The sequence below is a fragment of the Nymphaea colorata genome, chromosome 10 (genome assembly GCF_008831285.2).
Source record: "Nymphaea colorata isolate Beijing-Zhang1983 chromosome 10, ASM883128v2, whole genome shotgun sequence".
NCBI lineage: Eukaryota > Viridiplantae > Streptophyta > Magnoliopsida > Nymphaeales > Nymphaeaceae > Nymphaea > Nymphaea colorata.
This window is the reverse complement of record NC_045147.1, coordinates 18,052,271-18,119,716: the sequence shown is the minus strand read 5'-3', so window position 1 is coordinate 18,119,716 and position 67,446 is coordinate 18,052,271. Positions and strand designations below refer to the sequence as shown.

Below are 67,446 nucleotides of genomic sequence, written 5' to 3'. Positions count from 1 at the left end.
ACCCGCGTACTTGGTACCATCATATGCAATCACCAGACGCCATTTCCATTGAGGCAGAGGAGGGGAGTCCGCAGGACAAGTTCTATCCTCCCCTAGCTCAGAACTATCCCCAAGATGGCTGGTACAGCACCAAAATTTTCTTTGTGAAGGAGCACGACATAGAGAAACCCCGAAGTGATGAGCGAGTGGGACGCGCAGAGTTCTTGAAGGAAAGAAGAAAGTGGCCGGGAAGACGTTGGCGGGATGAAGCGGAGGCAGCCTACTGCATGTTACACCTGCAACGCCATGACCCATCTAAGTCCTTTTGGTTTGGCTCCTGCTGCGAGGGGAGCCCGGATATGAACCAGGAGAGAGGGAAAAATTTTCTTCAAGCCGACAGACGCTTTCCCCTGATTTCAGAAATGAGGTTCAGATGTCCGAATTTCTTATATGTCCCCGCCGGTTTCCAGAAGAAGTCAAGAACTGCAGGAAACCAGAAACGCGAGCAATAGTAGACTCGCTTGCTGGAGGAGCTTTGACGGTGACTAACTGTTATCTACAAATCCATGTTTTTGAATTATACGGGACTTTTTCTTTTTCACTTAAATCAGTATGGTGCACAGTTAGTTATAATTGGTCGACCTAAAGTGGATGATGCGTCTTCGGTTTGATTGAATTATGCGTGGCTTGAGTTGAAAAATATACAGTAAAACTGTCCCAAAAACGGTTCTCAACCCTAAGAACAGTAGGAATGAAGTGGCTTTGCCTACTGAAAACCACCAGGATGCACAGTTGTAACGGGTTTATCTAGGAAGACCCAATTCAACAGGTTTGTGCCCGTAGTAAGAAAACCTCTATTACATTATACCAAAAATCAGCTCAGATGCCCAACAATCTTAACCCTAAATAAGCGCGGGGAGCTCCGGTGTGAGTGTCAAAACAGGAGAAAGAATTTGTGGTTTGTGAAATATCTTGACAAGTCGTTTTCCGGAAATCCCTTGATAAATCAACCTGCTTTTGTGTTTCCCAATTCCAAGCATACCCAAGAACACTATGGACCGGATCCGGGTGGGAGTTCTCGCGAATGGGTGGAACAAAATCTTCAAGATGGAGGGGTATCACCATGTTCGTGTGGACGATGGACGGCTCTTGGCACCCGTGCAAGTACAGGCCGCGACGGCGCCATAAACCGGAAGCCGTCCAAGCTTTGTAACTGGGGAGGCGTTTCCCTCCCTCCTTGTGTATCTGAGGAAGAGGTTCTGCTTCTCCTCTGGTGTCATTAGTCTGAAGCAACAGTGGGAGAGGAGAGAGAGCCTTCAAGCTACGGCCTTCTGGGATTTTGGGGTGGGGGACCTTCGATGAAGGTGAGGCTACTGCCTTTGATCCCCAAAAAATCATTCTTTCCGGCGTTGAATCTGAATTCGTCTCTATCTTCAGTTTCTCGAGGCGCCCATTTCGATTTTAGTCCCCGGGAAGCTCCTAAAGAACCAAACTCATTGGAATTTGATTCCGTCGTTCGCTCTTTGGAGGGTAAGATTGTACCCACAAAGATTATTGGGGTTCTGAACTCGGTCAGTGACCCAATTTTAGCTCTGAGTGTGTTCAGATGGGCTTCTTCGCAGAGGAATTACCGACACTCGACGGATACCTATTTCAGTATGATAATGAAGTTGGGAGTCAATGGGAAGATTGGAGATATGGAGGTTCTTCTGAAGCACATGGTAAAGGAAGCATGCCCTTCATCTGAGGATGGCTTTGTATCTCTCATCCATGGTTTTTGCATAAACCGTAGACTTAAAGAAGCGTTGGTCGTGCTAGAATGGATGCATTCGAGTAACTGCAAGCCTTCTGTTCTGCCCCATAACATTCTATTGAGTGCATTTGTTGACGAAGGAGATTTTAGGTCTGTTTTGTTCGTTTACAAGGAAATGGTGAAAGCAGGAATCGCGCCGACCGTTGATACATTGAATTTGATTATCGATATCTTATGCAGAACCGATAGGATCGAGTCCGCACTGAACCAGTTTAGGCGGATGAAAAGAAAAGGTTGTAATCCTAATTGTAGGAGCGTTGAGATTATTGTACGTGCATTATGTGAGAAAGGCAGAATCTATGAAGGTATGACGATTCTAGATGATATGATTGCAACTGGTCACAGGCCGGATTTCATTTTCTTTGAAAATATAATACCATTGACCTGTAGAGTTAACAGGGTGGATGAGGGACTTGTGCTACTGAACATGATGATAGGTAACGGCTTTTCTCCTAATGCATCCATTTACAGTGTTCTGATTAGCTGCTTGTGTGAGAATGGCCGGATTCGTGATGCAATTAAACTTTTTGAGGATATAATGGCGTTGGGTATAAAGCCGGATGTCACGATATATGTCAGTTTAGTTACTGGGTATTGTAGGTTACCTAATTTTTCTGATGCATTACGGCTTTTGAGCGAGAACGAAGTTTCTGATACTGATCCATATAATGTATTACTAGAAGGTTTCTGCAGAGCAAGTAGATTCCATGAAGCATGCTGTTTACTTGATAAGATGGTGAAAAGTGGTTTGAGTGACAAATTTTCTTGGAACATTTTTTTAAGAGCGCTCTGTGCAAAGGGAAGAATTAGACATGCTTTGGAAGTTCTTGATAGGATGATCATCTTTTCTTATGAACCCGATGGCATGACATTTTCATCTCTGGTCAATGGCTACTGTACAGTGGGGAGGTACTGGGACGCTTTCCGTTTCTTTCGGCAGTCATCCGGTAGAAATTGTAGCTTGGATTCCACTTCTTCTACAAGACTCGTAGATGGTCTACGTGAGATGGATTGTATAAAAGAGGCCGTTGAAGTCTTTTGGTGTATGCTTGAAAATGAATGCCCTCTTAATATCTCGTCTTTTAATTTACTAATTGATGCAGTGTGTTCGATGGGAGATGTACATGTAGCTGTGAAGCTTTGGTCATTTGCATCTTGTAGAGGCACAGTGTCTGATGCCGACACATTTGCAGCTATTTTGCTTGCGTTATGCAAGTTAAGCAAACGGAGAGAAACTCTGACACTCGTATCACAAATGATAGAAGCAGGTCTGTTCTTTGAGCAAAAGATATGTAATGTTCTTCTACGGTGCTTTTGTGAGATGGATATGGGCTTGAATGCTGTTATCGTGTTCAATCAAATGGTGAGCCATGGTTCCCCCCCTGCCATTGGAACATTAAATATGCTACTATCCTGCCTTATAAGTCATTGCCTGCTTCATATGATAAGCGACAGCCTTGTCAAATTTATTTCAGAAGGTGGGTTGCCAAATTCCAAATTGTATAATATGGTTATCGCTGGTCTTTGCAAGGAAGGACATAAAGAGAAAGCTTTCAAAATATTGGATAAAATGTTAGAACGGGGATGGGTGCCCGATGCTACTGCACATGCTTACATGGTCGGGAATGCATCCACAATTGAAACTGGGGTCATTAGAGGCTTAATTGATGATTCGTGTATATATGATGAAGTGAGCAATATACTTGTGGAGGGATTAGAATAGCCTTAAATTTTGATCATTTTCCTATGTTATTGGAGTACTATGTTGCTTCACTATGAACTTCGGTTGATGCATTGGTTTGAACTGAGAGCCATCAATCAATACACAGTGGTGGTCCTGGGGAAAAGGTTCTGTTGCTATCTTAAATTTGTAAGATTCTGATTTCTTTGTACACATCATTCTTTGGCATTGAGTTCTCAATCAAGATTTTGGGCTTTCCAAATTCAAGCACTTTGGTCTTCAGGAATTTAATGGAACCAACTGCTGGAAGATGGAAAGAGATAGAAAAAGAATCATGGTGTCCCACCTAGGAGAGTATCTTCTCTCCAACTGACATACTTGGAGGGATCTTTACCTTATAGAAAAACGAATTGTGGTGTCCCACCTAGGAGAGTATCCTTTCTCCTACTGATATGCTTGGAGTGGTCTTTACCTTTCTCTGGAAGTATCAGTGCCGAATTGCTTCACTTTTATTGAGGCAACTCCAAGTGAACAGGTTGTGGTCTGGCCGATCCTTAATGCCCCTACTTTTACTCAAAAAGAAGTCTCACTCCGGCATCAAGTAACAAGTATGTTCCATCGATGTGGAAGATTGTGGATAGGCAATCAGACGTGATCAACTGCGAGCTAATGGTGTGCACAGAGCTCTTCTTCTCTAGTTGTCTTTTTCCTATGTATGCTCATTGTTCACTCTTTCTCCTGGTGTGTAAAGCAACCAGGGTGGCCTCTATTCAGGCCGATATGACAGGTCAGCTTCCTATTTTCCTGATCGTAATCAAGTTCTCATGTTGTCCTTTCTATAAAACACAGGGGCTTTGGGTCTTACATGCTGGATGCACATCGCTTGACCGGTGAGTTGCAACCCACATGCTTGCTTCTCTGGCATTACATGGAAGTCCCTTGATTTGAGAGGTAGCGAACTCGTTTGTATCTTAGAAGCACCAGACTTATTTGTTACTTGAAAGAAAAGTTCATGTAGATATAGATATCCTGCCCCTACAAACAACAAGCCACTTCATCTTAAAGACTTAAACACTCCTTTTATGATAAACTTTTTAATGCATATTCCAGAATTTTACTTGTTTGGGTCTATTTCTTCCTCTTTTCCCCCTATTATTTCAGATTATGGACTTTCCTTCTTTGCTTCGTCATTTTTACATGAACCTGGCAAGATGTCCCTAGTGTTCTTTATCAAATTTTTACCTTGGTTTAAATTCCATGTTTTTGCTGTTGATTCACAGCTTTAGACCTTCTTTCATGTGAACTAAAACTAAAATTTGGCATCTTCAGTTATCCTTGTGGCATCACAGTAGGAACTTGAAAGATGCCATTTTTTCAGTAGAGAGCAATATTATGAGTTACATAGTATACATTCAAAAGTGGCGTTAAAATTATATGGAAGTACATTTTGACAAATGGCATTTGATGGATGTCCTATTTGGGGCATCTCTGTTTAGATTAAAAAAGCATGAGGACACTGTTCGATGATCTAAGCTTGGTAACAATGTTTTGACTTTTTTTTTTACTCCCGCTGTGCACATTTACACACGATAGTTAATTGTAAATTTTTTTATATTCTTTTGAGCTTTTGCAGAGAACAGGGCTTTCCAGTTTCTAACTTGGCACAGGAAGCTCCAAGGCCGCTATATTTTGCTTTATATGGTTGAATCTGTGTATGCATTTGAAGTACCACATGAAAGTTCTTGCTGTGGCTAAGCTGTTTTACAGTATCTAAGACAGGGAGGCAATGTGGTGTGTTTTAAGGTTCTTTGGCATCAGACAGATCTTCTTGGAACTTTTGTTGCTGGTTTGCATTTGACTACCCTCATTTTCTTTTCAAAGGGAGGAACAAAAAAATGGTTTCATATGACCAGATCATTGTTTTTATTCCACACACTGTGCTTCAGATCGTTTGTGCTTGGGTTGAGGGCATGGCAGAAAGGAAATGGGATAGAAGTAAATTTACATCTCGGATGGTTTGGGACTTTGAAAGCTGCATACGTTTGTCCCTTATGACGGAGGCGCTTGAAGACAATCCAGTTTCTCTTTATTGTTTTGATGCCCCAGAATGGGCTCGTACTGTGCCATACCAAAGAATCGGACGTAGCTTTCTCCGAGCCAGTGCCTCTGATTTTGTGAGAATGAAGGGAAGTGGGATGTCTGTTTTCTTCTTTGGTCTGTGGTAAATTCCAACTCTCCTTGAGCCTGTGCCAGATCTATGATACAATTTAGCAGACGACGACTCAAGACAATCAATTATTCTCCTGAGGGCCACCTTTGAAGTTGGTTGGACAACGAAGCAGAAGCTGTCAAGCTATGCAGCTTGTCACGCTGTTTCCGCTTTTCAACTATGAATGAGAGGCGTAGTTCAATCTCTAAAGCTGGTAGCTAATACTGATTTTCTGGTTGACGAGTATACTCACCCAATGTCAATGTCATGCGAGAGATTTTGATGTCTCTAGCCTTTTGGTCGTCTTTATAATACTTTGTCTATGTTACTCTCTGCCAAAGGGAAGGCACTGATGAAGGAGCGTACTTGAATTTTAATGATATTTTTAAGACTGCAGTCGCAATTAGGATTCTGAAGTGTGGGAATGATGTCGTTAAAATTAAAGAAAAATAATTTGTCAAGAGGGAGACTATACAAAAGCCTCTAGTTTTAACGGGCCTCCTCCATGAGTGGAAAATCCTAGGAAGGTTTTGATCAACCTGCCTTACACAGATCATCATATGGATACCTTGGGAGCATAAATCTGTCTTAAAATTGAGGCTGGTTTGTGAAACATCGTGTTAATGGTTATGAATTTGTCCCAAACTTGCCTCAATTTCTAGGACAGATTCATATAACATTGTATTAGTGTTTCTCACCTCTTCAATGTAAAATAACAGGTTCTAGTTTGATCCAAATTCCACTTTATAGTTTCCCTTTGACCACTTATCAACATGCCAAATGGTGATTCAATAGGTTTAATCGATAAATGATTTGGTTATCCTCACTTTTCTCTAAAACTTGTTGGTTGTAAAAGCAACATTTAATGGTTGTACAATCATATAAGTGTTATTACACCACAATGAAAAAAAAAAAAGACATTGGCGTGTAATATATATATACAGATAAAGAGAGAGAGAAAGAGGGAGGGAGGGGGAAGGGACGGGGACATTAATTGGCAGGCCTTATACCACTAGGTGATGGATAAAAATCAAACTGCTTAAATGCAATGGTTAATGATTATGGTTTTTTCTTGCAATCTATCCTTAGATATGATTTCAAGAATCAGTTGATGGGAAATATATATTAAGTTTATCATTTTTTAATTTCATCACATTTTATAATAAGTAAAACTGAACTATTCATATAACATCAAAATTTTGATGGTGGAGAAATCAGCGGTTTTCATATAAACAACTTAAACTAAAGCATGCATTGTATCAAATTCTGCCACAGCCCTTCAAGCAATTCCAACCATGTGTTCTGTAGTATTATAGTATTATAAGGCTTGTTGATCTCACGATATAAAAGCCAAATTTGCTTGGATGAGACATATAATCTTGAAACAATGATGACCAAGGAGCAAATTTAATCAGAACCCATCAGGATACAAATTTCCTAGCATCAAGTTCTGTCTTTTGTGCTTCAATATAAAGCATGTTCGTGCCAGACGGCTTTGGTTAGGCCACTCATCTCTTCTGAAATTCAAGTTACTGTGAGTTCAAATCTCCAAACAAAACGATAAAAGGTAACAAGTCGCACTCTGCGGCCCAAGTACACACAGCGTTTGCTACAATACAATGGGAAACAGTGAGAACTCCGTCTTGGTGGGATTATTATCAGAAATGAGACATAACAAACCTTAACTCGCAAAACTAAATACCTTTATCTCATAGGTTCCCACAATGACACATTAGAAAGGAAAGAGACCTCAAACCCGTTGTTCTCATCTCTAGCTGTAAATATGCAAAATTGGAGACCCAAAAATCTATTCCTGTGGAATAATATCTTGATGCTTTCTCTGAACTCGAGGCGATTTGGTATAGAAAGGGGTCTTTCAGTATCTGAATCATGCACACCAGCAAGACTATTCAGCCATAAATGGGTCAACATCACCAAGATCAGCTACCATGGGTTCAAGCATTGATGGATCCTCATCAGGAGGGGTGAAAAACGTCGGGAATGGAAGAATAGAGTGATCAGGTTTATTGTAAACAGCATCCTTTATGAAAACAAAGTTGCCTTCTGCACCAGGAACCTGAGGATGATACAAAATAAAACGTATGACAGAACTACTTAGCACCATAAGTTACTTCAAAATTCACATGGAGGAAAACGTACCTGGCCTCTCACCCACATCAAGTTTCTCGCGGGGTCAATTTTGTAAATCCATACGTTCTTCACAGTCCGCTGCTTCCCACCCATACGCCCTGGCATTTTCTTCCCTTTGAAAACCTGGTTTCGTATCACATTCCATGACACAAGTATGAGTGTGGAAACTAGCTAAATTGAACAGCCACCTTTGGCATGCACTCATGTCAACCATCAACTCAAGCTCTAAAAGGACAATACTCTTTAGTTCCTGAAAAATCTGATATCGATATGTGTATGCAAAGAGTATCTGAAGCAGTAAGAATTCCAAACAGTGAAGAAACAGCATAAAGAAATACCGTGGCCACTGGCCACCAAGTCCATCTAATCGTAACTGTAAGCAACGTGCATGCAGCAACCTAAATATCCACCCTACACAATTCCAGTTTATCGAACCAAATACCCACAAAATCCAGGAAAGGAGGATTTCAAGCCCTAAAATACAATGTTTGACCACATGGTGAAATAATTTATAGGTAATTCTATGTTGAATCCATCATTTACATGATCAAACAAGCAGATAGTAGATAAGAAACCCCCCCCCCCCCCCCCCAAAAAAAAAAAAAAAAATCAGCAGTAGTGAATTGAATAATGATTAGGAGGAGAGGACACATGAAGTATCTGGTACCATGGTTAGCAGCAAAGAAGATATTGATGCAAGCCTGGTTCATAAGAGAATCGTGAAATGAAACCCAGCTTAGAGGATCAACATAGGAAACATGTCAGAATACTGTTAAAAGCACGGTAATGCCAGAAGGTAACAAAGCATGCCAAAAAGATGATTCAAAACAGAATCCAGAGAAGGAAAGCCTGCAGGAAGGGGGCAGCACAAGAAGTGCAATGTATAGAACCAATATACAAGAATTAGGAGGTTTTGATGAATCCTAAGTCAACTTAAGATATTGCTGTTAACAAGTACTTGCATCGCAGAATCTACCACCTGTAAGATAAAGTAACAAATAGAAGGCCATTTTTTACTGTATAAAATGAGGCAAGTAAATCAATCAAGAAAAAAAAAAAACAGAGTACTATTTAACCCCTGGCACGCCTGATTTTAAAAGAAAGTAGTATAAACTTCTGACCAATGCAATTAACGGTGACGACAGCTGAATGATATTGTGAACCGACTATCAACTTCCACAAACATGACTGGAGAATGAGACACTGAGAATATAAACACTTTCACATTCACTGGAAACACAGGTGCCTGTTTTGTACAAAGTAGCAAGATTTGAAGCCCAATAAGGCATCAATTCAGCCTTTGACTTCAAAGCAACTTAAGAGTTAAGACATCCTTTACGTTGTCCTACATGGTCTATAAGCGAAGAACAGCCATTTCCTAGAGGCAGTGGACTCCAAATAGCTGTCCTGTAACCCACTATATATTTAGCATCTCAATTCCTCAACCAAGGCCTGAAGATTGGATCTTTGTACACATAAAATTTACTTTCTCAAAGGTAATATCAGAGCATCTATCCAGCAAAAGCTGTAAGGAAGGCATTCAAGGCATACCCTAAGGATCTTGGACAGTGGTTGCCTGTTGGTGAAGGCGGAACCAATGTGCATGGAAACTTTACCATAAACAATTGTTTCACCAAAGATTAGTGAAGATTGATGGGGGAATTTAAGGAATTTTCATTCACTACACATTTTGGCACATTTTTGTCTTAGAGCAAAAAGGCACATAAAAACTAAAAAGATGTCTGGGAATCATAAAAAATGAGTACTCAATTATTACAATTACTACAGTTGCAGAGAGATAATTTAGTCTTTCAAACATGTTACATACCTTGCCAGGAGCATCTCTTTGACCAGTAGAACCGATACTTCTATGTGACAATGATGCACCATGAGATGCAGGCATCCCAGAAAAGCCCCATCTCTTCATCCCACCCTATTGAAAAAAGACAATGCTTAGTGAAAGAATTCCTCAGTATATCATCAAAGGCAGTAACAGAAGGGGAATCAAACACGCAGTCACATGGAGAGGTGGAAAAGAAGGGAAGTGCAGTTAACCACAGAAATGAAAAGGATTCATTTCACCAGAAAATAATGTTGTCACCATCAGTTTCATGGCTGTGTCATTTTTCTAAATTATAGGACATCAGCTGGTACAAGTCGATGCATTTTTGGCCTGTGTTGGTGACTTCAAATAATTTTTTAACATTATAAATCAAAATTAATCCATTTGTATATTAGCATAAGGAGGCCCTATATCGACTGATATTTAGAAGGAATCATTTCGGACCCCTTTTATTTCATTTTCCCACCGAAACAATGTGTATAAGGCAGGTGCACACAATGATGTTTATAACCTTGACCAAGTTATAGATAAAAAGCTGCTTCAGGACATTCAAAAAGTAGAACACAAACTACTCTGGAACTTTAAACATTTTGGCCATTAACAAGCAGTTCGTAAAACCACATCAATGGAAATGATTCAAAAGACACGGCAAATAGTAGAAAAATCTCCACCACAAAAAGGCAGTGAGCTTCAGTATAGTCACATAATAGGAGCATATTGTCCAGAGATAACGAGAAACACTTACAGACCCATTGACAACAAATTGTTAGACTGAGCATTCTCACATCTGCATTTTATGCTACTGATTTTCATCCTACTTATTTTTAAAAAGTTAACACTATATCATTCAGAAAACCTAAATAAGAATTTTTTGCATCTATAGTTATTGCCTTTATCTAACAAACTACTGCCTCATATCAGATTCCACTGAATGTTGCACTTTAGTTTGGGAACATGGATATGTCTCTATAGAGGGCTCTGATATTGTTTTCTACCTGGTAGACATAAGATTGTATTCTCCATAATTGGCAAGACAGATTGACATACAGAGATAATGACCTGCCTTTGGCTAAAAATTGAAAATCAAGTTCTCATTGGGAATTTTTCTCTTGCCACAAGTTTAACTGTTACCTGTGCGGTAGGCATTCTTAATTGTACTTTTGTAGTATGTAAGGCGTAACACTTGCCAAACACTAACAACTGATCAAAAGAAAATCTTACTAACAAGCTTTACCAGCAGGATAATTAGTTTGATCGAGTATTTTTATCGACATATAAATTTACAAAGGTACCAGCATGCCAGTCCAACTTGCTTGCCATCATATTTTTCTTCTTTATCCATAGTCATAAATATCCCTGTTCTTGTCAAACCATCCCAAAATTTTTGCCATTTGAATCCATAGGACAGATTTGGCAAACCGTTGATATTTTTAAAATATCACCGAAAACAACTACGCATCAATATATAGAAATATTATCCCGAGAGATTCCAGAATAGTTTTTTCAATTATTTCACAAAATTCTTTTCATATGTTTAAGGATGTGAATTTTCATTTTATTTTCGTTGATGTTTTGAGAAAGCTCCTCCACTTGCCATTCGGATTTTAAATTCAGAATTTTTATTGGGATTCAACCACAGTTATGGCGCTTTAATACAGCAATATATATATATATATATATATATATATATATATATATATATATATATAAAATACATGTATGTATAATTTTTTGCCTCTTACCAGTTTTTGCACCATAAGAACGAACGCGCAGCACTTCCAAATTGCATACGAACTTTCCCTCCAATGCATATTAAACTTCCCACTACTTTGCAATTTATCACTCGTGTAATGGTCATAACAGCTTCTACATGCAATTATTCCACATTCTCAAGTGTCATTGGCATTAAAAAAAATGGACACGACATTGGTCCAACTACGACGGACTAGAGGGGAACACAATTCCATAGATTCGAGGAGCAGATCATTTTGACCTCACATACACATGGTTTACCCTATAACTGGATGATCTTTCAGCAACATTATCACATGCTCAAAACCTCATTATCAAGCATGTTTTAATCCACACAACAAAGGAAGAAAGAGATGAAGAATATGAATAACCATGTTTCCTGCGATATCCAGCAAAAGGATCTAAGACCAAGACAATGATAAACAAACCAATTCTTGTTAGTACCTGAAAACCTTTCCCTCTCGTGATCCCTGTTACATCGACATACTGTCCGGCAACGAAATGCCGGACAGAAATTGGAGTACCAACGGGCAGAAGAGCGTCCTCGGTCACGGGAAATTCCCTCAGCTTCCGCTTCAATGGCACGCCCTGAGCTCTAAAATGACCAATTTCTGGCTTAGTCAAATGCTTCTCCTTCTTCTGCCCCGCTCCAATCTAACTAACGTCATGACAGTAGCACCACAATGAGTTCCACCCATCCATCGAAACCACAAAAGATATGAAGAAACCAAAGTTCAAACCCACAAAACCACTGCACAAATTTCAAGCAAAATCTACCCAAAAGATCTGAAAAGGGCTCATCAATACTTTAACTATTATTCATCCCACCTGTAAGGAGGTAATCCCTTCCTTCTCCATCGTCTTAACCTGGGAGACAATGTTATCATCCAACCACAATAACGAAATGGGCACCCTCTTACCCCACTTGTCCCAAAGCGCCGTCATCCCACACTTGATGCCGATGGCTCCCGTCCTTCTCGAGCTTGGTGTCATTATCTTGGGCTTGGCTTCGATGATCCAACCACCACCATGGTCGTGATCCTCCTCTGAGAGAGCCGCTTCTGTGCTACTAGAGAAACCGGCTCTCGAAAAAGATTGGAAGGCCCGAGTGGAATCCAGAGAAAGGAACCTGAAGCGGGAAATGAGGCCTCTAGAAGCGGCCGACATGGTGATGATGGTGGCGGCGGCGATGAGTAATTGGGGAGGGAGTTAAGGGGAGGATGCCGACCAAAAGCGGGCATTACCGCGAGATGATAAAAGAATGGCGGTGCTTGACATAGCAGAAATGGCTGGGTTTAGCAGAAGGAGGGAGAGGGAGAATGCGAGAGAGGATGTCCGGTTACTGGGGCGGGTTTTTTGTAGGGTTTATCTGCCGGAACACTTCTGAATATGCCATTCTTAGCCATCAACATCTCTAGATTTCCGCTTTACTTCAAAACCTTGCTGAAAAGATGCGTTCTTCTTAGTTTTTTTTTTTTTTTTTTATGAAAAATAAGTTACTTTGTGGTTGCGCAACTACATCATATCTACATTTGTTTATCATCCTAATGAGTTTAGATAGAACTTGAATCAAAGTTTTCTCGAGAACAGCCAAATTTTCTTGAGAGCAGTCCATGAACCAATGAACCATAGCATTTGCTTGAAGAACAAACGGCCGACTTACCATATACCAATCCTTTGGATGAACAGTAACTTTTTATTGCACTAAACGAAACGCAGGATTGTGGCTGGGTTTTACATTATTAAGCAAAACATGGAGTGCTTTAATCTGCATCTCATTCACACACGAAACACAATGTGAAAAACGTCTCGTTACTTGGTCTCAAATCTAGGTGAAAATACCTCTGTCTCGAACACATCATCTGATTCGTTTTGATGCATACCATTTTTCTGTATCTTAAAATTTTGTTATCTATAAATGTAGAGTAGTAAACCAAAAGTAAATGAACAAGCTAGAAGCCTAAATTAGGGTCATCTCCAAGTCCGGCCTTTATAAAGTGGTTCAAATCCATGTTCCATTTCATAGTATTGTTATGTCATATTTGGACATGACATGCCTTTTGCGAAAAATATCATATTTGAGTTTAATTGGAAGAAAACTTAGCTTGTACTCACGAAACTTGTGATATAGACAATCACATATTTACATTGAAAAAAAAAAAATCAATTCTTGGGATACTCCTTGAATCAAATCATACTTGGTCAAATTTTGATACTTGGTCAAATTCAATGAATTTAATCAATTTTTGAGTTAGATGCATGGGGTAATAATATAATGTTACTATTCTCAAACGGCCATAATATATGAGATTTTACCATAATGATCAATTTACTTGTTTTGTTTTCTATAGGAATTTTTCCTCTTCACACCAATTTTCAGGCCACAACATCTGTGTAAATGTAATGTTTTTCAGACATTATTGTCTCCGCAGATTCAACCAACTGTTTGAATTTGGACCTACGAATCAGGATTCGATCTGAACAACTTAAAATTGGGTATTAGAATGTCCTTTTACATAGTATTTGAACATGCTTTCACTCAATCTCCATGTAATCGGCAAAGCTTGTTTGCTTTCTTCTAAATTTCTTTTTATGCTTCACGCGGTCTACAAGGGGGTCTAAAACTATTGGATTCACACCAGATTATACTACATACCAACCAAAATCTGAAAGACTATTATCAAAGCTTTCAGATCCCAACTAAAAAAAAAAAAATCAAATTACTATAACATCAGATCGATAAAAAAATTTCAGTCACATATTGCATTCAATCAAAAGTGGCAAGTAACGTGCACCTTGTATGTAGAAACTTACATTTAGATTAGACTTCAATCCAGATTCAAAATCAATCCGGCTTTAAAAAGTGATGACTTGTTGAATTTAAATCTAATTTGAAGCATGGTAGGCCTTAAATCCATTTACACCCGAATGGACCCGAAACTCTCCAACGAAAGGGGATCGTTGGCCTTTCATCGTTCTGATGAGCAGCCGAGAATCTCCGACGAGAAAAAGAGAACCAACAAGGTTTGTCCAAGTGGCAGCTCGAACACCACAATGGCAAAAGGCCACATATAAGCCAACGAGTGGTTGGTTGAGTGATTCTTATTCCACTCACTCTCTTTCTCTCAACTCCCAGTGGGTTCATGGAGTCGTCTCCCTCGCCCTTTCTCTCAACTCCCAGTGAGTTCATTTCATGGCGGAAAGTGCGGCATCCATTGCCCCATTTATGCCCACCAATGCTCTACTGCCGCAGCCGATATGGGCGGAAGCTTCCGACTGCCTGTTGTACTAATCTCGGGCCGGTTGCTGCCGGCAAAACATCAATAGTGGAGCAACCTGGAGGCAGGATGGTGGTCGAGCTGGTGGGTGCATTCAATGACTTGACGGAGAAATTCCCGGTCCTGTCAACGAGCTCCTCTCGCCTTCTCTTCAAGACCCTCAAGCGCTCCATCCCCCTGCTCCTGGAGTTGCCAGTGGCGGCGGACGGACGGCCTCCGCTCTCAAGAGCTCTTTCTGTTGCTTGCATCCTCGCTGATCTTCAGGTTATAAAAGCCTTTATTGTTTACATATATTTGTCGATTCTATTTATTATCACTGTATTTCTTTTCTAATATCTCTTCCTTCTTAGGTTCTGCATTTCACCATTTTTGTGGTTTTCCGAATCATTCCCACTCCAGTTATAGTATTTTGGTTGGAAGAATTTGCAGTTATCATTAAGGCTATTTCTTGAACAATCGTCTTACGAAGTTCTTCCCAAAAGAAAAGTTAAGCATCTTCTTTACCAAAAAAATGCGCGCGCACCACCCCCAACACACACACACACACAGGTGTACCGTACAAACAAAGATAAAATGGTGGTCTCCGGTAAAGGAACATTTCGTCAGTCAAACTCTTAAGCATTGAATTTTTGTTACTCATTAAGAAATGTTTTTCTAGATCATGAATTTTTGTGCCTGGTGCCTAACATATTTTCCCCAATATTGAAAATCAATGGTCCATAATGCTTTTTTTCGTACCATCTTTTTAGTTGCACACGGAGCCGTTGGTATTCATGTTTGATGAACCTACACAAATAACATGATCCAAGGTATAAATATAACTGAGTGAACTTTGAAGCATCAAATCCGCAAGATCTGGTTATTGAAAAACAAGATATTAAGGAGTGTACCTGTTCAATTGCCCTTACCTTTTGTTCCTTAGAGATCCTAAGTCTCTACTTCAATGTTCCTGCAGATGGATGCCGAAGTAATTTCAGCTAGCACACTGCGGGAGCTTGTAGAAGCAGGTGTAATAACCCTGGAAAGTGTGAAAAACCAAATTGGGACCGGTATTGCTCATCTGCTGCATGAATGCCTCAGAGTAAGAGATACTCCATCCAGGATAGATAACATTGATGATGATAATGGCACTATGTTAATGAAATATTGCTTGACCTACTATGATATCAGAGCAATCATCTTGGAACTTGCTTTTAGGCTTGACAAGATGAGGCACTTGGATTGCCTCCCAAGACATCAGCAGCAGATACAATCTCTTCAGATTATAACGATATATGCTCCCATGGCTCATGCTGTAGGCATTAATGCATTGTCTCTGGAACTAGAGGACCTTTCTTTCCGTTACTTATTTCCTCGTTCCTATACTTACCTTGACAGATGGTTGAGAAGCCATGAAACAGGAGGCAGACCACTAATTGATGTGTATAAGGAACAGCTGCTTCAGGCCTTGCAAGATGATCATGTGCTAAAGTGCTTGGTGGAGGATATATCAGTCCATGGTCGATTTAAGAGTCGTTTTAGCACAATGAAAAAGCTTTTGAAGGATGGCCGTCAGCGAGAGGAAGTGAATGATCTCTTAGGACTGCGAGTTATTTTAAAGCCCAAGTCTGATGGAGATGCACTCGAGAGAGGTAAAGTTGCCTGCTATAGGGCACGTGAGGTGATCCAGGCTTTATGGAGAGAAATTCCTCATAGAATGAAAGATTACATTGCAAAGCCAAAGGCAAATGGGTATCAAAGTTTACATATGGCAGTTGATGTTAGTGATGCTGGTCAGCATAAACCTTTGGTAGAAATACAGATCCGAACCACCGAAATGGATGCGCAGGCTGTTGATGGATCTGCCTCACATTCTTTATACAAAGGTGGTCTAACAAATCCAGAGGAGGTAATTTTCTCTTTGAGATGAACTAGCGATTACGTTGTTCTTTCTTGGTTTCATAGTTGTCCTGATGAAGAAGCTGCAGATTTGAACTTGTTATTTATTTCATAATCTTAATCTGGTTTAGTTAGCAGAGATTGGCTTTTGATGCGTAGTTCGTGTCAGGTGCTACTTTCTTCTCCACTTCAGTCAGCCTGTGTGACTTGTTCCTAAATAACAAAAATGATGCACTTAGATTACTACATGTATCCCTCTGTGTTGCATCATCTATGTTCATTAGTTGCAAAGGTGCTTAATTTAACTGCAAAGTATATTGCTCATAGGTCATCTGGAAAAAAATTTGAGCATGTGGGAATTTACCGATTTGTGAGGGAGAAAAACATGTGACTTTTTATTTTCATAATCATGATGTCATATTCATGTCAGCATTGTGACAATGTGTAATATGTTTCTGATGATTGATTCGTTCTTTTGCTTTTTTCTTAATTAAGAACCTATAGGCCATGCCGTTTATCTTTTCCAATATCAAGCATTGTAATCCCGTATTTCCTAAAAAAAATGTGGCCTTCCTTCTTTGGGCAATAATCTAAGAAGCGAGACTCGTAGTTTTAAGATTGGACGAACAGTTAGTTTTCTTTCTTAACATTGAAATGCTATCAGTTGTGTCATGATTTGTAGCATAGCTTCTTGCATAAGAAATTTTAAATTCTTGCCAAATCCTTTACATTTTTTATGATGTTTTGCATATCTTGATCTTTCAGAAGAATAGATGTGATGATGAATTCTCTGTTGATCTGCAGGCCAAGCGGCTCAAGGCGATTATGATGGCTGCTGCAGAACTTGCAGCTTTACGTCTTGATGATCATCCTCCAGGTCAAATGTCAGGCATCAGTGGTGATCAGAAGAACCATGTCTTCCATCTTCTTGATAAGAATGAGGACGGCAGGATCAGTAGTGAGGAGCTCAAAGAAGTGATGGAGGAGCTTGGAGCTGATAGGGAAGACGCTATGGAATTAATGCAGCTTATTGATGCAAACAATGATGGATCTTTGAGCTCTGACGAATTCGAGTTATTTCAGAGACAGGTAGATATTAACATTTTCTGACATTTCATCAGCTTCAGGCACAAAAAGTGTAAGCAGAGTGCACACACATGGACATATATCCCTTAAAGCTTATTTTATGAAATATCTCATGTTAATGTAAAACCCTTTTCCTGGGGTTTTACCCAAGATTAACCTTTAATCTGTCATTCTCGTGTAATACCAAGTCTTACACATCAAAGTCAAAATAACGTTGCCAAGATGCTTTCTGAAATCTGAATATTCATCATCATTATATTCTGTTCCAAAAGAAAATTTGTGGAATTTGCCTTGGTATATCCTTGTTCCAGAGCAGTAGAGGGAGGGGAGGGAAGCAGGATCCTTCTTCTAGGATTCTGGGACTGGGGACAAGACTTTGATAGTTCTTCAAAAACTTGGATACTGTTCCTTTTACATTCTCCAATTTACAATGTGGCCTGAGTCCATGATTAGTGGGTGAAAACAATCTGTGGTCGGTAACATGTAACCTGAGAGCTAGTTGCTCAAGATGAAAAGTTCTGGAGTTATAATTTATAAATAGGTTATATAGGGTTCAGCTTCTCATGCATCTTCATTTATCTTGAGCAGTTCATCAATCATCAATATGACAAATGAAGCTTACAGTTAATAAATGTTAGTGAATTTTTTTTTTTTTTGTGTGCTTTTTAAATGAATATTCTCTTCCTCTGGGACCACATCGCGTGGACTGTTAAACAAGCTTACACCTTCAAGGTTAGTGTCATTATATTAACGTATTAGCGTGAGCAGTTAAACACGACCCACATTGTAGATACTCATCCAAAGGCTGTGAGTACTTTTAGATAGTACATTTAGAAGTTTTCTCATTCTGGGTACGCTATACAATGGAAGTTTCAGTTTCTGCTATATGCTCAATTTAATCAGGAATTAGTTGCAACATGGATTTCTTAGTTATTTTGTACGATGTAAATTCTTTTTCCACATTTTCTTCCCATTGAATGATGCTTTTAATTTCAAGAGAGAGACAAGGTGGGGCAGTGAAATAATTGATTGTGTTGCCATATCTATCCTTATTGAGATGAACGATAGTACAACAAAATTGATCCAGTTATGCATATTTCCGTGCACACATGCACACACAAATTCTTTGTAAAATTCAGCAGCCACTAATTTATTAGTAAATTGGGCAGGTCCGGAGCATGCGTCGGTTGGAGGCTAATGGTGATCCATCTAGGAGCCTGCTTGGTGAGAAACTTCACACTGCAGAAGTCAATGGCTAGGCATGGCACGGAAATGTTGCCAGAATTTTCTGATCGCTCTCAAGCAAAGTCATATCACCTTCCCTGATCCAGTTGCATCGTGGAGTTTGGTACCACAAAGAATACTACAACTGTAACATATATGTAAATCAAAACGAGTTTTATATGATTATGTGTACATGATCCTCTCGCCTTTTCTTTAACTGTTCTTGCGCGGTTCTACCTTGATAATGTTCCACGAATGGTTGAAAAATCTCAAGTTGTACAACCGTGTGCATATGAATAACCATAAAATATTTTCAACTTTTCTAGGTTTCTTCCTTGTCCAACGCTAAATTACAGGTAATTGGCAAATTATCTCTGTCCCAACCGTGACTAACAAATCCATCCCTAACTTTTGAAGCTTTAAAATAAATCCTTTTAACCATGGTTAGCAGCATAATTTAATTGTGTTATCTGTAGCAAAGGACATCCCAAGGTTTTTCAAGGCAGTGGCACCCATAATCGCAGATCAACACTCTTCAATACCATTAGGATTACATCCCTCAGGCTCAAACTGAGGACGTGGTTAATAAGCGCCACCCAGCCTGACCGGTTATACTATTTTGGAAGAGAGAGAAGAAGAGAGAGAGAGAGAGAGAGAGAAGACAAAATGGTGAATACATGTATCACCAAGATGAACACCATTGGCCTTTGGAGAAAATCTTTTCCCACCTTATATGCTGTCTTCTTTCCGAAAGGAAAGGATAGCACTCCATCTTATCACATGTCCTTGCAACGTATTAAAGGAAATTCATTTTGGATTTTTTTTTCTTTGGATACTGATCAACAATAGTGCTTGCAGGTCAAGTACAACTGTGCTTCTGTTGTGAACTGTCATGAGAGTTCGCCTTTGTGATCATTTTTAAGCAAACCATGCAACAATTTGTCCTGGAAAGAGCGTGATTTGGTATTCTTCGATGGACAGAAGAAAAGTTACTCTCCATAAGATTTTTCTCCCTCGGAGTTTCTCTACTTTGTCTCAGTCAAATATTGGCGAAATTTTCATCGGCAAAACATGTCTGTTATTTTTGTCCTTGATGAGAACAGTCCGTTGATGAACGAAGTACTAAATACAGAGACAAGTTCTTCAAGTGACACGAGTCTCAGGTTGAATGTTCCGACGAATTCTTTGTTTTAAATATGGTTACTACTGAATGAGAAGGTCTAAAATTAATGGGACAAGTGAAACTAAAGCAAGGAAATGCTTTGTAGATCATAAATTGACTAGGAAGCCGGGTGAAAAGAGAATGCAATGAAATCAGTCTTTTATACCTTGAAGAGGCCAAAGCCCTTCCCCCTATCCCTTAAAGGTATAGGACTGCTTCAAAATCTGCATAAACTTACGGTAACTTTCTTCAATTCAAAGTAACACCTGACAATATTTGTAGTTTAAAAGAACAATGCTGGCGAGAATCAAACTGACGATCAAGCTTTCACTACCCTATGAGAACCAAGCTTTCACTACCCCATGAGTCATACGGAAAGTCCTTGGGGGCTCGGGTCCCAATGTTGTTAAAATCAGACTGAATAAATTAATTCAAATCTAAGTTGAGTGTTTTTTTTTCCTCTTCCTTTTCAATGGGGACTCGACTCTCTAGGCATAGTTTTGTTGTTGTATTAACTTTTTATGTTTCCATTTTTTCTTCTCTTTTTGTTATTTGAAAGTTTTGCTCAAGAAACCTACATTTTAAATTTTGTGGGATTTTTCAGCAAAATCCCTATATCTTTCGGTTGGCTGAGAATAGATCGCTAAAGTGAAGTATCACATCAATTGGAAAAACAAATGGGTCCCTGCATTTTCCATCTGTAACAAGGAAACTCCCATCTAATTGTAACAAGCCCCAAACGATGATTCATGAAGGCTATTGAATAAAAGATGAGGGAATCCCACTGGTGGCAGAAGCTATAATTTTTTTGTTAGGGGGGCAGAATGTTCTAAGTATCGATGTGATGTCAAGATTTTTGAATTCTTTCTACTAGGGATATACAACGAGCGAGTCCAGCTTGAGTTTAGCCAGCTCGAACTTGGCTTGACTCACATATACCTTGGCTCGAGCTCGACTCGCTTAACCAAGGCTCTAGAGCCTGAGCTCAACTCTTTTAAGCTCGTGTCCTTTAATATACATTTTATTGCTTTAAAATTTCACATTTTTATTTTAACCAATTTAAGTTTTTGAAATTACAAAAACAAGTACTAATGTTAAACAAGTCTAATTGAGCTTAACCGAATCGAGTTCATCCAACTCAAACTTGACGTTTACAAACTGGAGTTATCAGTTAAGTTCGAACTCGACTCGTTTGACTTACGAGTGAAGCTTAACCAAGCGAGTTTGTGTCAAGCCTGAGTTGGCTCCACTCGTTGAACATTCCTAATTTTTATAGAAACTTATTACATTTTTCAAAATTTTTAAAGGGACCACACTAAAATAAAAAACTTTCGCGGACGAAACGACTGTAACTCTTGCCAGAGCTGTTGCTGCTACTGATCTTTTATACCGCGAAATTTGGACTCGCAATTGAATGCATCGGCCCACTGGGGCTATGACTGCTCCAATTCTTCACCTTCATATACGTTGAGGATATCTTACATTATATGCATGAACAAAAACTAGAGAAGAAAAAACAACCAAATATCAAATCAAATGGCCCTACATCTATTCCTTGCTGGAGTTGTTTTCCATGCGTATATCTGTTATACAACGACTTTAGATTATTTTGTACAACTGCCAATCTTTGAAGATGACTTCGTTAGTCCGGACATTGGAGCAGGTATTGTTCTGCCGAAATAATATGGCAATTTGGTATGATATACTATTGTTTAAAAGTTAGAACAATTCAGACTTCATGAGAAGTCTTAATTGTAAGACCAATCTCACTTTGAAACAAAATACGCTACAATTTTGGATATAATAAAGGCTTTTTCTCTGTGTTAATGACTTTGTAGGAAAAATTAAAGGCATAATATTATTCAGGAAGATGGGTGAGTTTCAAGTTGGAACATTGAGGCAACGAATTCTTGCATTAATTGAACGTACAAACCTTGGAAAAGGAACATAATTTTATCATCATCCTCCGAGAAAATTTGTCTCGCTACCAGAAATTTCGAGGCGTCAAATCGCCAGTCAAGCCAAAGAGACCAAGTTGTCATGTGGAAAATCTTTCTATCCGACAAATCAACGAAAGTTTAGAATAAGAAACTAAAGAGCAAAAAGCAAAAGGAGGGCAGCCATGGAAGAGCTAGCCTAGACCTTGCAGCTGGCTCTGAGTTTTCAGCAGAGAAAATCAATCAGAATTCAGACCTAATCTTGTACGGGATGCAATCTTGTCGGCAATGCCGAATCTACCCCTATACGTCCACACCTAATTGGTAAATGATGATGATGACGATTGTACTAAGAGTCTTTAGATATTGCTTTCAGCCTTTTCACCTTAGGAGTGGAGAATATATGGCTAACGAGCAGTCATTTTCTGTCTTGGTTTTCAACTCGAAAAGGAAACAGGGCATTTCATTATTTTAACAATGACCATGAAAGAAGATTGATGGGGAAGAAAGGAGATTGATGGAGAAGGAGAAGAAAGAAACAAACACAACCACTCCCCATATAAGTCTTCCTGTTGGAAGCAGATCTGGAGTTCAATACCTGGTAGTGGGTGTTCCCTTCTACCATGCAAAAGTAAATTAAAATGTGTGCCAGACGAGTTCTTGTGAGGTTTCAGATTCAGATTGTTAAAGGCAGACATTAAGGGGTTGTGACACTCCTATGAATCTGCCCCAAATACCCTAAATCAAACTATGGTGGCACTTGTCTACTCATTAGATACTTCCAATTCATAATAGTTGGGTTGTCCCTGCCATTTCCCACTATGAATGAAACTTACATTCTGCAAACGACAACAACAAAAAAAAAAACTCAGCAAAATAGCTTTTTGGTCCAATGATATAGGAAGTTTGACTTACAATATTTTAGGTTGGAGGTGGGTAAGAATCCAATACTTGATGCGCGTTCCTTTGACATAATTCTGTAACGTTTCTGCCTACCTCCAGCTTACATATAAGAAGAAACAGAAAGGCACTTTGGACCTTCATCTTATAGAAATCTCTTTTACTTTTCGAGTAAACGAGAATGCTATATTGGTGTCGAACCACTAAACTCTTTTCGAGAATAACGTTATCATTTAATTAGAGCTAGAAAGGGTGTTGTTGAACCTTTCTTTGCTGCAGAATAACGATTTCTTTTATAGAGCATGGTACTGGGAAGGGTGGAGAACCTTTCTTCAATGCAATGTCTTCAGCAATCCCCATATGGTTGTTCTGGGATTCAGGTTGTCTTCCACTATGGCACTGGACGTCCATGTCAGACATGAAAGCCATATTGCAGATCTTAATAGAAAACTTGCGGAGGACAAAGAGGAAACAGGGAAAAAGGGACTAAGATATATTTTCCGTGGAAAAGATCTCTGCTGCAACACCTTTCTTCAGTAAGACGCAATCACGAGGTAAAAGCCACCAAGCATCAAAAGGCCATTTCACAAGTAGAGCGATCGAAGGTGCTCCCGAATTATTACACTCTGCCGCAGCTGCTGTAGCCAGAAGCTGATAAGTTTTATTCGTTCACATGTGAGATTGGTCGATCTTCGTGACCATTGGTTGGTTGTGGATCACCAACAGTTCCTTTTTCATGTAGGGACAGACAACTCTGTTAATTAAACGTGCAAAATGTAACTGCTACGCTGTTGAAGGCTTGTGGAATTTCAGCCAAGAAAATTTTTCTTGATCACAAAAGAGGCTGGAAGGGATGAGTTCTTCCAGCACCTGAAAATGTGCACACTGCAGACAAATATATTGATGCATATCCTGTTTCTGGTCTTCTTTCCTGCCTGACATTCCCAATTCCTTCCTGCTACTTCCCTTTTTTCATACGTGCCATTTCTGTTATTTTTCCTTTGTAAAACTGACAGAATCAAGACATTATAGATGTGGCTTTTCAATTGCCACCTATTGTTCTTGTACAATACAGTACGAGCTTCGTAAGATGGTTGTTTTTTCTTCTTGTTGGGGCTGACGCAGGATCAAGCAAATAGGAGGCCTTCTATTTTGAAAAAGCATCAAGTGGACTGTATAAACTAGCGCGTTACCGCTACAAGGATATGTGATGAGGATAAGACGGGTTGAAGATTAGATAGACCTCTTCTCCTGGTATGAATGCAGATTGCTGATGCTTTATTTTTCCTGCAATAGACTGTGGCTTCACATATTCAAACTTTTGGGAACTATCTAATCATTCCCTTCGTTGAAGCTTGAAATTTTGAAGATATAACATCTTCTGACATGCTAGAAAATTTTGGTACTTACTCATCGACTATCGTTTTTTCAGTATACCACGAGAGTTGATCTGGATCAGATCGGACGTGGCCTGACTTTTTCTTCATCTGGATTGGAATCCATGATGCAACTAATTCCATGGAAGGGATTTGATAGAGGAAATAAACAGATTTATATTACTAAGAGTAGGGCATAGTTTGCTGGCCTAGGAAGAAAAGTATTTTATCCTATTGTCCAGCCCAAGCTTCCACCCATTCTCTCATCCCCCAAAAATTTTTTCCTCCTCTTTATGTTTCAACTTACATATCAATGTTCTTGCTTTTACAACATAAAAAGTTGACACCCTTAAAATTAAAAAGGTATCAATGTTCTTGCTTTTACAACATAAAAAGTTGACACCCTTAAAATTAAAAAGGAGTAACAACCCCTCAGAGATATATGACAATTTATCTTCTAAATTTTAAGTAACAATAATAATATTTCCTTTATACGATAACAAGTTGAGGCTAGACCAAATATTACCTACTTATTAAGAACCCTAGGAGAAAACTATGTGAAACTATTTGCTCAATGGGATTGCTCTGCGCTAAGGGAGGTAATTTAACCAGGGATCTGAATGGTTCTAAAATGGGTTTAGTGTCTTGGTATTTTTTGTATTGCCAAATTCCATTCGTCTTTGTATTATTCAAGCATCTGGTTGATCCAAATTCAAGACAAGCCACTAGGGCACAATATTATTACATCCACTGGGGCAGAAAAACAAGGTCTACAAAAAATTCAGTGTGGCAAAGGGCAACTGCAATTCCTACAGAGGTGCCAATAGATTCCTACAATTCATTAGAAGAAAAGAGGTTGGAGAGGTACATTGCAATGGGAGAGCCAGGAAATTTTGGCTATAATATTTAAATTTTAAACTTTAAAGGGCACGAACATATAAATAAAGAGATACTAATATATAAATAAAGCAGTTCGTGTGGCCTGGTGTTGGAAATTCAGGAAATAGAAAAATGCAGATCCCATGCGTCTAGGAAAACATATAAAAATTAAACTTCGCAGATTACTTCTGCGCTGCTCCCATGTCCAGGACTCCAGATAATGCGAAACGATAAAAGAACTTCCTCCGAATTAGAAAGGAAGGAAAGCAAGCACGCGAGGCATCTCCTACGTAGGCCAGGAGGATACACTGCTAAACACTTACTATTTCATCTAGGTAATCCAAAATACAGAAAAAGAGAAATACTGAATTTCAGAAGATACCCTCATCATGAAAGATGAAAAAGGATGCCACGGATGAAGCCCATACTCAATCCCCATGAATGGTATAGCGTACCCATTTCTTCGTCGGATCATATATCTGGGAAGTGCACAGCATCGAACACAGATACAGTTGGAATCATGAGATGCACTTTTTCTTACAAATTCCAAACAGAGACAAGAAACGACATTTCCACTTTTTTTGGCCTTCTAGCTTTCAAAATTCAATGAAATATAAATCGAAAAATGCAAATTCCAAGTTCATGAGCATACCTCCCATCTTGAAGCAGGAAAAATATGTTTGTTCTTCTCATACCAGTGCCGTTCGACCACTTTTCCTGCATGAGACTGGAGAAAACGCTTTAAGAATGAAGCCGAGAGCAATAAAAAAATTCAGCATGATAGGATGGATTGTGCACCTCATCCTTCTCTATGGTTGCATCCGCAATTGTTCTAACGTCTTCATGAACATCAAAATGAAACAGCTGCAAAAGATGATAACTATTAAATCTTTCAAGGACCAATACTGGCAATACTCTTGGTGCATTAGGGGTGGGGGAAGAGAGAGAGAGGGAAAAGTGCATGTAACGTATTGGACAAGTATTTCAGAAACTGGGAATGTCTAATGAACGAAATCAATGCATTTCAACTTTACAGGCCAAGTACGGGTATGATAAATCATGGATAATTCAACTGAAGGCATGTTTTCAAGGACCAATACTGGCAATACTCTTGGTGCATTAGGGGTGGGGGAAGAGAGAGAGAGAGAGAGAGAGAGAGAGAGAGAGAGCAATGCATGTAACGTATTGGACAACAGGACAAGTATTTCAGAAATTGGGAATGTGTAATGAACGAAATCAATGCATTTCAACTTTACAGGCCAAGCACGGGCATGATAAATCATGGATCATTCAACTGAAGGCATGTTTTCAAAAATTGTGTGTGTAAAATCCCCCACCCATAATCGATTCCTTCCTCTTTCTATTCCTGCTTAAAGATAACCCTCCAATAGGTTCTCATTAGTTGATTGTTTTTTTAATGCTTTCGGGATTTTTGTTGACAAAACAATACAATCATACAGTACATGCACCACAGAAACCAATCAGAGAAGCAAGTCTAAGATCATAATCAAGTTTGAAGGATATTCAATGCACATTCATGAAGGCAATAGCAACAGTAGTAAAAACATCTAAGGAGACGTTTTGGCAACAGGAACACTAACATAATGTTTGGATGAATCTGTCCCAAAGATTGGGGCAGATTCATGAAACACAAAAAACAAGGTTACATGAATCTGCCTAAATTTTTGCGATAAATTTCATGGAACAATGGAACACTGTGTTAGTGTTCCTATTGCCAAATGCCTCCTAAAGAAATAACAAAGGATCACTTATTCTTCACATAAATTGTATCCACTAAATGGAACATTTCATGAGACAAAAAACAGAAGTCCATGATTTCCTTAAAAGATATTCCAGAATCATTGTACTTCAGCTGAAAAACTACACTAGGCATCCAAAGAAAAGATTAGGCATACATACTGGTCCACTCTTGCCTCTTGCCTTGTTGATGATTAGCTCATAGAAACTATGTTGCTGATGCCAAATACACAAGAAAGCAACATTAAGTCTTGCCACCAAATGTAAGGATGACACTGATAGATTCATGGTATCAAGGACTCACATGGGGGATAATTAGATCCTCTTTTACGTACAGGAGATTCTCAACGGATGTTGTTCTAATCTCCCTGAATTCAGGTGCAAGTTGTTGCTGAACGGCCCGTAGAAATTCTCCAATGGAGTCACCCTTCCGAACCTGAAAACCACAACTTTTAGTACCATTAGCCATATGCTAAAAATATTTCTTTGTCATGCTGCTGGACAATGAAGAGCAAGGAATTCACTAGCCTGTATAACTCTCCTATGACCAGCTCCATCCCAATAGCTGTATGTGATTTCAAGTGGTTCATCTAAAAATCCACCAAAGCATGAATAAGGACAAGCATCCATAAAACTCGTTTAGGAATCAAAGCAACAACTTTGGATTAAGCTATACTTCGGATCTGCTCCTGTTCACGAAGCCACTGCTTACGCAATCTTTCACGTTCAGCTTGTTCCTCAGCTTCCCTCTCACTGAAGTATCATCCTCGGCACTCCTAAGCCAATAGATTAAATCCCAAAAGAGGGGAATTGGAGGCAAGAGAGAATTTCCTTCCCTCCACATCTTCAACAAAAACAACAGAAGAAAATATAAACACAATACCTGTCAGGCAAAAAGCTAGTCTCGACTGTAGGATCCTTGCCAAGTTTTCCATGTCTTTTATATTCTTTACCTTCTGTTTTAGCAGTAAATAGTGTAAGCCAAGACAGGAGCAAAAAATTACGCCAAGCCAATGATCTTAACACATGGCAAAGGTCTCACAACAGATAAAGAGGCCTATTGGTTAATAACTCACCGCTATTTTCAGTCATTGAAAAACGCCATTAAAACATAACTCATTCATGTGACTTATAGGAAACAATTTTATACCATTACAATGCATACTCGCATACAAAGACATGCGCATGTGCATTGCTTCAAGCAATCATGAAAGTGCAAATAAAGTTAGCAGCTCCACAGCTCTAATCATTGACAAGCTACCACTGAGGCTCCGCCATTTATCTGAAAAGATGTTCCCATGCTCTAAACATTATTTGACATGAGCCTCCACTACCCATATATATTACAAGCTAAGATTTTCAAGGCGGCAGGATATATTAGACGGCTAGACCATGCACTATTGTGGGGGAATAACCAATAGACGTTCTAAGTCATTCTGTTGCCCAGCACCATTATACATACTATCTTATGGTGTAGCTCTATACATGCCCAAGTTTTGATGCTTCGCATATTGGCCTCATGAATGCAGCTTGAAGACAGCTGCACACTGCAGCCTAAGCTAAGGCTAGTATCTCAATGGAAATTACACCCAAAGTCCAAATTCCAACTGCCAAAACATAAGGACATGACTTGCTCAGATTCAGCTACGGCACAGGATATACAAAATCTGATTAATCAGACCTTTCACTAATGAGATTATGGTAGTCAGATTGAAATAATTACAAAAAGGATCCAAATCTGACTGATTGTATGGCACAGGCTTCCAATTCGAATCTGACAGAACATTAAAATTTTATTTCTCAAAGTCTGGTATTTGTTTCGCACTTGAGCTTATAGCTAGACTTCAACTTTGAATTTTGAAAGTGGTACATACAAAAAAGCGAACCAACCAGTTTGCCAAAACCTGATATTGCATTTAATCCACTTCCACTTTTTCTTCTGGAAAAAATTGAAATTCTGTACTGCTCAGACACATATTTTGCACTACAAAGGCATCAACATGTCATAAAGATCGGAATCAACTGAATTGGAATTTGGAACCTATGTGACATGGGTACGCCATTTTTGCCCATGTACCCATGTCGGTACGTGGCTACAGTGACATGGGTACGGGGAACAGCTGGGATGGCTGCATTTTAAAACATTTAAAATTATATTTTCAAACATAACTTTTTCTTTAATTTTTTATTTTTCCCTTCCTTTATATTTCCCTTCCACTAAGATTCTATATTTCCCACACATTTTTCTTTAATTTTGAGTTTTTTTGTAGATTATAAGACTATTAATGTTTTTTTTCATTTTATCATTTTTAATAATATAAAATTTGCCGTACCCAAGCACACACAATTTTCAAAAGTGCTGTGTCCGAACCCGTTACGTACCCACACCCATGTGATATTGATTGGAACAAGAAATCTGTCCTAATTCCATCTGGATCCTCAAAAACAATATGAAAAAAAAGGCTGGTGCAAAATCTAACAAAACATGACATATATTATATCCCTAATAGAACAGGCCCATTTCTTTCATGCATAAATTTCAGAAATATACATTTTCAGAAACATCGTTATGTGCCTTATATAAGGAATCACAAAAAAAAAAAAAAAAATGCTACGAAAAAGGACTGAAACAAGAAGCCAATATCCTGATGTCCAGATAAGGAAGGATTCAGCACACTAACTACTAAGAAAAAAAATTGAATGGAGTGAACTATATTTTGACATGGCTCAACAATTATAAAAAGCTACAGAATGATGCTCTTAAGGATGCCACTAACAACCCAAGAAAATGCCACTAGTCCACCTGTGCAATGTCGCGAAAACATTCAGCTTGCATAATGTTTTTTTACATGTGTAATAAGTAGCATCTACATAATCAACCTGAAAATAAAATGGTTGAGTTTCAGCTGATGGAAACATACCAGCTTCTTCTTCGTCTTCACTTCCATTGTCAATGTCATCAGTAAATGAAAGACGTGGATTCCCTTTTACCCTCCTCTTCTTCCTCTTTTGCATTTGAAGCTCTTCTTCTCTGTGTGAATATCTTAAGAATTAAGTAGATTTTGAAAGCACTGAAAGTTTGAAACCATAATCAGGATAGTTATTCTGGAAAAACTATAACCAAATGTTTCCTTAATTTGCGTAAGAAATTGCCTTCTTGGTGCTCTAAGGTAAAAGGCAATTGTACTCAGATCTTGCCCATCGTTGCTTAAGGAAAAGACAACACCTAGACATCCCAAATGTTATGGATTATGATTATAAGACATACAGAAACAAATAAAATTGCTCTTACTCTTGCTGCAGCTTCTGAAGTTTTTCTTTCTCTTCTTCCTCAATTTTATTTCGAATGTTAACCCTCTGAAAAAACGTACATAATCATCAAAGATGCATAAAACTGAAATCAACACAAATTAAAGATAATATATTCTTTTTTAAAAAAAAATCACCTACCTTCTCAACATACTGCTCCCTGGTAACGAGTCCAACAGTTTCCTTTTTGAAGGCAGTCTCAAGTATCTGCCAACCAAAACAAGTTAGCAAAGCCAAAGTATCAACCAACCGCAATTAATCAAGTTAGCAAAGCCCCAGGTGTCTGCCAACCACAATCAGTCTAGCTAGTAAAACCCCAGATATCTGCCAACCACAACTCAAACAAGTTAATAAAAAACCCAAGTATCTGCGTTGGCAAACCATTTTAAACGTAACAAGGGCTATTGGAAAGGTTGTTTGCAGTTTGGGTGACAAATTTTCGTTGCTTATCAATACGGTGATGAAGTGGGCAAGGGTTATAACCCACCAGCAACCGCATTCAAGAGAATATAAGGGAAAAAAAATTAATAGGTTACCACATCCGAAAGTGACATGAAAGCTCCATCTCAGATTCACACTGTTGACAAGCGCTGTGTCGAAACACGAGCGAGCAAACCCTCATCTAAGTCCGGATGAAATAGGGGAAGCTTTTTCTTGAATAAAAGTGACAGACATGAACCTGTAGTTCGTTCACCAACTACAACACGCAAAAAAGGACCGAACTTCCTTCAAGCGAAAAAGAGAGAAAAAAAAAAACTTCAGAAACCCTAATCGCAAAGACAAACTCGGCGGCGATAAGAAGAGGATCCCAAAAAAGGGGACAGAACGTGAAATTTGAGCCTGCTGAACGCCAAAACTATATATCTGAAACCTCTGATTCTCCAGAAATAAGGTGAAATGATCAAACAAAAAAGCGACACCTCCATCGATTCTAGATATCATCAAAATCGACAAAATTTCGTTGATCAATACGTCCAGCAAACATTATAATTTCAAAAGCAGACACAAGACCTAATCTCAACACCTAATTAACATCCTAGTCCAAATAGATAGAGACGAAGAGGAGGAGGGTCGGGACTACGCTCACCTCCGAGGTTCCGGAGCCAAACTGGAGAAGGCCGGTCTGGCCGCCGGAGGAGGCAGACTTGTTCTTGAGCTCCTGTATCTTCCTCCTCTCGGCCTCCCTCTGCTTCTCCAACCTCCGTATCCTCACCGCGTCCTGCGCCGTGCCCACGTACCCATCGCCCATTCCCGCCATCTCTCCCCCTTCGTTCTCTTTTCTCGCTCTCCCCTCTTCCCTCCAAACCAGCAAGCTTTTCCAAGTTCACTGTCTTATACGAGTTTGTTGGTTGTCTTCTATGCCACCTGGTTATTTGGCCAACGGCTTATTTTTGTGATGATACCCAAGTCATCATACTTATGGGAGCTTAAATAAAAAGTACTTCAATCTTACTGCCCATTACTAATCCTCAGTCAGGAAGCACAACAGAATACATATCCACTTCAACAGCAGATCAACTTGACCATATTCTCCAAATTCATCGAAAAGAATCACAATAGGAAGACAAAAGCAAACGAACACCCAACTCAGGAAAAATCGAATCCACTTCAACAGCAGATCAACTTGACCATATTCTCCAAATTCATCGCAAAGAATCATAATAGGAAGACAAAAGCAAACGAGCACCCAACTCAGGAAAAATCGAAACAACAGGCATGCTTAATACATTCACAAAAAGGAAAAAATGTTTTAAACACTAATCCGAACCATGGAAAGGACGAAGCCAAATTTCCTATTGTAAAACAAGTAATCCAACTGTTACCAGTGAATGAGAAATCGCCATATACCTGAGTAAAGGAGCAGCCAAGAGGGAAGAAGAGAAATTTCCTGTTGAAGATGGTGCCTGAAGTCCTGCGTGTGAAGAAAGAGAGAGCGAGAGAGGAGAGGAACGACAGAGCGAGAGAGCAAGAGAGGAGAGGAACGAAAGACCGAGAGAGGAGAGGGGAAGAGGCGACGGAGGGGAAAGAGGAGAGAAAACGAGAGAGGAGAGGGGAAGAGGCGACGGAGGGGAAAGAGGAGAGAAAACGAGAGAGGAGAGGGGAGAGCGAGAGAGGAGAGGCTCTGACAGAGGAGAGGAACGAGAGAGGAGGAGAGGGGAAGAGGCGACGGAAGGGACTGTTCAAGCACCCGACTTAATGATCAAATTCGAAAGGGGTAGAAAACTTGGTTTTGGCTGAAAATTTGAGCGTATACGTATGACAGTTTTTTTCCTCTGTTTTCTACAATTTGTATCTGTTGTTGATATACAATCAGAATCATATTGATGATGTCTGCATGAAAGAATGAGTTGTTGATTCCGCTTGCATTACATGTATAGGATGGACGTCATATTTGAAATTGTTTCTTTTAGGTCTTTGCTCCTGAAGTGGGTAATTTTGTATTTCACAATGAAAAGCTGAATCGTTTCTTGTCTTCTGTTTCAGAATAATGAACAGTTTGATAAGATAATGTGTGAATTACAATTAGTTGTCTTGGGCAAAGGGTAGAATTTCATTGTTTGTATATTGCATGCTAAAGATAGAACTGTTTAAGAATTCTTGGTTGCAATAGCCCTCAGCTTGTGTTATGCAATTGCGGAAATGGTTGTCCAAGGAAGGATTGAGATAATCCAGCTTACTTTAAATTTATTTTCCTGAGAGCTATTTGAAATCGATGATGTGATCTTGTTGTGCCTTGCAGGTGTGTGATATGCCGTTTAGATTATGAACCAGGTGATCGGCTCATTATTCTTTCGTGCAAGCATACATATCATTCATTCGAAATGTATAAATAATTGGCTTCAAATAAACAAGATATGCATTACACCTTTGGGGAGGATGGTTTTTAAGTCTGGGCACTGGGTCGGACTGCCAGCGAGTACCAGTATCCTGCTGACTCGGGCCCGGAAAAAAGGACACCCGGCCCCGGTGGACCCGATAAGCCCGGATGGCCCCGGGTGGATCCGATAAGCCATTCTGTTGCCCGGCACCATCATATATAGTTATATACTATCTTATGGTGTAGCTCTATCTATACTTGCCCAAGTTTTGATGCTTCGCATATTGGCCTGATGAATACAGCTTGAAGACAGCTGCACACTGCAGCCTAAGCTGAGGCTAGTATCTCAAAGGCAATTACACCCAAAGTCCAAATTCCGACTGCCAAAACATAAGGACATGACTTGCTCAGATTCAGCTACGGCACAGGATATACAAAATCTGATTAATCAGACCTTTCACTAATGAGATATAGATTTGGTAGAAATACAGATTCGAACCACCGAAATGGATGCGCAGGCTGTAGATGGATCTGCGTCACGTTCTTTATACAAAGGTGGTCCTATTTGAGATGAACAAGCGATTATTTTGTTCTTTCTTGGTTTCAGAGTTGCTGTCCTGATGAAGAAGCTACGAAATTTGAACTTGTTATTTATTTCATAATCCTAATCTGGTTTAGTTAGCAGAGGTTGGCTTTTGATCCGTGGTTCATGTCAGGTGCTACTTGCTTCTCCACTTCAGTCAGCCTGTGTGACTTATTCCTAAATAACAAAATGATGCACATAATAACTACACGTATCCATCGATGTTGCATCGTGTATGTTCATTAGTTGCAGAGTTGCTTAGTTTTTAACTGGAAAGTATATTACTCATAGGCCATCTGTAAAAAAATTTGAGCATGTGGGAATTTACTGATTTGAGAAGGAGAAAAACATGACTTCTTTTCATAATCGTGATGTCATATTCATGTCAACATTGTGACAATGTGCAATATATTTCTGATGATTGATTAGTTCTTTTGCTTTCTGCTTAATCAAGAACCTATAAGCCATACCGTTTACCTTTTCTAATATCAAGCACTGTAATCCCGTATTTCCTACAAAAAATGTGGCCTTCCTTCTTTGGGCAATAATCTAAGAAGCAAAACTCGTATTTTTAAGATGGGACGAACAGTTAGTTTTCTTTCTTAACATTGAAATGCTATCAGTTGTGTCATGATTTGTAGCGTAGCATCTTGCATAAGAAATTTTAAAGTCTTGCCAAATCCTTTACATTTTTTATGATGTTTTGCATATCTTGACCTTTCGGAAGAATACGTGTGATGATGAATTCTCTGTTGCAGGCAAAGCGGCTCAAGGCGATTATGATGGCTGCTGCAGAACTTGCAGCTTTACGTATTAATGATTATCCTCCAGGTCAAATGTCAGGCATCGGCGGCGATCAGAAGAACCATGTCTTCCATCTTCTTGATAAGAATGAGGACGGCAGGATCAGCAGTGAGGAGCTCAAAGAAATGATGGAGGAGCTTGGAGCTGACAGGAAGACGCTATGGAATTAATGCAGCGTATTGATGCAAACAATGATGGATCTTTGAGCTCTGACGAATTCGAGTTATTTCAGAGACAGGTAGATATTAACATTTTTTGACATTTGATCAGCTTCAGGCACAAAAGGTGTAAGCGAGTGCACACACATGGACATGTATCCCTTGAAGCTTATTTTATCTCATGTTTATGTAAAACCCTTTTCCTGGGGTTTTAGATTAACCTTTAATCTATCATTCTCCTGTAATACCAAGTCTTACACATCAAAGTCAAAATAACGTTACCCAGATGCTTTCTGAAATCTGAATATTCATCATCATTATGTTCTGTTCCAACAGAAAATTTGTTGAATATGCCTTGGTATATCCTGGTTCCAGAGCAGTAGATGGAGGGGAGGGAAGCAAGATCCTCCTTCTAGGATTCTGGGACTGGGGACAAGACTTTGATAGTTCTTCCAAAACTTGGATACTGTTCCTTTTACATTCTCCATTTACAATGTGGGCCTGAGTCCATGATTAGTGGGTGAAAAAAATCTAACATGTAACCTTGAGAGCTAGTTGCTCAAGGCGAAAAGTTCTGGAGTTATGAATATGTTATATAGGGTTCAGCTTCTCATGCATCTTCATTTATCTTGAGCAGTTCATCAATCATCAATATGACAAATGAAATCTTATGATAAATGCTAGTAAAGTTCCTTTTTTTTTGGTGTTTTTTAAATGAATATTCTCTTCCTCTGGGACCACATCGCGTGGACTGTTAAAGAAGCTTACATCTACAAGGTTAGTGTCATTATATTAACGTATTAGCGTGAGCAGTTAAACACGACCCACATTGCAGATACTCATGCAACATTGATCAAAGGCTGTGAGTACTTTTAGATAGAATATTTAGAAATTTTCTCATTCTGGGTACGCTATACGATGGAAGTTTCAGTTTCTGCTATATATATGCTCAATTTAATCAGAACTTAGTGGCAACATGGATTTCTTAGTTATTTTGTACGATGTAAATTCTTTTCCACATTTTCTTCCCGTTGAATGACAATATGCCATAAAATGCTCTTAATTTCAAGAGAGAGACAAAGGTGGTGCAGTGAAATAATTGATTGTGTTGCCATGCATATCATTATTCAGATGAACGATACTACAACAAAATTGGTTCAGTTATGCATACTTCTGCGCACACAGGCACACACACATGCACACACACACAAATTCTTTGTAAAATTCAACAGCCACTAATTTATTAGTCAATTGAGCAGGTCCGGAGCATGCGCCGGTTGGAGGGTAATGGTGATCCATCTAGGAGCCTGCTTGGTGAGAAACTTCACAATGCAGAAGGCAATGCGTAGGCTTGGCAAGAAAATGTTGCGAGAATTTTCTGATCACTCTCAAGCAAAGTCGTATCACCTTCCCTGATCCAGTTGCGTCGTGGAGTTTGGTACCAGGAAGAAGACTACAATTGTAACATATATGTAAATTAAAACCATTTTTATATGATTATGTGTACATGATCTTCTCGCCTTTTCTTTAACTGTTCTTGCGCGTTTCTACCTTGATAATGTTCCTCAAATGGTAGAAAAATCACAAGTTGTACAGCCGTGTGCATATGAATAACCATAAAATATTTTCAACTTTTCTAGGTTTCTTTCTTGTCCAACTCTAACTTACAGGTAATTGGCAAATTATCTCTGCCCAAACCGTGACTAACAAATGCATCCCTAACTTTTGAAGCTTTAAAATAAATCCTTTTAACCATGGTTAGCAGCATAATTTAATTGTGTTTCTCAAGGTTTTTCAAGGCAGTGGCACCCATAATCCCAGATCAACACTCTTCAATACCATTAGGATCATATTCCTAACTGAGGATGTGGTTAATAAGCACCACCCAGCCTGACTGGTTATACTATTTTGGAAGAGAGAGAGAGAGAGAGAGAGAGAGAAGACAAAATTGGAAATACATGTAGATAACGAATCACCAAGATGAACAACATTGGCCTTTGGAGAAAATCTTTTCCCACCTTATCCTGTCTTCTTTCCAAAAGGAAAGGATAGCACTCCATCTTATCACATGTCCTTGCAACGTATTAAAGAAAATTCATTTTGGATTTTTTTTTTCTTTGGATACTGATCAACAATAGTGCTTGCAGGTCAAGGACAACTGTGCTTCTGTTGTGAACTGTCATGAGAGTTCGCCTTTGTGATCATATTTAAGCAAACCATGCAACAATTTGTCCCGGAAAGAGCGTGATTTGGTATTCTTCGATGGAGAGGAGAAAATTTACTCTCCATAAGGTTTTTGTCCCTTGGAGTTTCTTTACTCGTCTCAGTCAAGTATTGGCGAAATTTTCATCTGCATAACATGTCTGTTATTTTTGTCCTTGATGAGGACAGTCCGTTGATGAACAAAGAAGTAACCATTTTTACTCTAAAAACAGAGACAAGTTCTTCAAGTGACACGAGTCTCAGGTTGAAAGTTCCGACGAATTCTTTGTTTTAAATATGGTTACTACTAAATGAGAAGGTCTAAAATTAATGCCATAAGTGAAACTAAAGCAAGGAAATGCTTTGTAGATCATAAATTGATCAGGAAGCCGGGTGAAGGGAGAATGAAAATTTAGAAAGTGAAATCAGGACTTTTAGTGGAGATACATTGAAGAGGTCAAAGCCCTTCCCCATAAGGTCCATAGCTGCTTCAAAATCTGATTGAACTTAACTCTCTTCAACTCAAAATAACACCTGCCAACGTTTGTACTCACTAGAATCGAACTGATGAGCAAGCTTTTACTAGCCCATGAGTTCTACGCAAAGTCCTTTGGGCTCGGGTCCTGACGTTGTTAAAATCTGACTGAATTAGTTAATTCAAATCAAGTTGCATGTTTTTTTTCCTCTTCTTTTTCAAGGGGGACTCGAGGCAAAGTTTTGTTTTTGTATTATTTTTTTATGTTTCCATTTTTCCTTCTCTTTTTGTTATTTGAATGTTTTGCTCAAGGAACCTACATTTTAAATTTTCTGGGATTTTTCAGCCGAATCCCTATATCTTTCGGTTGGTTGAGAATAGATAGCTAAAATGAAGTATCACATGAACTGGAAAAACAAATGGGTCCCTGCATTTTCTGTCTGTAACAAGGAATAATGATTCATGAAGGATAGGGAATAAAAGTGGAGGGAATCCCAGCGGTGGCAAAAGCCAGATTTTTTTTTGTTAGAGGGGCCGAATGTTCTAAGGATCGATGTGACGTTAAGATTTTTGAATTCTTTCTACTAGGGATGTAGAATGAGCGATTCCGGTTCAAGTTCGGCCAGTTCTAACTCAACTCAACTTAGACTCACATATAGCTCGGTTCGAGCTCGACTTGAGTTTTATGATGTGAGATCAACTCATTTAAGCTCCTGCCCTTTAATATATATATTCTATTGCTTTAAATTTTTATTTTAACCATTTTAAGTTTTTGAAATTACAAAAACAAGTATTAGTGTTAAACGAGTCTAATTGAGCTTAATCGAGTCTAGTTCATCCAACTTGAACTCGATTCGTTTACAAACTCGAGTTATTAGTTAAGTTCGAACTTGACTCATTTAACTTATGAGTGGAGCTTAACTCAGTGAGTTCAAGTCGAGTCGAGTTGGCTCTACTAGTTGAACATTCCAACTTTTTTATAGAAACTTATTATACTTTTCAAAATTGTTAAAGGGGCCACACTAATGTTTAAAAACTTTCAGGGAGGAAAGGACCATAACTCTCGCTAGAGCTGACTGATCTTTTATACCGTGAAATTTGGACTGGCAATTGAATGCGTCGCCCCACCGGGACTATGACTGCATCAATTCTTCACCTTCATATACGTTGAGGATTTCTTACATTTACGCATAAACAAAAACTAGAGACGAAAAAACAGCCAAATATCAAATCAAATGGCCCCATAATTCAGCAGTTTCACCAAGATTATGTCCTATTAGTTGGCGGCTAGTTACAAGAAATCAATACGCACCAATATTCAAATATAAGGTTTAGATAATCCCAGTGATCTTCAAATAAAAAATCTTATCTACAATGCAATTGGTTGAAATAATTTGTACGAAGGCAATTATAGATGTCGAATCGCTAGTATATATCATATGTATATATTTGAGATTAGGTTATCGTCTAACAACTTACACCCTACATGTAGTCCTGCTAGAGATGTTTTCCGTGCGTATATTTGTTATACAACGAACTTTAGATTATTTTGTACAACTAGCAATCTTTGAAGACGACTTACTAAGTCCGGACATTGGAGCAGGTATTGTTTTGCTGAAATAATATGGCAAATTGGGTTGATATACTACTGTTTAAAACAATTCAGACTTCATGAGAAATCTTAATTGTATGACCAATCTCACTTTGGAACAAAGAACGCTACAATTTTGGAGATAATAAAGACTTTTTCTCTGTGTTAATGACTTTGTTGGGAAAATTAAAGGCATAATATTATTCAGGAAGATGGGTGAGTTTCAAGTTGGAACATTGAGGCAACGAATTCTTGCATTAATTGAACGTACAAACCTTGGAAAAGGAACATAATTTTATCATCATCCTCCGAGAAAATTTGTCTCGCTATCAGAAATTTTAAGGCGTCAAATCGCCAGTCAAGCCAAGAAGAACAAGTTGTCATGTGGAAAATCTTTCTATCCGACAAATCAACGAAAGTTTAGAATAAGAAACTAAAGAACAAAAAGAAAAAGGAGGGCAGCCATGGAAGAGATAGCCTAGACCTTGCAGCTGGCTCTGAGTTTTCAGCAGAGAAAATCAATCAGAATTCAGACCTAATCTTGTACGGGATGCAATCTTGTCGGCAATGCCGAATCTACCCCTATACGTCAACACCTAATTGGTAAATGATGATGATGACGATTGTACTGAGAGTCTTTAGATATTGCTTTCAGCCTTTTCACCTTAGGAGTGGAGAATATATGGCTAACGAGCAGTCATTTTCTGTCTTGGTTTTCAACTCGAAAAGGAAACAGGGCATTTCATTATTTTAACAATGACCATGACAGAACATTGATGGGGAAGAAAGGAGATTGATGGAGAAGGAGAAGAAAGAAACAAACACAACCACTCCAATAAAAGTCTTCCTGTTGGAAGCAGCTGGAGTTCAATACCTGGTAGTGGGTGTTCCCTTCTACCATGCAAAAGTAAATTAAAATGTGTGCCAGACGAGTTCTTGTGAGGTTTCAGATTCAGATTGTTAAAGGCAGACATTAAGGGGTTGTGACGCTCCTATGAATCTGCCCCAAATACCCTAAATCAAACTATGGTGGCACTTGTCTACTCATTAGATACTTCCAATTCATAATAGTTGGGCTGTCCCGGCCATTTCCCACCATGAATGAAACTTACATTCTGCAAACAACAACAAAAAAAAAACTCAGCAAAATAGCTTTTTGGTCCAATGATATAGGAAGTTTGACTTACAATATTTTAAGTTGGAGGTGGGTAAGAATCCAATACTTGATGCGCCTTCCTTTGACATAATTCTCTAACGTTTCTGCCTACCTCCAGCTTACATATAAGAAGAAAACAAAAGGCACTTTGGACCTTCATCTTATAGAAATCTCTTTTACTTCTCGAGTAAACGAGAATGCTATATTGGTGTCGAAGCACTAAACTCTTTTCGAGAATAACGTTATCATTTAGAGCTAGAAAGGGTGTTGTTGAACCTTTCTTTGCTGCAGAATAACGATATCTTTTATAGAACATGGTGCTGGGAAGGGTGGAGAACCTTTCTTCAATGCAATGTCTTCAGCAATCCCCATATGGTTGTTCTGGGATTCAGGTTGTCTTCCACTATGGCACTGGACGTCCATGTCAGACATGAAAGCCATATTGCAGATTTAATAGAAAACTTGCGGAGGACAAAGAGGAAACAGGGAAAAAGGGACTAAGATATATTTTCCGTGGAAAAGATCTCTGCTGCAACACCTTTCTTCAGTAAGACGCAATCACGAGGTAAAAGCCACCAAGCATCCACAGAATGAAGTAAAAGGCCATTTCACAAGTAGAGCGATCGAAGATGCTCCCGAATTCGTACACTCTGCTGCAGCCACTGTTGCCAGAAGCTGATAATTTTTATTCGTTCACATGTGAGATTGGTCGATCTTCGTGACCATTGGATGGTTGTGGATCACCAACAGTTCGTTTTTCATGTAGGGACAGACAACTCTGTTAATTAAACGTGCAAAATGTGCAACTGCAATGCTGTTGAAGGCTTGTAGAATTTCAGCCAAGAAAATTTTCCTTGATCGCAAAAGAGGCTGCGAAGGGATGAGGAAAGCCAAAGATTGGTCGGTTTTTCAGAGTCGGAAGAGAGAGAGAGAGAGAGAGAGAGAGAGGTCAGTTCTGTAATATCCAGGAGGTCAAAGTCCTCTCGGCGACTGCTTTTTAGGGGTATGTAGCTTGAGGCTCAGCCTGTTGCAGCGAATCTAACAGACCCCAGAATCTGTGGACGATTTTCTGGGACCATACTGTCCAGTCTGAAGCAGACCACTGAACATCCGACGGAAGAGATAAAGGGTAACAATCTTCTTTCCTTTTCCTTTTTCATGGTTACGTTAGGCAACACTGTATGATAAGTTCTTCCAGCACCTGAAAATGTGCACAATGCAGACAAATATATTGATGCATATCCTGTTTCTGGTCATTCTTTCCTGCCTGACATTCCCAATTCCCTCCTGCTACTTCCCTTTTTTCATTCGTGCCATTCTGTTATTTTTCCCTTGTAAAACTGACGGAATAATTACATTATACATGTGGCTTTTCAATTGCCACCTATTGTTCTTGTACAGTACAGTACGAGCTTGGTAAGATGGTTGTTTTTCCATCTTGTTGGGGTGAATTTGGTCAGAGACGCAGGATCAAGCAAGTAGGAGGCCTTCTATTTTGAAAAAGCATCAAGTGGACTGTATAAACTAGCGCGTTACTGCTACAAGGATATGTGATGAGGATAAGACGGGTTGAAGATTAGATAGGCCTCTTCTCCTGGTATGAATGCAGATTGCTGATGCTTTATTTTTCTTCTGTTTCTTCTGCATGAGTTTTTCCTTCTATTTGTTTACTTGCTGCCGCCCTGACCTCTTCATATGACTGGCAGATGTGTATATGAAGGTTGGGGCAAGGGGACTGTGGAAAAAAATGTGAAGAAGAAGATTCCCCAGCTGATGTTTAAGCGTAGACATGTGATCCTGTTGCGTATTCTCCTATTCAGTAAGTAACATTGAGAGATCGATGTGCGGGGATATGGATTTAGTAAGTAGCATTGAGAAATCGATCTGCGGGGAGATGGATGAGTTGCAACATACATGCCCATCCTGGACTTGGGAAGAGAATAAGCTGTTTGAGTTGGCCTTGGCTGTTACCGATGAAGAGAGTCCAGACAGGTGGGAGAACGTTGCTGCCATGGTAGGAGGGAAAAGCGCAGAGGAAGTAGAGAAACACTACGGAGTTCTTGTGGAAGACATCGAGTTTATCGAGTCTGATAAGGTCCCTCTTCCCAACTATGCCTCTTCGATTGGTCCGGAGCACAGCTATGGAGTGGCAGAATCTGATGATCCTGTTGAGAGTAGTCCTTGTTTACCATGGACTGATGAAGAACAGGAGTATGTTTCTCTGTCTCTCTCTTTTAATAACTAAAAAAAATTGGAAATGCTTTCTGATTGCCGACTTTGTGTGTTTTTCCTTCTTTTGCCTTTGTTTCTCTGTGTTCTGATGGAGTTAATTATTCAGTATGATTCTTGTTGTGGTGACTAGTTGACATTCTAGTTGCTCTTTTTTCTTTTTATGTCTATAATTCTTTGACATTCAGTGTTGTATTGTCGATGCTATGATTGTTCTGATTCCGACCTCACGATCTTATTATCTCCGTAAGCCTATCAGATTGTATCTAAAAGTGTGATGCTAATTGTGCTAGTTCATTCCAGAAGGATATGCATGCATTTGCTTTTCCTCAACAGCCAGTCGATGATTTCTTGAGCCCAATATCATCTGTTTCGTTCTTCTTTTTCTTGGTACAGTTGATTTGGCTTGCTTATTTAAAATCTCATGTTCAACAACTCCTGAAATGATCCACTTTGTGTAGTTTGCCTTATGTTTTAGCACCACAGTATATGGACCACATCGTGGTTACTGCGTTTTTATTTCATTTCTAATTTCTTGCGCGACATACCAACTGTCCACGGACAACTTGATCTACATTTTCCTTTGTGACAAAGGATCCTTGTGTAGAACTACATCTATGTCTCTCATATGCTTTCATCGTCTTATGTCTTCACAAAATTAGACTGCATCATATGCTAGCTTTCCATGAACAGCTTGTCTACTTTCTTTCCTTTTAGCATGTCCATGGGGCAACTGACTATTATTTGCGGCTGCAACCATGTCTCTGGTATAATGTCACCATCTTGTATCTACTCACTGGAGCAGCCACTGTGAACATTCATTAAGTAGCATATAGAGGGTTCTCCAACTCACCTTTTCCCTTTTAACGTATGGGACATGTTATGGGCAAAACTATTAAAGACATAAACTGTCTCCATGTATCATGAAAATCCTTCTCCACATTTATCAAGTGATTTCTCTAATTTTGTTTCGTTCTATTTAAGATTGGCCAATGATGTTATTTTTTCAACAATGATCTCTATTATGAATTATGTCTTTATATGATCTGAGGGTAAGAACCACAGCATATCATTGTCAGTTGCTAGATTAACATTTCCCTTCCCTGGATGGAATTGCCAACCAGATTGCTTGCTTCTTCACAGTCAGAAATATATTGGCTGGTTTTAAAATGGGTGGGTGGAATCATTTGCCTAAAATTCAGAATTTTTTTTCCTGAAGATCATTTGCTGAATAGGATTAAACTGCCTATGAAAAGGAAACCACCAATTATTTGTCTGTTTAATTATCTTGACATGCTGATTTATGACATGCACAAATCGTGTCTCTCAGTTTCTGGAGTTCTTTCTTTCCTGCTGAGAGAGGGCAACAAGAAGTCTTTCTTTCGCAGATTACTTTCTAAGCTATTTGTGGCTAGCAGTAGTTATATTAACCTGACCAGGCATTTAGCCTTCAGGCTTTCGTGTTGATGGAGCTTTAAAGTTCTCTGTGGATATGTTTGCGTCATCCTTGCACATCGTCATGTTAATCTTCTCCATATTGTTCTATCAAATGTCTCCCAAGGGACAGGTTTATAGCAGAGTGTGCTTCCTGAAATAAACTGGTACAAATATGCCTAATCCTGTCATTTGTGTCTGTGTATCTAGCAAGGTAATACTCCCTAGGAGCGAGAGATCTTTCAATATTTTTGCGGTAGTTGGTTGTACGCGTACTCAATACAACCAAGTGGAAGGGATACCTACTACCCCTACCAGTTTGGAAGTGGAAAAGATACCCATTCACCGACTAAATCTTGCTCATTTGTTTTGTTTTCTCAGGCTAGATTTGCACATTCATGAAAATTTCCAGGCTTATTGAAAGATATTGTTGTTTTCTAATCCATTTTAAGAACATAATTCCACAATAACATACGTTGATCACCAGCTCTTGGATACATAGGCAATATTTGGCCGTGATTCTTCAATGGCGAGGGAATCCACTGAGGAGGTATAGTTCTGATTCTCCTTCGACAATGGAACCCCCCAAGTACCCTTCTCTTGTCTACCTGAAGTCATCCATCCTCAGTTTTATAGTCTAGTCTGGACTTGTTTCTAGTCTTAAAGAGTTAGAATCAAAACTGCTAAGGGGCAAGTTGGGATCCAGCAAACTGGGTCATGAAGGCTGAGTCTTAGCAAAGAGTCGAGTGCACCTAGACCTCAGTCAATTAACGCCAATTGAAAATTTTATTTCAGGAACCCGTCTCCAGCCCTGCATTCTAAAAGCTGGCAAAATTTCAAGGATACTTTCGAAGTCCTCGTTTCTCGTGGACCAGTTTTAGAACCTAGGAATGTACTCTTTAGAGTTGGGCATTTTCTCTCAAATTGAAGATTAATTAGCAGAATGGACCAAACGAGACTTTTGCAGTGGCAATTGTTCATCCTCTTTGTGCGTCTGTTCGCACCAGTTCATGTGTTTGCCTTATAAGCAGGTGTCTCTCTCTCGGAAAGTTATTGAGGTTCTTCCGAGGGCCACTTCTGAAGATTTCCAATTTGATGGGAAGAAGTTTGAACGAGAGAGAGCATGTGAATGTGGTCGTTCTTGAAAAGTTGTTATTCCAACAGGGCCCCTTGGGAACATTGCCCATTTCATTGGATGAGAGTTCCTTTTGCAGCAAGATCAAAATTAGGTACATAGCCGATGGCAGTTCGACCACTCAGGCTGCCAGGAGTCAAGTTTTTCCCTTGGACCATTGGAAAAAGTATTCCATGGTTTTTAATAGGTGAACCAAATTCGCCATCCTGGCTTGACTGGGAATTGCATTTCATCCTTTTTCGTGGGAATTCCATGAGTGGAGAGAGCCATTTGGTATGCTTCTCTTTTCCCCAGTTCTTGTTGCTTGTCATGTAAATCACAGATTAAACAATTTCCATGAAAGCCCCCCTTCAATGTCTAGGAGTGTGTTGGGATGGGATGCTTTTGTTGTTTCTTTAGCGCAAGTGTTTGATAATATGCTGTGGAGATGCCATCCTGGGCATTGCATTTTGCTCTCAGCAAGCTGAACAGTGAGCCATAACAATTTGCACATGGCCGAGCTTCAAGCAAGAAGCTAATCGATTGGCCCCTCAAATATAAAAGCTCAGAAAAGGATGGAACAGAAACCTCATAATTTTATCAATAAAAAATGCAGGTTAAACGTCTATGCAGCCTTTCATGAAAGAACCAGAAAATTAATGGACAATGTCATCTGAATTCTGCAAGATTTATCACCCACCATTGGGTTGTTCAGCTGCAAGTATCTGATCCTGTTTGAATTCTTGCTCCAGGCTTCTTGAGCGTCTGCAAATCAATTAAGGCAAGTGAAGGAGGACTTCCCAACTAACGTCTTCAACTGATTTCGAAATTTAACCTGCTTTAGATCCAAAGGTATAAAGATCAAGGAAGGTGATGACTTATTGATGAGAGAAAACCAATGTGCTAGCTTTCTTGTCATTTACTTTCATCAGATTAATGGAAAAGTCTGGTTTTCTTGCCATTTACCTCCACGATAGTCCCATATGCAGTGGATATAACTATATGAGTATGGGGTGTCTTCTGGGGACTACATTCTGTATTGCTGTGCATCAGTAAGAGCCTTCATAATCTTAATTGTGTTATTTTTTCGTTTCATTCAAAAGAATGTAACCTGTGGTTCTTAAAATGTTTACACCTGCAGTCATCGGACCTCTCAAAAGGTCCTCCGAAAAGTTCTTCTCGAATGAGATTCTATTACCATTATTCACATGCGACTGAATACAGAACAAGAATAATACTCCACAGATCAACAGACTCAGCACAAGAGCAGGTGCTCTTGATAACTTCTGAAACAATGCGACAACGCAGTCATGATACTTCAAAAGCAAGCAACACTCCTGCCATATTATTGAAAATCTTCTACCATGGGTATTACAAGAGTTTCTTGTTTTCCACCTAATAAGAATCATTTTTAAGCTGTCAAGGTCCCGGGGTCCTTTCGAATCATACACCCTTTCCTCCAAGCACATGGAAGCCCAGCCACAGAGTCAGTATCAAGGAACATTATTTCCTTGAACTAATAAACTGCATTTTCTGGATCTTCCAAAAAACTCGTGTTTCTGTGGGTGAATGGTGATCCGGAAAAAGCGTCGACGCATATCACAAATTCCCTGCCAAGAAGCAAGCAAAACTAAAAGATTTTTCCGATAGACGAAGAAGGGAAGCGGTTGGGGGCCACAAATATACAATTAATATACAGTACAGTAAGGCATTCGCCACTGGGGCCAGCAAGCTCTGACAAGCTAAAAAAAATTTGGTGATTTCTTTCGGTCAGGGGAATGCGAAAACTCGAAACGTGGAATGGTTATGAAGAGGAACCCACAACGACCAGCAACACTGCGAAATTATCAAGGTGGTCACGTTCAAAGTCCATAGAGACCGTTCTCTGTGGCCAGGCCCAAGTAGTTTCTGATACGCAAATAAAATCCAACCAAAAGTTCAGAACATCTTTTATTTCTCTTTCCCAGTAAACCAACAATGCCGGGGTATAAGAAGATTGAAAAAATGGATCCAGAAAAATTGGATGTTAGATTTAAGAGCCAATCAGAAAAAAAAAAAAAAAAAGACAGAGAGAAAGGAGAGCCAGGGAAGAGGCAGTGCATGAAAAGGGCCACAGCAGAGCCCTTTCTGTTGTAGACCTTCCCATGCTCTGCCTTGTCCCCGCCTGCCCTCCCATTTTACCTTTTCCGGCGTACCCACCTTTCGATCCCCAAAAAAGCCTGATCCTTTCTCTTCATTGGTTCATGACCACCATGAAAGGATTGCCCCAATGGATAGGAAGCCTCAAAAAATGCACAAAAAGAACTAAATGGACACAAAAGAGAAGAGGAAGAAGGAAGAAAGAAGTGCTTACTTGGTTGAGAAGAGATAGAGCAAGAAGGTTGGTATATATCGGCATCCTAAAGCCACGAATTTTGGAGTACAGCTGCAGTACGCACTTCAGCATTTAAAAGTACAAGGACGTCTTGATTGGCAATACACCAGACTCCGGTGTCATGTGTACTGCCATTACTGCCTTGAGAAAAAAATTAAAAGAAAAAAGGACTGTATTGCCTGTGAACTCCTCGGAATCTGTCAACCCATCGCCCCGATTGAATATAACCATAAAAGAAGGGCAGATTCTCTGGGAGAGAAAGAATGGAAATTGCAGTACAAGAAGAGGAGGGCAAGGATGAGCCTGCGCAAGATCTTTTCGTCGGAATTTTTTTATCCAAGGGCTCGTTTTCCTTGATAATTTTAAGGACGGCCTGGCATTTTCTAGTTTCCCTGAAACAGGCCTTATTATTGTTGACAACTTACCAAACTTTAGTTGCTTGCTAAATTGAAACAATGATACAATAATATAAAGCCACTACTTGTCAACCCGTATGATAAATTTCAAAAGAATTCGACTCATTTTGAAGTTTACAACAAAAAAAGTGACCCTCGAAATGGAAATGTTGTTTTTTCACGGTTTGGAGAGTTTGTACTTGGTACTTGTTGGAAAGGTTAATGCTATTTTATACTTTGTTTGAAGGAAAAAGTCTGACGAACGGTCCCACACATGCTTATTTTTTAGGTTGCTTAAATTTAAGATGACAAAGTGATTTGAGATCCATGTCGCTACCAAATCCACAGTTTAAACAAATAATGTTTTTGCAGGACTTTGCTGAAACCTATTATTTGTTTAAAATGCATTACTTTGAGATCTTCGAAGAGAAACAAAAAATAGCATCAGGTTGTGTTTGATAGTCTCAATATCACTTCTTTGCCTTTCGAGGTCACTTCAAGCAATTTTTCCGGAACCGATCATATCCAGATATCCTAATTCCTAAAATTTGATGTCCACTGAGTCCGAAAGCAAAAGCATATACCAAATCCAACTAATCATGGTCTGATCTCTAGATATGCATTTTTATTCACTAGTGAAACATACCCAACCACATTTGTATATATATACTTACCTTTGGTCACTTCTTAGAAATGGCCTGCATGTACATTTCTGCTTAATCTAGGTTAAGCTTGGGCGTCGGACCGGGTCGGCCTGATTGGGCTCGGTACTGGGCAAGGAAAAACCTGGCCCGACCAGTTAAGATTAAAAAATTAATTTTTTTAATTTTTTGTTTTAATAATATATATTTATTATTAATAAATATATTTTATATTTTAAAAAATTAAACCTGGCCCGACCAGTTAAGATTAAAAAATTAATTTTTTTAATTTTTTGTTTTAATAATATATATTTATTATTAATAAATATATTTTATATTTTAAAAAATTAAAAAATTATTTTTTAATTTTAAATGGGCCCGGCCTGGCCTGATGCCCACCCTTAATCTAGGTCCACAAATATTCTTCCTAGCTAAAAAGGGTGTTTTCATTAGAGTCCCATGTCCTGGTCATAATCCCAAAAGAACCCTTGGAATATTTCGGACTTTCCGACCTTCAGCCTTGCTTTAGCTGATAATTGAGAGCCTAAGTAGTTTCATTATTAACAGTTCTCATTTTGTAGGAAAGCGAAACACAGTTTTTTTAAAACTCAAAATGATAATGTGGGGATTAACGGTTTTAAGTTGTTTATGACTTCTTAACTTGATCATGATCTATGAATACTAGAGATGTAAATGTTAAAAACAGGATTTTATCATTTTTTTCTCCTTATTTTATCATTTTTTTCTCATTTTCAAATTATACTGAATTCAGCCAAATCTGACTTTCAATGTAATTGAATTATATAAATCTGAACTATTTATGTCACCAGAAAATGCAGCGGAAAAGAGAAAAAAGAAAGGCAAAAGTATTTATCTTGCCAACATTTTACTACTTAGTCAGTCTTATTACTTTGAACTATAGGCAGCATATATGGATGAGACATGGCATGTTTCTTGCCGATGCAGTAAAAGTTCCAAACTAAAATCCATAGTTCATCAATCTAGAGATTTTAGGTCAAGATCGCCTGAGAAAATCATTAATCATATTAAGAGTGAAAGCTAATCAAACACCCATGTTGGGTCTTGAAGATAAATAAAAGTATACGTGGTACACATTTTAGTTTAAAATTCTGTCCCGGCATGGATACATTCGTCTTAAGGTGGCTTCGAGTGAGGAACACGACCATACATTTGGAGAGCATTTTAAGAAGATTATTGTGCTCTTCCAAAAAATGTTCCTAAAACACATGTTCCAAAAAAATATCATGTTTTTTTGTTCTAGAAAACTTAGATATTGTTTTTAAAACCATCAACCAAATGCTGAATGCCTAAAATAAGAACATAGTGTTCTTAAAATATGTATTCCAAGATTATGTGTTTGAAGAACACATAGTTTGCCTTTTATCAAACACCCCTCTTAAACATGGATGCTCCATCAAATCCCTGTGCAGTACTTCTATTATGTGCTAAAAATGAAAATTTCCAGGGGACATTTGCTGGGGTTTGGGTTATTTGTCACTCCAAATCTTTGGGTAAGTGGAAGGAATACTCATTCGGGGAGACACTCTTGATGCTTTGATTTGTATATCGATGTCTTTTTTTTTTGTGCTTAAGCTTTAACTTGTATATCGATATCTTTTTTTGCAGTACAAGGTATTGATGCCAGGGAAGATCGAAACGTAGAATGGCTGCCCATCAGCCTCTGCCACTTTGGAAAACTTTCGATTTTCCATATCAAAATAGGCGAAAACATTCTTTTTAGCAGTAGAGTTTAACCCCTGCTTTCAGAATTTGTAGTTGAGAGATCAGGCAATCAGAGGAAGAACATGTGCCGATCGATCAGTTTCCTCATGATTCTTACAAACAACACACAACAAAAGAGTAGATCCCCCCCTTTCGACGTTGGTCTTCTGTTTTCTGAGTCTTCTGATTAATTAATTTGAAGAAGAAGTTTCGAATTTTTCAGTCATACTTCCAAGGCAGAAAGAAAATGTTGAAATTCTGCACATTGCATATGTTAAACTTGGAGAATTATCCAGGATTTTTGGAAGCCATGTAACCATTTGTTAATTCAAAAAACTACTTCGTAAAGAACATATAAATCAATCTCATTTCCTCTAGCAGCATTCCTCTCTATATACAACAAATCGTAAAGGTTCACAAAAACCCAAAGAAGGCATACAATCAGAAACCCACAACCACAAGATTTATATACATATACGTGTATATACACAAACACACAGGTGGGAAGAAAATGGAACTGCAGATCTCCATCCTCTCGAAACGCGAGAATGTGTAAAAAGGGAATCCTGGCGCCATATTATTTCTTCAGCTTCATGCAGCAGCAGGAACCTCCTAACAGTTCAGGATCGCTTGGCCCGGTACGACGGCGTTGACAGGCCGGCCGGCCGGCCAATTGTCAACATGGGATTCATATTTTCAGGACGTTCTTCCGAATCTTGTACCATCCTTTCTTGCACACCCCTACCAATATCCACCCATGTTTCAGGAGGGACTTGATTTCCTTGGCCCTCTCCTTCACCTGTTGCTCTATTCCGCCACCGCCACCACCACCGCCACCAGCCATTCACGTCGGATCACACAGAGAAATGGGGAGAGAGACTTTTTCTTCGCTGTGCTTTCTGGCTTGTTATACAACTCCATGGTATTTAAAATTTTGCCGATTTAAGCACTCATTTCTTCCCTCGCCTTCATCAGTTGGTCGGAGTTCCTCTCTTCGATATCTTTTTTGAGGGTGTTCCAACTCTGCCACGGTTATGATAACCAAGGATTTGGTTGATTTTCTAAATTCGTGGAGGGAATAACCAGGCTGTCTTCTTAAGGGAGATTGATTTCCGGCCACAGTGAGCTGTTCTTACATAAAAATAGGCCCAACGATGCGCAGTGTTTGTAGAGCAAGGCTCAAAGGGTTGGCCATGGCGGTGGAGTAAGGTTGTATAGGTTCCATTTGTATAGGGATGTCAAATATATCACATTCAAGTCAATATATCAGATTCAGATTGGAATCAGCGGCAGCCTTTACCATACCTGCTTCATCGGATGTTGACATAGATATTGAGATTCAAATTTGGATTCTAATAAGAATGAAATTTTAAATCCATACCATATCCAAGTCCTTTATTTTTTTCATGTCTGAATCAAATTATGATATAACGCAAATTTGAAAATTGTGGGAATTGAAACCTACTGTTTGTTTAGTAGAAAATGGATCTCAAGACAGCCTCGAACCCTAGACTCCAAGTTTAGTGAGTTAATCAAGTCCTCATCTATCACACACCTCTTGAGATCCTTTAATTGGTACTGGAACACCAAACATCCAAGGGCTGCACAAAGGCTGGGTGTGGAAGACTGAGCTCGAGCCAAGCTCGTGCTGGTCATTCAAGTACTGAGCTAAGCATTCTATAATATGTGTGAACCATCTTATGAAAGTTTGGAAGCTTCAAACGCCAACCAACAAATGTGATGTGATATTACCATAGTATTATATCATCTCAATTTACTTTAATCAGCCTTAATCAAGAAACTCGGTTCGAAATCTTATGATTTAGTTACAACCATCTTATAGTTCTATATGTATGAAACATTGTAGATGGTAATGTTATTTCAACAATTTGAACATACATCAACTATATATGTTCAATTTGATTAAAACAGTTTACTAGATTCAGCATTTAATACACGGTGTGATTCGAAATAACAATTTCTTCACATTTTCGAAGAAGAAACTGAATCGTTTTTCCTTTCTTTTTATAATTCATAGACTCCAACACAATTGAGAAACTGATAAACTTCAAATGCTAACAAGCGTCACAAAATTTTAAATAGACGTCAGTTTAAAATCTTCAATGGTTATTTTCGTTTGTTTTGAATTGATAGGAACAGTTGAAAGCACCAAGAACTACAGCTAATGCTTCGAGGAGAATTCAAGTCGAAATTTTCCTTCGTGTTCCTTCGGCAGACGAAATCAGCCGGAAACTGCAGAACCGACCTAATTTGGCTGGAGATAAGACAGCATCCTCAAAGAAAGTGCGCCCGCCATTCCCGTCCACGGCCTCCACTCGGCACACCCGCCGCTTGTCTCCAAGACTAAACTAGGGGCGGAGGAAGAACATTTAAATATTTGAATCTTTTAATAGCTTGATTTTTTTTTTTCTTTTCCAGTGAGCGAGAAGATTAGAATCCACCATGTGAAAATAGTTTGAAGGTTCTTTCATTCCCTCTATCTCTATATCACTTGCCTTTTTTTTATGGATAAGCATTGTAGAAAAAAAATTATGAACTTAAATTGATGAAAGGACTTGTAGTTAGGGGCCCTGCACCCCCCCCCCCACCCTTCAATATATATATATATATTCAATTATCCTATTTAACGATTTTAAAAAATTATATTTTAGCTCCTGTTAAAATTTTGATCTCATGAAAAATTTTGGCTCTGCTCTGATACCATGTCATGTCATGCCTACTTTATGTATGTGTGTTTGGATGCACGCATAAGTGAGAGAAAAAGCTATAAGTGTGTGTGTACGCATGCATGAGAGAGAGAAAGAGACAGAGAGTGCATGAACACTACCATATATATCACGCCCACTGTATCTGTGTGTGTTTTTGTATGCACGCATATGCACGTAAAAATAAGGATATATAAAAACAAAGTTTGGGTGCTCTTAGAAGTACCAAAAGGTTTAATTTTTATAAATGATATTATTTTCTTTTTCATTAAACTTTAAGTGTATGATTTACATTATTTCTTAGTCGAAAACAAATATTGGTGATGTAGTTTCCAGTGTACATGGAGATATCTTGATACTTAAAATTTAATGACCCACAACATGTTCATTTTAAGACATGAAAATTTCAAGTGCCTATGTCCAAGCAGTATAATATGTAACATCATTTCTTGGTCTGATATAAAAATACAACCACTGACTATGATTTCCACGCTACGGATAGAGGTGAGCCGAACCCAAACAAATTCAAAATCCTAAAAAAAAAGAAAAAAAATTCAAGTTTATCTAAACAGGCGCCAATCTACTTAATTTTGAATTGGCATTTGAAGCTGCAGCCGGTAGTTAAGCATGCGGATGGATGTTCAACTACTAGTATTCCGATTCCAAATCTGTTTATTCAGATCTAGTAAAGATATTTGGATTCTATTACTAACTGAATTTGATTTTCTGCCAAAGGTGCTTTTTAAGTCTCATTAGTTTTTATGAAAAAATAACACCTACAAAAATCAAACGCGATCGAACCCCTTATGTTAGGACAACTTGATGGTCTTATGCAAACATTATTGTCCTGATGATATATAGCAGAATGCTCTCATGGGTTGCCCACATCGAAGGAGAGGCCACAAAACTTGGGCCCTGGAAAAAGAAAAAAATATTAGTGTCTTCTCGCCCCCTGTGGACATTATTGCCTCATGGAATCATGGTGGCCTTGATCCTTATCCGAAAGGAATTCCGGGTTTCCAGGCTGACTCAGCCTGGCAAAATGCCATCCTTCCTCTCCTTTTCTTCTTAGTTTTTAATGGAGGAACTTGCGGCCATTAAAAGACCTTATTATTATTATTATTAGCTTCAATTCCCAATCACTGAAGCGACGAAAAGACCAACCCGCTGCATCACAGCAACTGCTTCACAGTCGCTCCTGGTACACGCCAATCTCGAGATAACCGGTCGGTAAGTATCAAAAAGAGCATCGACAAGGGCTCCACCAGACAATGGCTAGATGGCCCAGTCTGTGACCTTGAATTTAACAGAGGCCAAGAGTTTTGAGGGGCTGAAACTACTGAGAGAATTTTTATTTCTGCAAGAAAGGAATGTCTCCATTGAAAAGCGATTGGGAGAAGACAGTTTTATTTAGATGTCAAGTTGTGGATAAGCAACTTGCTGATTCCGAATCATCCAAATACCTCTCGACAGTTTTCCTGATATGATTGCAACCACTTAACCGCCTGAAAATTTTATGAAGCATTATTTTCTTTTCCGGAGAGGGGGATAAGGATGTGGGGAGGAGATGAATGTGGTTCTCTGTGGAGGATGAGGTGGAAAATTGGAAGAACTTTGGATGCTGCTGGTCTCCCGTGAACACGGTAGGGCCAACTAATAGCCTGATGGCTGAACAGGTGCCAAGCATAAAAGTTGCATTTTGAAGCTTCTATCAAGCATGATCATGATTCTGATGTGTTTTCTTCATAATCAGAAACATAGAATCCATTATTGGATCGCTTTATTTGAATCTGTTAATGGGATTTTTCAAAAGTTTCGATGTTTCCAAAATCCTCAACATCATAGAGTTTAACCCATTCATCCAAATAAAAATGAATCAAATGGGTTGGTTTCTAGACATGAAATCCGCAGATGAGATTTATGCAATCAGAATGTGAACAAGTAAATGGACTCATTCGGCCCCTCCTCGTGGTTGAACAGTGAAAAAGCATGGAAACACAATGGCAGGCAATCAACGCGGGGACGGCCATGTTCATAAAGCAGAATGTTTTGCCGGTCAAAATTGTACCATGGATGACCTGACCATCAATTTAAACTTCAGAATAATCAGAAAATTAGGGATCCAATTGGTTCAGTCCTTGTCTTTCGTTAGCGACTTCCGTGATCAAACTCAAAGTCAGCACGTCGCCATGAAAGCCTCTGTAAGTTCAAAGGAATTATTCAATTCTGTCAATGAGTGAAAAAATCGTCTGAACTGTTCACTGCAAGGTTGGGAAATAGCTTTGTCCAACGGTACAAGTGGGCATGTAACGATTCTGGCCCTCTCTTCGTCAGCTGACGGAGCATTATCTTATGGAAAGGAATATGTACCTTAAATTCTGAAAGTTCTGACATATTTAAATGGAGCCCCAATCAACCAGCCCTGAGCCATGTGCAGAAAACCTCGTGGGCCTAGTCCATGTGCTTTCATTGGTATGAAACTGTTTCTTTTTTTTTTTTCCTTTGTTTTGGCAGCAACCGGTAATTATTTGCAGCAGATTTGCCAATCCTAAATGAAAAAACATTCACACGTTTTTTCAGTTCATCTGCTCCAATTCCCATAGACACGGCCGCATTTTTTCCTTTTATTTCTCCGCAATTTGCCGCAATCAAAGTTTTTTGTGCACCAAAAATACTTCACATAGAAATGTCTGTAGAAAGCTTAGATGCCATCGATCAAACGATCTCATTTCATTTTTTTCGAACACATGCCCCACTGCTGTAATAGCGTACCACTGTACAATAGCTTTGTTTTTCTTTTTTGAGGATACTCATATTCAAGAGTTTATGCAATAAAAATGATCTTCATTTCATCATAATTGAACCTCATGAGGTTTTACATGAGAGAGAAAGAATATAGATATAAATATATAGATGCACACGAATAGAAAAGACTATACACGAAGATCTCATGAGAACTGGTCGCCACTTCTTTTTCTTTTTTTTTAATGCACAAAATTGAGAAAAGAACTGGTTGCGGTGGGTCCTCTCTTTAACAAGCAATTGAGGTCAGGAGAGGCTGGCTTCTGCTCACACCCAGATCGTTCGCTAGCTTTGTACATAACTGAAAACACCAAGACAGTTTGTCAGTATTATTTATCTTTTCACGATTAAAGATTAAAAGGGCTAGTGGTGATACATCAGCCATGAATTCATACTGCCGACAACTTCAATATCAATTTGGCAGAGCATCTATTTTTATTTAGAAGATGCCTTCAGCCACTCCATCGTCAAATTAAATACGTCAGATATGAATTTTTTAATCTTCCTATACGTTAGAGACACGGGCTTCCAGTTTTACCAGCAAAACCTGACCACGTGACTGAAAATTTCACCATGATCTGGCTTTGACGGCAGTTCTTGTCCACCGGAGACTTATGCAGAAATATGATGAGCATTGACCAACTTACCGACCAAAAAATATTTAAGAAAATGGTTACAAACCTGTCGATAGAGCGCAATGTCGCCCGATGATTTCCTCAGCTCCACCACATACAACGACGGGTTTAGCTCAAAAACCTAGGAATTTTGAGAGGAATAAAGATCATCAAAGAGGCAGAAAAATGAGACAATGCATGGCTACCAAGTATGGACCCGGTAGTACCTCTGTCATTATGCATAGAGAACCAGGGCCCTTCAAATCCTTACGGCTTTGAACGACCTTCAGCTGGAATCAGCAAACAAGTTCAAGACATTTAGTACAATATACGTTGATCAATTGTTGCCTTTAAAAAAGAGCATATAGGAAGACCAGCAACTTTAATGTCCGAGGATTTACCTTGCCATTTTTATTCAGGACGTGAAATCCCATCTGGGTGACAATGTCCTCAATCTTCTCAAGCAACTCTTTTGCTGAATAATTTGACGTAAATCTGATCTTTCTTTCGGAGGCATCCTGCAATTATGCATAAACAGATGTTTCTCTATGAGCATCAGGTCCTGCAGATGCCAAGATGTGAAAGGATAAATGGGAAAATAAATGCCAAAAGATTTCAAGAGGCCCTCGATAGCCTCTTTCTGTATTTATTGCACGAATGTGCAGGACACAAGAACAGTTACTTTGGGTACATAGACAATCATACTCAGTTCCAACAACTATAATAGTATCAAGGTCTGAAACCGTCAAAAGGGACGCGTATGCAATCATGCATGATATTTATTTTTAAAAAAATCAACAAATAAAAATGTTCAGCAAAAGTTTTCACTTTAATTTGGTTACCAAGAAACCCATCAGAATCTTAAAGCGAAGCAACATTGAAAGAATTTTTACTGCTTGCAAGTTTCTTTTTGGCAAACTCCTTGAACTCATGGCTTTCTACCAATATGGTCAGTATACATGTAAAATGCATACACTTGCTTTTGACGGTGCGAAGCTACAATTGAAAACTTACCTCTTTCTCGAAAAAACCAGAGAGATCTAGACTGCTTGACATTCCAATAAGCTGAAAAGCATTGATAAAGGCAGGTGCCTTCCCATCGCGCACCTGCTCTGCCTGTCAATTAACATCACAATCAGAGAGAGTTGGCAAAGAGATGAACTCGAAGAGCTAAAAATCCAGTTACGAAGCACTTACTTCTGAAAACGAGAACGCTTCATCCAAGTCATGCATGTCTAACAAGCCATCATCATCGTCTTCCTCAGGAGCTGCAGGAGAATATCCTTGTTTAAACCATTTGTCTTCTTTAATTTCAGCTGCAGTTATCCTTGTCTTTGGATTAGGATCCAGAATTCTCCGCATCATGTGTTGGGCACCAGGAGAAAGCCATTTAGGAATCATAACATCACCCTTGAAAATCTGAAGCAGTTTAAAGGACATTCGCAAATATTAGTAAAAAAAAAAAACCTATTTACAAATGCAGCTCGTAGACTGGTTCTCTGTTTCTCAATTTGAAAGCTTCATAGACTTCTTTAATTAGTAACATAATAGAGAAGCTAAATACTTGAATTTTCTAGTAATAGTAACGTAAAAATTGAAAACCACGTTACTGCACGTCAATTGCGTCAGTTATATTGTCTAGGCTCCCACATCAAGGGACCTGACGAACGTTTCATGATCGTGCACGGTAAGTCGAGGAATCTGGGCAGGCTTAGTTGCTTGGGTCCTATGTGACCCAAAGAAATAGCTACCAACAAAATTTCAGAGGATTGTCAAATACCTTCTGATAGAGAACTGCAAGATTTCGATCATCAAAAGGGAGGCAGCCAGTGAGTATAACATATAGGATTACACCACAGGACCATATATCCGCAGTGGCACCATCATATCCTCTGTTCGCAAGCACCTAACAGTCATTAAAAGGAAATCATTAGACTCATGTTACTGTATTTCCATTTAAACAGGGCCAAGTCAGATGCTGAAAGCATAAAGAAAATTGTCTGCCGACGTGTTCAAAGTTTGAAGCTACTAAATAATTCGTTTAAACTTCAAAATTCGAATTGTTTCTAAATTTATGTACCAATATGGAACAAGTCATAATGAAAAAATTAATTACATAAACATTAACCATATAGCTAGAACCACACCCACCTCCGGTGCCACATAATTCGGACTTCCACAGGTAGTATGCAGCAGACCGTCGTCCTGAAGAACAGTAAATGACAAAAGATCATGAATAGCTTTTCCTTTTTCTTTCTTTTTTTTTCTCTTGGAGGGAGGGAGAGAGAAGGAGGACGTTTTGGAGAGAGAGAGAGAGAGAGAGAGAGATTAGGACATACCCTGAGATGTTGGGGTAAAGCGCTGAGTCCAAAGTCTGAGATTTTGATGTTACCCCTTGCATCAACTAGGACATTCTCAGGCTGAAAGAAAATCAACGCAGCTAAAAGTTAGCAATCTCTCCACAATTAATTGGATGGTGGAGGAACATCTGCATTCAGGAGATCACAGACAGCCACTAGGCAAAAGATAATTCAGACAGATCACGTGAAGTATGTTCATAACCATTAAGTCCTGCGAAAAGGAAAAGGCATGATTTACCTTTAGATCCCTATGAAAAACTCCTTTGTCATGGCAATAGCTCACGCCATCGACGAGCTGCTGGAAAAGCATCAGACCTTCTCTTTCCTTTAGCCTCCCATTCATTGCCTGTCTCAAAAAAACTAAGTGAGATCTCAGCAATTATTTATCAACAGACGTAATACGAACCGTAATTATATCTAGTTATCAAAAACATTTTTTAATCTCTAAAACAGTCATAAATTTTCAGTCAGTATTGAAGTTCACTGGCTTATCAAGACGAACAAAACAAAAGAAATAAGCAGGATAATATGGTAATGACTTACAATCTTGTCAAACAATTCGCCGCCTTTCACATATTCAAGGACCATGTAAATCTTCGTTTTGCTTGCCAACACCTGAAACGCGATGGGGAAGGAGTTGTTACAGACTGTTCCCTAAAATTAGAACTCGCTCGGGAAAATGAAATTCTTATTTCGGGGCAGAAGTTAAAATGAAATTCTTATTCCGAGGCAGGGTAGAGTGTGTGTATGGAATCGAGAAACTCCAAAAGAAAAAGGAAGAAATATGAAATGGAAGAAACATATTGCTCGATTGAGATGAAGAAAAACCAAATAGGTGCCTTCAGTCCCAAGTAACCATAATAGACATCGACCACCGCGAAAAAACAGAGAACCAATTCATTAACCAAGAACATCTCACCTCGTATAACCTGACCACATTGGGATGCTTCAACAGCTTCAACGTCCTAATTTCTCGTTTTATCTGCACCACCAAGATCAAAGGGAATCAATCACAAGGCCTTTCTCTGAACACCAAAATCTCTAGAACAACAGAACTGTGCATGGAGAAAATAAAACAACAAAAAGTCTCAATATTAACGAACGGAAACTCACAACATGCAAATTTGCACAATGAACAAAATCAAACATCGCAAAGAATAAAAAAGCAGAAGAAAAAGACAAAAACCGAAGCACACAGGGAAGCCAAAACCCAGCAACTTCGAAAACCAAGCCGCATTACCGTATCAATAAAACAAGATTTCAAGAAACGGAAAAAAAAAAAACCTCGAATCCCCACAACTGCCGAAGAAAACGACGACCAAGAACGCGAAAAAAGAAAAAATCCCATCCCACGAACCTGCTCTGTAATTTTAAGCTGCAAGATCTTCTCCCTCTCGAGGATCTTCACGGCGAATCCCTTCCCGGTCTCGACATTCGTGGCGTACTTCACCTTGCCGAAGTTCCCCTCGCCAAGAGTCCTTCCGATCTCATATTTTCCTAGTCGCATTCCCTTCGCCTTCCCTTCCGAATCGCCCTCCTTCCCCAGAGCGGCGCGCTAAAATAATCAAAGGCACGAGGATGGCGCTGCTGCAAAAGCCAATCGCAGGACCCAATATATGACAAATCACCTACACCAGAAGAGCCAAAAAGGGATCAGAAATGGCGTCTCCCTCCTCCCGCCTGTCCTTCCTTCTTCCTTATCAGTTTCGTGCTTCTGGTGCCTCCATGTGCCCCGCCACCACAAGCAATGACGCCGCAATGCTATGCTCCTCACTGAATCAGGGCGTTAAATAAGATCAGGATTTTGGAAGTCGTGACCATTTATTGCGTAATTTTTTCGCTTGGGGAGTGACTAATTATTATTGCTTGAACGTGTCCCGATTATTTTCTCAATTTCTTCCCAAGAACCGTTTTCCTTTCCGTGTTGGTGGACCGAAGATTTCTTGCGACTATAACCAACCTCCTCTCCTCGTTGCAAATAAGAAATTTGATGATTGAAAAGTTGTGCTTTTTCTACTGTAACTAATTTCAGTAGCACCCTAACTTCTTCTCCTTCCTTCGGAAATAGGCCTTAAGGTTTTTAAATTATTTCATGCCGCAACTCTTGCATGAAAATACCAAAATGGTACCTCAAACTTTGCACACGTCTTCTCTTGAATCATGAATGGATTATATTCAGACATCAGATCTTCCATTTGGATTAGACATATAGATCTTGGATCTGGATCAGCAAGTTCGATACTTTTCGCTTTGGCTACATCCTGAATCTGAATGCAGTTCGGATTTGGTGGCCGATTCAATAGTACCACTTGTTATTTCAATTATTTTCATAGCTATTTTTTAGAGTTTTCTTATTTTTCATTGACTTTTGGGTATTTTTCATTTATTACTTTTTTTTTTTTTTGGTTTTGGCTTATCCACTGGACTCACTTGCCGATTTTGACAGCATTGGTTCATAAACAGGGATTTGATCTTTCAAAAAGTTAGTTTTCTGTCTTATTAAAAATAAATCACAAGTTGAAGATTGTTAAAAATTATTTTTGCGCGAAATACTCCTCTTACTTACCCAACAAAAAGTTAATTTTTTTAAAAAATTTAAATAAAATTTGGTGTTTTATTTATTGTGAATTGGATTTAATAGGATCCGGCTCATGTCTGATCCATCTGCACTCAAAATGATGTTCGTTTTGACCAATGGGAACTGTGAAGTTCATACTTTGTACATTACGACTTCAAAGGAGACATTTTCATAATAATATAATGGAGGCAACTGGTTTTTTTTATTTCACATAATTACAAAGTCTAAGCAACACGAGCTATATAATTCAATTGTGCAGCCCATAGAACACCCATTACATACCACAAAGTCATACATATATATATTTATTCATCTATTTTTAATTATTTTCCTTTGTCGCTTACCAGCAAAATCAATTATTTCGTTTAGAAATAGAATACTTGGAAAGCTTTTTCTCCACTTTTCAAGGAGAGTTGCCGTCCAGTGTTCATCTTATCCTCCTACATTTCATTTTTCAATTTAAAAAAAAAAAAAAACTCATGAAAGAGAAAGGTGGTGGCTTTCAATTATTTAAATATATTTTATAATAAAAAGTTCATATACGCCATGGGTGGTGTGGAGACAAAGCAAATCTTGAAGTTGTCACATACTCCGGGATTATTAATATAAAAGAAAAAAAAAACAAAAATACCTCTTATGAGATCTTACTTCAAACACAGTCTATTTTATGGTGTTGGTTTTATGAAAGTTTAAAAACCCAATCGAAGTTTTGCAGTTAAGAACAAAGCTTCAAAAGAGAATTTGATTTATATATTTACACTCAGGTGGATCTCTCCGGCGATAAAAGGATCCTTCCGGCCAAACCTGTCGTGATACTGCATATATAGTAATATATATTAAAAAGAATGTTTATTTTATCTCTAAGCAAATCTGAACTTTTTCATTGAACCGCTGTGACCAGAGTTGAGCCAGGGTAGGGCTCTTAAGGGCCATGGCCTCACCTCAAAAAAACAAAATAAAAAATTTACATGTAAATTTTTAAAAAAAATCACTTGTTTTATATAAAAATTTTAAAAAATAATATTTCAGCTCAAATTAAAATTTAAAAGCTTTAATTCGATCATTTTAATGAAAAAATTCTGACTCCACCCCTGACGGCCACCCACTAGATCGTAGCCTTTTTAGACTTTTGGATTTATCAAGTCATCCTTTTCAATAAACGTGCCGTGAAGTGGATCTTACTTGCAAGTGGTTCTTATTGATTAAATGGATCCTTTTCATGGGCTCCATTACTGTTCTTTTTTATTCTCAATAAAGTTTTAAATTTTTTTATTTTTTAATTCATCTCTGATAAGGAGACAGTTCGACAAATCCATTTCAGCCTTACAGCGATTGACAAATCCATTTTTTACATTTTCATTTTAGAAATAAATTCATCTTTGTTGCTTTAATTTCTGGTTAGAAGTAAGGGGCGGAAAAGGCTGCAGTTAGAAAAAATAATTGCTTGCAAAATACTTGCTTCTTATGACTATGTACGTAGTAATAATTTAATTGGAAAATAAGTTGGCAGCCTTAATTTCTGATATTAAATGTTTGAATAGAAGAATAATTAAGGAGATAGGAAACGAAGCATCAATCCCGGTGAAGATAAGGATGAACTTCAAAAGGAAAACCAATAAAAAAAAATTCCGTAAAAGTCTCCAACTTATTTTTATTATAGGATAAAGGAATTTAGAGGAAAAAAAGGTAGTCAGTTAAGAAATATCAAGATATATTGAAGGTTTTGTGTGATGGTTTTACATTATGGTTGTGTTTGTTTTAGTGATGAGTTCTGCGGTGATATGAGATCCTTAGGATTTCATATCTATGGATTTAAAGTCAAACTTCCCCTCCCCTCAATCTAATATTTAAATCTATAGTTTTTCTTTTTAGCGTGTAAAATCCCTGTTATTGAGATGATGATCTCTCAAGATACGCCTCTTTATGCAGGTTCGGATCTAAGATCCAAACACAACCTATGCAGGCTTTAAGTGACGAAATCAATCAATGCATATTTAACGAGATAAAGAAGAAAAAACAAACAAATCCAGATCCGATAAGATCAAATAATGTTGACTAGGATATATCAGCTCTTTTTTTTTTCTCCAACAATTTTCTAATGCTTCTATAAATAAAATATTAGAACAAGACGAATGAAATGATCAAAGATCAAACTTATTGCATAAGGATGATCGTGATTTATTTAAGTTAAAGAAAAGATTTCTACGGTTAATTCAACGTAAAAATGAAGCTAATACACCTAATTTTCCCCTGGATTACTGTTATATTAGTAAGAAAAAGTCACCTAAACAGGTAATATACTTTAGTAGAAAGTTATAATTAAACATGTATTAATATTAATGTGCACCGGGGCGCATGTGTGAGGGCCCGTATTCCTTCACGAAGTAATACTTTTTTTTTTGTTGATACTTAAAGATTTTTATTTTAGTTCGAGAAAATATCAGATTTAAGATCGAAACGAAAAAGGTCAGATCTTAAATTCACGCTTCTTAAATTCTAAAAATCTCATGTCCGAAGCTATCAAACACACTCTGATCGACAATAAATATGTGAGTTTGCTACTTTAACCACCAAAAAAAAAGAAAGAAAATGAAACTGAATACAAGCTTTGGTATCCTTTTTGGAACTTTTAGAATCATTTTATTTAAAGAAAAACAGGCTTAATTGATCACTTTAATTCTCAAACATTAAAAATGTTTTAAGTAATAAATTTTTAGTTTCAAAATCTCACGGAAGGCCTACGGCCGCCTGCCTCGGCCCCTGACTATATAAGTCGTAAGTTTTATTATTTTTTCTTTTCTGAAAAGCCAATCATTGGCATGCGGTCAGATTGCCTTTCCTTCCGCTGACAAGTGAAAAGAACGTGAACCGAATTTAGAAACGAAGTTCCAATCTTTACTGTAAATGTCAAAAAGCGTACGCCGCGTTTTAGAAAAAACAATTTGGTGCTTTTTTCGTTTCTGCAAAACTCTTAACTGCAAAGCGTGGCAGGAGAATACCAAGGAAAACCTCATCAATAAGGTGGCGTGTTTCAAACCCCACTGGAATTTCAAATTTAGATTCAGAGAAAATATCTGATCAGACTTAGGTCAGATTATATCTAATATCCATATATTTTACTTGAAGGATCCATGATTACAGATAATCGAGTCGGATCAGATTTAGATTGTGAGTTTATATTCATATTCAAATCCAAATTTGAATCTAAACACATGAATATCCGATAAATTAGATATGTTAAAAGCTGTGTATCCTATCGGAATCAAATTCGTGGGCGTCTCAAACGGATCGTTTAAGAAAAATTAAACTTGTAAAGGTGAAAGGAAAAAACGTGAATTCCAATTAAAGGTCTAAATAACTGCAACTCCTTACCGTTTGTTCATAACCATTGTTTTTGTTTAAAAGGGAGATAAGATCTTCGATCGTTTTTTAGACGAACATGAGATCCCAAAAAGAAACTAGTATTCCCGCGGGCCCGCGGCACTTGTTTTTTGGTTAGTTGGACGGGTCCTTCAATGCCTTTATGAAATGTTCAGGTCTGTTTCGAGAATATCAAACAAATGGCACTTCGCTCCAATAAGAGTCAAAAGAAATGGTTTGCACGTGAAGGAAAGATGAGGCAATTGACTGACCTTACCGTTGTTGAAAGCCTTCACTTATCACGATATAAATTATTTATTATGAGAGAGAGAGAAAGAAAGTTGAAAAATAAATAAATAAATAGCGTATGCCCAATTGAATTATTGGAAAAAATAGCACATGGTTAATGTGCATAATTGATTCGAGAAAATAACAAATTATGATTCTCAAAACATAGTTTTTTGTAAATAAAATATAAGCGACGACAGTCTCATCTAATCCAATTTTATGAAAAACCTAATTTCCTGAAAGCCAAGTCTTTTAAAATGACAAAGTACCTTTCAATGAAAAACCTACTCATCTCTTCGCTAATTTAAGATATTTTAAGTCTTTTAAGACTGGAAGGCAGCTTTTCAGGAAATTTTTCCAAAGTTTAGCATTTGTTGTTAGTGATATATGTCCATGTTTAAGTGCACGCAAGAACAAAATGTTTTAATATCATTATAGAAAAGCAACTGAGGTGTTATAGCATTCCATCCATGACATAATCAATTGATAACATATCGTAATAAATAAATTGTTTTGAATAAAAAATATTTAATTCAAATTTTTGCTGATATAAGAATTCATCTTTCAAGAAAATCAAGGTAAACCATTTAAAAATAATAGAAATGAGACCCTTGTTTATGTCAAGTTGTCCAACTGGTTTTTACGTGTGAGAACGGGCAGAGCCAAGGGAGAGCTGGCAAGGAGCAATTCTTAAGCTTCACTGCTTAATTTTTTTTTTTTTTTTTTCAAATTGTATGTCAACCTTCCTTATAGAAGAAATAAGATAATTCACTCAATGAGAGATAAGGAGAATCCAGTGATCCTGATAATGACATCATCAATATATACTAAAAGAAACATTTTTCTGAACCTTCATACAATATGAATAAAGATGCGTCTGATTCAGAGACTTTGAAGAAGCCAACTTTTAAAAGGAAACACATAAAGCAATGATACCATGCACGAGGAGTCTGTTAATCTGATTCATCAGCATTTCATTCTTAGACAAATGATGAATAATGCGAGTTTTTTTTTTTCTTCTCAAAGTTAATTGGATCGAGACCAACCTTCTAGTAGATTGATCTAAATGCATATAATCAGGTGCAGCTTGATTTTGTTGTTGGAAGATCACAATTTGACTTCGAATATTCAACAAGATTCTTTGAACCCACATTTTTAAACTTTTCTCAAACGAAACAAGTGTCAAACTTCTGCATGAGTGCGGAACTCCTCCTTCCTTTCCACCAACCCAAGAATAGAATAAGACAATAAGTCCATAACATGTGATTCATGCCTAGCCCATCGATGCATGACATGCGTCCATCTAGCTCACTAGTAGGTGGTACGTGTCGCCTCTCAAGTGCACATACATGTGCATGTAACCGAAAAACTTTATGCCTAGTTTTGGAAGTAACCGCAAATTCTACTTTTTCTATTTTGAAATTTGTGCATATATATATATACGAGTTGGGTCAGGCTCGAGCCCGAGTTTTAGATGTCAGGTTGTCCCGATGCACATGCTTAATTTCGACTCTTGTTAAAATTTTAAAACTATAGCCCCCCCTAATAAAAAAATTCCTTGCTCTACCCCTGCACACAAAAACTTGATTTGGCATTTCGATTTGTATTGCAAAAGTAGTGTTGAATTTACAGAAAAAAAATGTCACAACAATCATTAGTTTGCTACTAATACCATAGCTTTTCAAAAGCAACAAGCCCAAAAACATAGAAACTAAAGCTTCAATTTTTGGCATCCTCTGAAGGGAGGGGAGGAAGTATCCAACAAGCCTCTTGTATCCTCCACTAACTAAGCAAAATCAAAATGGCCACATACCCCCATATGGCAAACATGCTATTGGACCAAACAACTACCAATACATGCAAATCTATATATAATATATAGCTACATGCCAATTGCCAAATCACCATACATCAACAACACTGTGACCTCTCCCCCCATCTCCACCATTCATAGTGCATCCTGCAACTCCCAATCACATTTGCCTTCCGGTGACGTCAATGTCGCCGACCGCCGATAGGCGCGGTGGTGATCCCAAGTCACGGCACTAGCGGCCAAGTGGCATTCATGTCACATGACTTGTTGCTTCCAACTTTATGATGCACTCAACATCAACTAGGTGTGTCAATGGGCATCAAGGGGTCCAAATGAAGACCAGCTGTGAGGATGGAACATGGCCACAAAGTGCAAAGAGAGAGTTTATTTTAACCTCAGCAACCCATTTTCTAAGCATTAGCCACAGTGGGTGGGTGAGAGACTCAATATTTTGGGTATGGTATCATCTGAGATTCATTAGCAAATCTGATTACTTTGTTATAAAATTAAAATGTGACCAATAATTCCGGTGAGCAAGAAGATTATGACCCACCACCATGCAGAAAGAGCCGAAGCCCTCCTTTCTTCTTGCCCCAAAAGTCTAGAGTTGTGTCGATGTCTGGATAGGAGACAACTAAATGTCATCTTTGTGCCACCCTGCATCTATATGGCACAAGAGCATAAGAGCCACAAAAATTTGAATCGGAGACATATTCATCCTCGCATCCCCTAGTTTGACGAGCTATATAGGAGTCGTTTGGCAATAGTAACAGCTACGGTTTCATGATTGTGCCTCACTGATATGTTTAAATCAGTTAGTCATTTTTCAGCATTTAAGAGGTTCTTTGGTTGGCAAGATAAATGTATATGGGTCTTATGAGCAGTGGCGGAGCCACATATGGTTTGGTGTGGACAATTGCACATATCAGCCCCACAAAATATCTTTATTTTTACATTGCTTTGTTTAAATTTT

The 67,446-nt window shown here is 38.6% G+C and overlaps 7 protein-coding genes and 1 long non-coding RNA gene across 16 annotated transcripts in view; 3 read left to right on the top strand and 5 right to left on the bottom strand.

The window, feature by feature from the left end:
• LOC116262050 (uncharacterized) overlaps positions 1 to 550 on the bottom strand; it is a 3,557-nt gene extending 3,007 nt beyond the window's left edge. The window contains exon 1 of the mRNA XM_031641066.2: positions 3 to 550. Coding sequence (XP_031496926.1) covers positions 3 to 294 — 292 coding nt within the window. The 5' untranslated portion in view covers positions 295 to 550. The remainder of the gene's footprint in view (positions 1 to 2) is intronic.
• Positions 551 to 711: 161 nt separating this feature from the next.
• On the top strand, positions 712 to 6,071 carry LOC116262047 (pentatricopeptide repeat-containing protein At5g64320, mitochondrial-like). Of its 4 annotated transcripts, XM_050079903.1 has the most exons (4): positions 712 to 1,343; positions 1,417 to 4,145; positions 4,323 to 4,424; positions 5,107 to 6,071. In XM_050079903.1, exon 2 carries the CDS (start codon positions 1,638 to 1,640, stop codon positions 3,513 to 3,515), a length of 1,878 nt encoding a protein of 625 aa, XP_049935860.1. In that variant the 5' UTR covers positions 712 to 1,343; positions 1,417 to 1,637; the 3' UTR covers positions 3,516 to 4,145; positions 4,323 to 4,424; positions 5,107 to 6,071. The 4 variants fall into 4 exon arrangements, with proteins under 4 accessions (XP_049935860.1, XP_031496922.1, XP_031496921.1 ...); XM_031641062.2 differs by having other exon boundaries at positions 712 to 4,145; positions 4,323 to 4,363; XM_031641061.2 differs by having other exon boundaries at positions 712 to 4,145.
• A 990-nt stretch (positions 6,072 to 7,061) lies between these two features.
• On the bottom strand, positions 7,062 to 12,779 carry LOC116262052 (50S ribosomal protein L3-2, mitochondrial). The gene is made up of 5 exons (XM_031641068.2): positions 12,257 to 12,779; positions 11,873 to 12,082; positions 9,662 to 9,766; positions 7,843 to 7,956; positions 7,062 to 7,759 (listed from the first exon to the last, which is right to left on the bottom strand). The coding sequence occupies exons 1-5, from the start codon at positions 12,593 to 12,595 to the stop codon at positions 7,589 to 7,591; spliced, it is 939 nt and encodes a 312-aa protein (XP_031496928.1). The 5' UTR covers positions 12,596 to 12,779; the 3' UTR covers positions 7,062 to 7,588.
• A 1,742-nt stretch (positions 12,780 to 14,521) lies between these two features.
• LOC116262046 (probable GTP diphosphokinase CRSH, chloroplastic) lies at positions 14,522 to 19,094 on the top strand. Its single transcript, XM_031641058.2, has 4 exons — positions 14,522 to 14,970; positions 15,662 to 16,594; positions 17,389 to 17,673; positions 18,840 to 19,094. The coding sequence occupies exons 1-4, from the start codon at positions 14,572 to 14,574 to the stop codon at positions 18,927 to 18,929; spliced, it is 1,707 nt and encodes a 568-aa protein (XP_031496918.1). The 5' UTR covers positions 14,522 to 14,571; the 3' UTR covers positions 18,930 to 19,094.
• A 3,756-nt stretch (positions 19,095 to 22,850) lies between these two features.
• On the bottom strand, positions 22,851 to 32,459 carry LOC116263123 (protein XAP5 CIRCADIAN TIMEKEEPER-like). 3 transcript variants are annotated; one of them, XM_050079905.1, is made up of 14 exons: positions 32,064 to 32,459; positions 31,303 to 31,580; positions 30,357 to 30,422; positions 30,199 to 30,263; positions 29,828 to 29,937; positions 27,790 to 27,862; positions 27,583 to 27,659; positions 27,435 to 27,496; positions 27,211 to 27,342; positions 27,069 to 27,122; positions 25,947 to 26,012; positions 25,801 to 25,875; positions 25,531 to 25,627; positions 22,851 to 24,190 (listed from the first exon to the last, which is right to left on the bottom strand). In XM_050079905.1, the coding sequence occupies exons 2-13, from the start codon at positions 31,471 to 31,473 to the stop codon at positions 25,577 to 25,579; spliced, it is 1,002 nt and encodes a 333-aa protein (XP_049935862.1). In that variant the 5' UTR covers positions 31,474 to 31,580; positions 32,064 to 32,459; the 3' UTR covers positions 22,851 to 24,190; positions 25,531 to 25,576. The 3 variants fall into 3 exon arrangements, with proteins under 3 accessions (XP_049935862.1, XP_031498588.1, XP_049935861.1); XM_031642728.2 differs by lacking the exon at positions 22,851 to 24,190 and adding an exon at positions 24,725 to 25,100; XM_050079904.1 differs by lacking the exon at positions 22,851 to 24,190 and adding an exon at positions 25,208 to 25,434.
• An 8,117-nt stretch (positions 32,460 to 40,576) lies between these two features.
• Positions 40,577 to 46,471, top strand: LOC116262814 (protein RADIALIS-like 3). Of its 4 annotated transcripts, none has more exons than XR_007574519.1 (3): positions 40,577 to 41,131; positions 41,409 to 41,599; positions 41,709 to 41,989. XR_007574519.1 is itself a non-coding variant. In XM_031642321.2 (3 exons), the coding sequence occupies exons 2-3, from the start codon at positions 41,843 to 41,845 to the stop codon at positions 45,557 to 45,559; spliced, it is 399 nt and encodes a 132-aa protein (XP_031498181.1). In that variant the 5' UTR covers positions 41,280 to 41,599; positions 41,709 to 41,842; the 3' UTR covers positions 45,560 to 46,471. The 4 variants fall into 4 exon arrangements, 2 of the variants coding, with proteins under 2 accessions (XP_031498181.1, XP_031498182.1); XR_007574518.1 differs by having other exon boundaries at positions 41,404 to 41,599; XM_031642321.2 differs by lacking the exon at positions 40,577 to 41,131 and adding an exon at positions 45,532 to 46,471 and having other exon boundaries at positions 41,280 to 41,599; positions 41,709 to 42,213.
• On the bottom strand, positions 46,406 to 47,424 carry LOC116262815 (uncharacterized). The gene is made up of 2 exons (XR_004174523.2): positions 47,133 to 47,424; positions 46,406 to 46,687 (listed from the first exon to the last, which is right to left on the bottom strand). It is a non-coding gene; the product is annotated as an uncharacterized LOC116262815 (long non-coding RNA).
• An 8,057-nt stretch (positions 47,425 to 55,481) lies between these two features.
• On the bottom strand, positions 55,482 to 60,395 carry LOC116262521 (CBL-interacting protein kinase 1). Its single transcript, XM_031641972.2, has 13 exons — positions 59,792 to 60,395; positions 59,354 to 59,416; positions 58,978 to 59,049; positions 58,673 to 58,780; positions 58,414 to 58,494; positions 58,226 to 58,279; positions 57,855 to 57,980; positions 57,272 to 57,493; positions 57,089 to 57,190; positions 56,476 to 56,592; positions 56,302 to 56,364; positions 56,142 to 56,216; positions 55,482 to 55,761 (listed from the first exon to the last, which is right to left on the bottom strand). Exons 1-13 carry the CDS (start codon positions 59,939 to 59,941, stop codon positions 55,690 to 55,692), a joined length of 1,305 nt encoding a protein of 434 aa, XP_031497832.1. The 5' UTR covers positions 59,942 to 60,395; the 3' UTR covers positions 55,482 to 55,689.
• Positions 60,396 to 67,446: the final 7,051 nt, after the last annotated feature.

Bases quoted from the DNA above. Each gene is read 5' to 3' on its own strand.
- LOC116262047 (XM_031641062.2), top strand. From the start codon at position 1,338: ATGAAGGTGAGGCTACTGCCTTTGATCCCCAAAAAATCATTCTTTCCG.
- LOC116262052 (XM_031641068.2), bottom strand. From the start codon at position 12,595: ATGTCGGCCGCTTCTAGAGGCCTCATTTCCCGCTTCAGGTTCCTTTCT. The intron at 12,083-12,256 runs GTGGGATGAATA...GACGTTAGTTAG, and splicing joins AAGGGATTACCTCCTTACAG to ATTGGAGCGGGGCAGAAGAA. The intron at 9,767-11,872 runs GTACTAACAAGA...TTTTTTCAATAG, and splicing joins CGAGAGGGAAAGGTTTTCAG to GGTGGGATGAAGAGATGGGG.
- LOC116262046 (XM_031641058.2), top strand. From the start codon at position 14,572: ATGGAGTCGTCTCCCTCGCCCTTTCTCTCAACTCCCAGTGAGTTCATT. The intron at 16,595-17,388 runs GTAATTTTCTCT...GTTGATCTGCAG, and splicing joins GTCTAACAAATCCAGAGGAG to GCCAAGCGGCTCAAGGCGAT. The intron at 17,674-18,839 runs GTAGATATTAAC...TAAATTGGGCAG, and splicing joins TCGAGTTATTTCAGAGACAG to GTCCGGAGCATGCGTCGGTT.
- LOC116263123 (XM_050079905.1), bottom strand. From the start codon at position 31,473: ATGGCGGGAATGGGCGATGGGTACGTGGGCACGGCGCAGGACGCGGTG. The intron at 27,660-27,789 runs GTATTGTGTTTA...ATGATACTTCAG, and splicing joins ACTAGCTTTTTGCCTGACAG to TGAGAGGGAAGCTGAGGAAC. The intron at 27,123-27,210 runs GTGAGTCCTTGA...ATTTGGCATCAG, and splicing joins AGGATCTAATTATCCCCCAT to CAACATAGTTTCTATGAGCT.
- LOC116262814 (XM_031642321.2), top strand. From the start codon at position 41,843: ATGTGCGGGGATATGGATTTAGTAAGTAGCATTGAGAAATCGATCTGC. The intron at 42,214-45,531 runs GTATGTTTCTCT...TTCTTGCTCCAG, and splicing joins TGGACTGATGAAGAACAGGA to GCTTCTTGAGCGTCTGCAAA.
- LOC116262521 (XM_031641972.2), bottom strand. From the start codon at position 59,941: ATGCGACTAGGAAAATATGAGATCGGAAGGACTCTTGGCGAGGGGAAC. The intron at 58,495-58,672 runs GTAAATCATGCC...ATTTTCTTTCAG, and splicing joins TTTTTCATAGGGATCTAAAG to CCTGAGAATGTCCTAGTTGA. The intron at 58,280-58,413 runs GTATGTCCTAAT...ACTGTTCTTCAG, and splicing joins CTTTACCCCAACATCTCAGG to GACGACGGTCTGCTGCATAC.